Below are 58496 nucleotides of genomic sequence, written 5' to 3'. Positions count from 1 at the left end.
CGTCTGCCTGCTTGCCTGCCTGCCTGCATGTCTCTATAAGTCTGTTGCATATATTCTTTCGTAACACACACACACACACACACACACACACACACAAACACAAACACACACACACACACACACACACACACACACATCCTCCCTCCTCCTCCCCCAAACACACCCCCAGCACCACCACCCACACACTACACCCACTCTCCCCCCTCCCCCCTCCCCACCCCCCACGCCCCCTCCCGCTCCCACACACACATACACGCACCTACTCGACTCACAAATGCTATCTTTTCTTTGTTAGAAAAAAAAAAAATTAAAAAGAAGATAGACAGATAGATAGATAGAAGGATTGCACAGATTTCTCTTCTTGGTTGGTTTTTTTTTTCATCAACATGTTGCTGCACAGCTGCAGGATGATCCCAACAGGAGTGTACGTGTCCTCTGTGGCAACGACCGCGGTGGTTGCTTTGGTGTTCTTGACAACCACGGCGTCGTCAGAGCGTGCAGAGTGTGACAACACCACCTCCGTGAATGGCTGCAGCACCCCTTTGAACATTGACGCGCCTTTCAAAACCCTCTTCACCCCGGCCTGCAACCGCCACGATGTTTGCTACGAATGTGTTAGTATGAGGCTTTTAGCTTGTATTGTGCTGGTCTATAATTATGTGCGTGTGGTGCTTGTGTGTGTTAGTGTTAGTGTTAGTGTTAGTGTGTGTGTGTGTGTGTGTGTGTGTGTTGTGTGTTGTGTGTGTGTGTGTGCCTTGTGCGTACATGCGTGCGTGAGTGCGTGTGTGCCATCAAGTTGTGTTTGCGCGTATGTGTTGGCAGTATTGCCAGTATGATGAGTTAACTTTGTATCGTGCAGGTCTATAACTTTTATGCGCCTGTGGTGATTGTGTGTTAGTGTGTGTGTGTGTGTGTGTGTTTGAGTGTGTGTGTGTGTTAGAGTGTGTGTGTGATGTGTGCCAATGTATATGTGTGTTTGTATAGGTTAGTGTGTAGAGTGCGTGTGTGTTAGTCAGTTTTTGGTGTGTGTGTGTGTGTGTGTGTGTGTGTGTGTGTGTGTGTGTGTCTGTGTGTGTCTGTGTGTGTCTGTGTGCCGTGCGTGCGTGAGTGTGTGTGAGTGTGTGTAACGCTTTTTGTGGAGTGGTGGGCGGGGGTAGGAATGGGCATGGGGAAAGTGAGGTGTGGGCTACTACAAATAGTGTAAAACCCCTCGTATCAGCTGTACAACATACCAGCCTTTCAACTTCTCGAATCATTGTTTTGAATTCATTTATTTCGTAATACTCTTAGTAATGTCGACATTAGCATAAAAATTGATAGTGCAATGAATATGATAAATATTGACGTAAATGAAGCACTATTAATGTTAAATGAATGTGTAAATGAAAGTGCAGAATGTATGAAATAATGTGTGCGTGTTAATAAGAGTAAGGTATTTGATGACTGGTTTGATCAAGAGTGTGTCCTTAGTAAAAGAAATGTAAGGAGTTTGTTACGATTTAGTAGGCGGACAGTAAAAGTAGAAGATATTGATGTATATGTAATTGCGAGAAAGGAATATAAACGTTTAATTCAAAGAAAAAAGATGAATAAGCCTGTGGCTTCCATTAGTTGTCAGAAGGAATTCTGGAATAATGTCAATAAAGTTTCGTTTAGAAAGAAACAGCCAAGACATAACATTAGTATTGCTACTTGGTTCCAACACTTCCAAACGCTGTTATAATCACATGTTGATAACGAGCAAACTGGAGCTGCACATGATGATGACAATCTTGATTGATGAAGAAGATCTATACATGAATAGACCAATTTCTGAAGAAGAGGTATTTTTAGCATTACGAAAACTTAAAAATGGAAAGGCACCTGGTCACGATGGTATTATAGGTGAACTATTTAAAAACTCTTGTGATCTGATAGCCCCATTCTTTCTTAAGTTGTTCAATGAATTGTTAGAAAAGGGTATATACCCAAATAATTGGATAGAATCAATCATTTTGTCCGTTTATAAGAAAGGGGATGTTAATAATCCCCATAATTACAGAGGAATTTCTTTAAATGACACAAGTGGTAAACTGGAATAATTATTAATAGAAGATTGCAAGAATGGGTACAGGAGAATAATATCACTGGTGATCACCAAACTGGTTTTACAAAAGGATACTCCACTGTGGACCATATTATGTTTACGTTGCTTGCACTTGTACAAACAGTTTTCCTTTAATCGTAAGTTGTATGTTGTTTTTATTGATTTTGAAAAGGCATTTGATTCTACTAATCGCAATCTTCTTTGGCCAGTTTTGTTGAATAATGGTATAAGAGGTAAACTTTACAGATGCGTTAAAAGCATGTACTATGTCGTAAGAGCTAGAGTTCGCTGTGGCGCTTACAGAATTTATTAATTGCACAGCTGCTGGTGTTAAACAGGGGGATGCATGCAGTCCGATTTTGTTTTCTTTGCTAATTAATGAATTAGCAGTCCAAGTGTTTAATAATAGAAGACACGGTGTCTTGATCCTAATTGATTCTTTTGAACTATTCATACTTTTGTTAGCTGATGATGTTATTTTGATGTCAGAAACTGTTATAGGTTTACAGGCACAGCTTAGCAATTTACATATTGCAGCAAATTCACTCCAGTTAAAAGTCAACATGTCTAAAAGTAGTATTACTGTATTTCGTAAAGGTGGTTGTCTGAGCAGCAGAGAAAGATGGGTGTACGATGGTGTTTTGATGCCAGTTGTCAATGTTCAAAAATATTTGGGCATATTTTTCTCCACACGCTTGAGTTTTGTTGGTTCTTGTAAAGCTCTAGCTAATAGAGCCAAAAACGCTTTTGTTTACATAATGAAAAAGTTGCACATGTTGAATAACATTTCTTTTGATCTGTTTATCAAACTATTTGATCCACAAATGCAGCCTGTATCGCAATACGGTTCGGAATTATGAGGTCTAGACAAAGCTGCCATTCATTGTGAATCAGTACATACCTTTGCTTTGAAAAAAAAAAAATCTCAGTGTAGATAGGCAAACGCCCAACGATATAATTTATGGTGAAACGAATAGATATCCGATTCCGATATATGATTTAGTTTCGGCTGTTAGATGTATTCGTCACTGGCTTAGCTTATTACAAATGGAAGACGGCAGACTACCACACAAAGCTTATAATATGATATATGATTTAGATGCTAAAGGCAGAGTGAACTGGGTAATTAAGATTCGTCATTGTTTGTTTGTTAGTATGGTTTTGGTTTTGTTTGGTTAAACCAAGGTGTTGGCAGCATTCAGGCGTTTATCTCTGTTTTTCGCCAACGACTGATAGATTGTAGATGGCAGAAATGGTCTGATCACACACAAAATAGTGAACGGTTTAGTATTTTTTTATTTTTTTTTTTATTTATCTACATAATGAACCGTAGATCTTATATGTTTGTTTAATTAAATATTTGGACGTTAACATATCGTTGCAATGTGGTGTTTGTCTGTATATAAAAGAATAATTTTCACATACCCCTTCAAAAGGGACCTAGGCATATACTTGAATAAACCATCTTGAATCTGGAATCTCTCTACTACTACTACTACTACTACTACTACTACTACTACTACTACTACTACTACTACTACTACTATATACTGACCTCGAACACCTGTACAGGGAGCCAGGTTCGAAATCAGCAGAGCCGAATGCGACCTCGCTTTTCTGGCCGATATGAAAAGAGCCTGCTCCCAGGACAGAATACGCCGGTTCGCCGTCCTGGCGAGGGATAAACGCATCCTCTGCACCTTCATTGCCAAACAGGGCTATTACCAAGCGGTGCGGATCTTTGCTGGAAGCAACTACTACAAATCAGGCACCACGGGCAGCTATTGCGGTCAGGTGTGGGTTAAATCGTGTTTGCTCTACTGAGGCTATCTTCCGTCACGTATGTTTTTTTGTTTTGTTTTGTTTTTTTAACCCTTTTTCTCCTGACTTAACTGATAAGAGTTAACCCCATGACTGCTGCTGACGGACGGACAGGTACGCTCGTTAGTGGACTGACCGTTGTTGCCCTAACTGAAGATTGAGGTTAACGCATCCAACCCTGTGAAATCATTGGGGCTTTACAGCTTCAGCAGACTTTCCTATCATACTGATGCAGAAAAAACAACACATGCAAAACTGTAATTAAATCGACAGGTTTTCCTTAAAATTGACACGTGTGGACACAGCCGGAAATACTGTAGAACTTAGTTCCCTTTCCTTGCATGTGAAAAACCACGAACCTATCAATAGATATTCCGTTTATGTCCATGGTATGAACGTGGAAACCGTCAGCTTCATGAAACGAATTGAATTTCGACAACCGAGCATCGCTCGGTCATTAATTTACTGAATTAAAGGTCAGTCATGACGTCGGTCATAAATAGGCTACTCATGTTTTGAACTTCCTCTGAGGATTGCACCACTTTTGTTCATCAGTTAAAACAGTCACCAAAATGAACAGTGCACACAGAAAGCAGTCACCAAAATGAACAGTGCACACAAAAAACAGTCAAGGGGTTAATGGTAATGAATTCATTGTCACTGATGTTCACTGGCTGATTACTGACTGCCCATTGAAACTGATTTCTCAAGAGCTCTCTCTCTCTCTCTGTGTGTGTGTGTGTGTGTGTGTGTGTGTGTGTGTGTGTGTGTGTGTGTGTGTGTGTGTGTGTGTGTGTGTGTGTGTGTGTGTGCATAATTGTGCTCTGTTCTCCTCGTGTCAAACAACGTAGAAGGGGAGAGGGCGATGCCGGAATGGGGGTAGTCCCTTTCTGAAGAAAAACAACACCCCTCTGTTTGTTACACAACAGTCGTTTGTTATGATGTCCGAAGGTGACCACAATTTTAGATAAAGTAATATTCTTAATATTGTCAAGATATCTGAGACATCTGGGCTTTGATTTATTAATCAGTCTATAACATTATGTCATGTATCATCCTATGAGACTTCAGGCTTGTGGCGCAGTGTCCAGAATTTAATCCTTGGACTTACTATCAAGAGTGTGAAATGTAAGTACACACACACACACACACACACACACACACACACACACACACACACACACACACACACACACACACACACACACACACACACACACGATGTCACTTTGTAATTGACTCTCCACATCCTCCCTTCCCATAATTTACGTCCCAAGGAGGGTAGAAGGGAGGAAGGCAGAAAGATTGGGGAAGAAGAAAGAGAGAATAACAACGAGAGAAAGAAAGAGAGAGCAAAGGATTGAAAAGAAGGGAAAAAAAGAAAAGAAAAAGTAGGGGAAAAAGAATATTTAGCTTGATCTCATCGATTGGTTTTCGTAAGATATGTTGTATAAAACGTTTGCAACATAGTCTATTGTTAATAGCGAAAGTGGAAATATTGAATTGAGGGTACTGTATAAAACGTGTGCAACAGAGCCTATTGCAATTAGTGATTGTGGAATTATAGAATTAAGTGTACAAAATGTGAACATTAAATTACAAAAAAAAGTGTTCATACAGTATCGTTTCGTGCTGTATCCTCCGTTACGATCACTGACTGTCTGTGTGAATGGGTGTTGTATGTTTCACGTGCGATTATCATTTCTAGTCACGTGCGATTATGATTTCTTGTGATCGTAGGATCGTAGTCAAATGAAGCTTCACATATGCTAGCAAACGCACACACACACACACACACACACACACACACACACACACACACACACACACACACACACACACACACACACACACACGTACACGTACACGTACACACACACACACACACACACACACACACACACACACACACACACACACACACACACACAGATGCATGCGCACACACAGTCAACATCTATACAGCGTGTGGAAAGATCCATACATGCTACGTCACAACTGCTAATTAAAAAAAAAGAGCAGCTACATTACACGGGATTTATGCATATCTATCCATCCCTTCCCAACACTCACTCACCCACTCCTTCACCCACACTACCCCCTCACCCATCCACTTTGCCCACTCATTCACTCACAGACACAGACACAGACAGACACAGACACACACAGACACATAGACACATAGACACACACACACACACACACACACACACACACACACACACACACACACACACACACACACACACACACACACACACACACACACACACACACACACACACACACCACCACCCCCACACACCACCCTCACGTGGCTCGATCGCTAACTCAATCAGCCCCACCTCTCACCCACCACACCCCCACCCACCCACGCCCTACTCCCATTCATTAGCCCCACCTCCTCCCTCAATAACTAACTCAACCCACTCCCCTCGTACTCGTCACCTCACTCACTCACCCACCACATCCACCTCACCCATCACTCACTCATTCAACTCACCCACTCCAGCACGCGCTAACTCACTCATCCCACCTGCTCACTCATTAAAAACATTGAACAGACATCCTTTTACTAGAAACATTCAGAATGAATACTTCTCCTGCCTGAAAGTATACTAGAGGACCACAAAGAAAACAAAAAAGACGTTCAGAAATGAACTTGTGAGAAGTTTAAACACAGCAATAGAGCACGATCCCAAAATAGCTTGGAAAATCCTATCTGAACCATGACAACAACAACAACAAATGCAGATGGTTCTCCTCAACAACAGACACATATTAATTGCAGCTAAATGGATTAATCATTTAGAAAATTTGATAAGTAGTGAAGTCTCCGTTGATAAAGGCAGGAAAGAACCAGTACAAAAAGAACTTGGCTGAATAAAACAGACAATGCCAGCGTTTGTCCTGAACAATCCTTTTACCATGATTGAAATACTGCGAGCCGTAAAGAGCCTCAAGACCAATAAAGCCCCCGGCAAAGACAGAATAACAAGCGAAATGCTCAAACACAAGCATGTCCAGCATCAGTGCTACTCTATGCAAGTTATCCAATGTCACATTTCAGGCTGGGATTTATCCCAGTCAGTGGAAAGATGGAATACATGTTCCCATTTTTAAAAGTGGCCATCCAAACAATCCTAACAATAATTACCGGGGTATAACACTCCACAGCACCTTTGGAAAACTGCTTTGTCAAGTTATCTACAGAAGAATCGAAACATACTTAGAACAAAATAAGTTACTAATAAAAGACTGACTGGTTTCAGAAGGCATTCTAGAACCACCGACCACATATTCATCCTGAAAAAGGTAATTAACTACACCATAATCAAGCGAAATGGGCATCTCTAGAGCTGTTTTGTTGATTTTAATAAGGCATTCGACCATATGTGGCATGATGCCCTTCTTTTGAAACTGAACAAAATTGGTATCAATGGAAATGTTTCCACATTATAAAAGATATGTACCAAAATTCAACTGTATGTGGTAAATCAAACAATGGGTTTACAGATTCTATCGCAATTAAAAAGGGAGTGCTTCAAGGAAATGTTATTAGCCCTACGCTATTTAGTATTTTCACTGACATAAGGGACTATATACACGATGACACAAAACCATGCATTAACGAAACAACCAAGACTCAAATTCCTTATCTGTTATATGCGGATGACATTGTGATGCTGTCGACAACAAAAGTAGGACTACAAATCAAACTAGACCAGCTACATGATTGCTGTCCGCAGTGGGGGCTTAAAATCAACATGGACAAAACTAGTCGTAATTTTCACTGAAAACGATCCACAAATATCAGTGCTCTTTTCATGTGGCGATGACTGCATCAAAACGGCGGATAGATACAAATACTTGGGAATTATTTTTCATAAGAATGGACCTGAAATTTTCACTTAGCCAAACAAGGAAACAAAGCAACACATGCTCTGAAACGCAGTGTCCAAGGGAAAGAAGGAAAGATGGATGTGATGACGCAAATGTTTGACACTTTAGTCACCCCAATTCTAAGTTACATCCCATCACCTCCCTCACACCCTCATTAACCCCTCACTCAGTCGCTCATACTACTACTACTACTACTACTACTACTACTACTACTACATCGTCCTTACATGGCGTAAACTCCCCATTAATGTCTCCAAGCACCTCACGTGAAACAGTGCATATGCAATAGTGCATTATACCACACAAAAGCACATGAGGACATAGAAGTGGAAACAAAATCTGTATCCACCAATACAATCATGAAACAGTACATGTGCAATAGTGCATTTTACCACATAAGAGCACATGAGGACATAGACGCGGAAACAAAATCTGTACCCACCAATACAATCATGAAACAGTACATGTGCAATAGTGCATTTTACCACATAAGAGCACATGAGGACATAGACGCGGAAACAAAATCTGTACCCACCAATACAATACTGCAAATTGCAGATATGAATAATCGCAGAAAAAACAACACAAAATACACCATACACACGCGCACGCGCACGCACCTCCCTTCCCCTCACACACACACACACACACACACACACACACACACACACACACACACACACACACACACACACACACACACACACACACACACACACACACACACACACACACACACACACACACACACTAATCATCATCATCAGCAGCAGCAGCAGCTTCAGCAGCAGCAGAATATGAGCGTACACATCACGTAACTATATACACTGAAAAGCTTATATATATTACGAACAAAGACATGCATGCACAATGCAATCATGGTGGGGAGAGAAAGCCAGAATGAAAGAAGGAAGGAAAAAAGACTGGGTGAGAAACAGAGACAGGCAGTCTGACAGATGCAAAGATAGACGGAAAGAGAGGTAAAACCAAGATGCACTTAAATCATCCATAAAGCATGGAAAGTGTCTTTCAGCTGCACGAAAACATAAAACATTTACACACATTCAATGGTGAATATGCAAGATAATACCGAATGGAACTGACTTCGTTCCTGTTCGTATTCCCCTTCCATCACCCAACAAACTAACCCCCCTCTTGTTTCCTACTGTATTTATCAGACACGCCCACTTCAGCCAAACATTTCATGCCAATTGTCCCACAAAAAGTACACACCCCGTAAATCACACACACACACACACACACACACACACACACACACATACTTATGCATGCACACGCTCGCACACACGTACACACACTAACAATAACAGCAAACCAAATCAATGTCAATATCGTGATCCACGAAAAAATTTTTTTTTAAATCACTGCTTCACTCCACACATCCACTGCAAACGTCCTACACCCGGTGTTACAGGCCGAACTCTACCCCTGGCTTGTTTATACCCCGGGTATACAGTAGCCTAGGCTACTTTAACGTCCGTGGTAAAACCAGCCCAGGCCGTGCCATACCCCTCCTGGCCGTGATATACCCCAGCGTACACTTCGCTCAACCAACCAGTCTGTATTACATCTTTGTCAATAATAACAACAATGGTAACAGTAGTAGTAGTGAAGAACAATAATAATAACAATAATGGGAATCTATATATGTATATAGCGTCTCCCAAGGAATTAAGGTGCAATCATGGGGGTGTAGGATAGTGGGGCGAGAGGGGTAGTAGTATGATGGGGCCTGGGGGTCTGGAGGTGTAGGGGTATAAGGTGGCTCTAGGTTGAGGGGTAGGTCTAGAGGTGTAGGGGTATGATAAGGTGGCTCAAGGTGAAGGGGTAGGTCTAGAGGTGTAGGGGTATAAGGTGGTTCAAGGTGGAGGGGTAGGTCTAGAGGTGTAGGGGTATAAGGTGGCTCAAGGTGGAGGGTAGGTCTAGAGGTGTAGGGGTATAAGGTGGCTCAAGGTGGAGGGGTAGGTCTAGAGGTGTAGGGGTATAAGGTGGCTCAAGGTGGAGGGGTAGGTCTAGAGGTGTAGGAGTATAAGGTGGCTCAAGGTGGAGGGTAGGTCTAGAGGTGTAGGAGTATAAGGTGGCTCAAGGTGGAGGATAGGTCTAGAGGTGTAGGAGTATAAGGTGGCTCAAGGTGGAGGGGTAGGTCTAGAGGTGTAGGAGAATAAGGTGGCTCAAGGTGGAGGGTAGGTCTAGAGGTGTAGGAGTATAAGGTGGCTCAAGGTGGAGGGGTAGGTGTAGAGGTGTAGGAGTATAAGGTGGCTCAAGGTGGAGGGGTAGGTGTAGAGGTGTAGGGGTGTGATAAGGTGGTTCAAGGTGGAGGGGTAGGTCTAGAGGTGTAGGGGTGTGATAAGGTGGTTCAAGGTGGAGGGGTAGGTCTAGAGGTGTAGGGGTATGATAAGGTGGCTCAAGGTGAAGGGGTAGGTCTAGAGGTGTAGGGGTATAAGGTGGTTCAAGGTGGAGGGGTAGGTCTAGAGGTGTAGGGGTATAAGGTGGTTCAAGGTGGAGGGGTAGGTCTAGAGGTGTAGGGGTATAAGGTGGCTCAAGGTGGAGGGGTAGGTCTAGAGGTGTAGGGGTATAAGGTGGTTCAAGGTGGAGGGGTAGGTCTAGAGGTGTAGGGGTATAAGGTGGCTCAAGGTGGAGGGGTAGGTCTAGAGGTGTAGGGGTATGATAAGTTGGCTGAAGGTGTAGAGGTGTAGGGGTATAAGGTGACTCAAGGTGGAGGGTAGGTCTAGAGGTCTAGGGGTGTGATAAGGTGGCTCAAGGTGGAGGGGTAGGTCTAGAGGTGTAGGGGTATAAGGTGGCTCAAGGTGGAGGGGTAGGTCTAGAGGTGTAGGGGTGTAGGGGTGTGATAAGGTGGCTCAAGGTGGAGGGGTAAGTCTAGAGGTGTAGGAGTATAGGGTGGCTCAAGGTGGAGGGTAGGTCTAGAGGTGTAGGGGTGTGATAAGGTGGTTCAAGGTGGAGGGGTAGGTCTAGAGGTGTAGGGGTGTAGGGGTGTGATAAGGTGGCTCAAGGTGGAGGGGTAGGTCTAGAGGTCTAGGGGTGTAGGGGTGTGATAAGGTGGCTCAAGGTGGAGGGGTAGGTCTAGAGGTGTAGGAGTGTGAACAAGTAATAGGAAAATAAGAAGAACATAAAAAAAATAAAATGAAATGAAGCTTCTTCTTTTTTTAATGATGATGAAAAAAATAAAAGATTCCCCTTTCCGCTCCCTCCTCCCTTCAGTTCCCTTTCAGAGCCTCTTCTCCAAGTTCCTTCACACACCCACATTCACAGTTCTTCTCACCCTTCTTTGTTCTTTGTGTCCTCTCCTACTTGTGACCTCCGTTTTCATCATTTTCCTTTCCTGAACTGTAGAACTGAGCTCTGTGTGTGTGTGTGTGTGTGTGTGTGTGTGTGTGTTCCGTCCTGTCTGTCACTCTCTCATTTAATTTGCCCGAAGAAGAGCCTGTGGCTCGTTAGGTCGCCTCTTTTATCCCATGTAAATCGACTTTTACCAAGATTCTTTTAGTCTACCTCTTATAACGTCAATTTCTGTCTCAGTTTCAAAGAGGTGTACGTCAGAGCGTTCGGTCAGATCTGCTGTAAAATAAACATACCTCCCCCAAAAAACAACAACAACACAAAACAACAACAACAACAAAACATGACAAGTTGGAATCAGACCGATATATACGGAAGAGAGAGAGAGAGGGTGCAGAGGGGGTGGAGGGTGAGGGGGGGGAGTGAGATAGAAGACGGTGTCCGTGAGATAGAAAGAAAGACAACTCTGAAAAGAATATGTAAATGAGCACATTATCCCCATCTGAACATGGCGGCGTAAATAACATCCGAATGCGTCTGTTTGCGCTTCGGTTTTGACGATGCTTGCGAAGTACGCTGGAACGTGATAATTTCATCACAGAGACACCCATAATAGTGTGTAAGTATATAAAATGCGCTCCAATGGGAGAAAATTCTTTCAATGCAATGGTATCGACCCATAGTTGTGCACAGAGTATCAACTTCCGGTTAGGGTCAAGTGTGCAAAAGAGTTCACTATTTTGCAAAATATCTTCGCAAATAAGTACATCTATTGCATATAATTTACGGGTCCTGATCTTAGTGCTGTACTTTGGAGGAACATAAAGATTGTATTACAAGCCCATTAAAAGTATACAAGAAAGGATGATCAATCGTGGTACTAGCTACTTGCATGCAACACAGTTATGGTTTCTGAGAGAGCATTCTGGATGAATTAACACAATGCTGAAAGTGTAAAGAAGTCCGTTTCTTTATCACAGATACAGGTGCAGGATAGGACGGACGGGAGATTAACATGTTGTGGTTATTCTTTAGCAGGGAATTCACCATGCAATTTGAATTTGTTGTTGTTTTTGGTTGTTGTTTTTTTCAAAATGATGTGTATCATAAATAATTTTGAAAATTACAAAGGGGGATAATCGACGCTGACAGAAACGTGCAGTTTATCCTATCACTGAAACTGAAAACTATCCTATCAAGTTCAGTAAAGTAGAATGATATTATTTTTTGAAAATTTGTTGCAGTTCATACCACTAAACCATACTAGATGACAGAATATTCAACTGATATATTTCTTGATATCGTTTTCACTGTGTATGTCTTGGACTGAACAACATACTCCTTATCGTCTGCCCTTGAACACATTTTGTACAGGTCTCTTCTTAAGACACCATCAGTTTAAAAAAAAAAAAAAAGCTGTCTTTTTTCCACAGTTGTTGGCTCCAAACACAATTTGCATATATTCAAGATGAGGCCTTAGAAACAAAAGTGACAGTCTCATGGTATCTTGTTTTCAGCCATTCTTAATCTTTCTAGAAAGTTTATCTTTGTGTGTGTGTGTGTGTGTGTGTGTACTGTGTGTGTGGTAATGGTAGCTGTTTTTGTTGTTGTTGTTGTTGTTTTATGTCATTTGTTTAAACGCTTTGATTTGTTTCAAATAGTTATTCATAAGACAAATCCCTTAAAAGTCAAATGGTATCAGTGATTCTGAAATGTGGAGCCCTTTTAAAATGATTTTCAATTGTTTCATGTTTGATTCTTCTTGTTTGTTCAGAAGTGATACATTTGACAAGATTTGGATGGACAGGATTCTGCATTTTGTTCTTCTTCTTTTTTTTTAAAGTTCAGTTAAAATTTAAGGAGCACCATTATCCTTCTCACACTCTCCAGCCGTAGTTGTTAGTTTCCCACAATGGGTTAGGGACTGTATGTTTGTTTGATGCCACTGACATTTAAATCAATGGGTTATTTAAAGAAAATAATGGATCAGATCTTGATTCAGAGAAATGACCCATTCCACCCTGGTAAACCAACCCCAAAATGTGTAAATAACTACATTCATTCAGTACAATGTCTATCAGTATCACACTCCTTTGTATGTGAAACAGTTTCAATTGTGTGTGTGTGTGTGTGCATGCATGCTCGCATGCAGGCATGTGTGTGTGTGTGTGTGTGTGAGAGAGAGAGAGAAGGTCTTTGCTGTTCTTTTGCTGTTGTATTGTTGTTAACTGCTGAAAAAGAAATGTTTCAGTACATTGTGTGCTTGTCAGTTGAGTTTAGTTTGTACTTGTGAAAGGATATGCACTCAAAGAGCCCTGACACAAAGGCTCTCAGCAGGATACTGACTCTGCCCTTTCTTTGTTAGATTTTGTCACACTCACATGCACACACTTGAATGTGTTCACACACACAGACACACTCACACACATACACGCACACACACATTGACATTGTATTAATTATGTTCTCACCCCTTCACATTAAACAATTGATGTGTATGTAAACAGTTGTTTTTTTCTTAGATTGCAGTCTATGTCATGTGAAGAGACTTTAAATTGAAGAATGCTCACATACTTGTGCGTGTGCCCACATCTATTCCACCCCTCTAGCCCACACTCACCCATCCACATGAACATACACATATACATTGTAAACATTTTCTTTCCTATCCATGTTGATCCCTGGAGTCAAAAGAAGCCTCCAACTTCTGGCATTACAATCAAATTTTTTTCTGATCTTGCTTAACCTTTGCAGGGTCCGAAGCTTTCATTTCAGTGTCAGGGGCTCCACTATAAAAGTGACCAAACAGCTAAGGTTGTACATACTGTAGATCTGTAACTGTAAAGTGTAAACATTTTCACACACACATACACACACACACACACATACACACACACACACATGCATACATAAAATGGACTTGAAATAAATTAATCGGTGAAATAAATGCACATAAGCAACTATGTCGTAACTGGGTTTTTTTTCTCTCTTTTTTTTTCAGGGTATATTTGCAGTCTTTCACTCATGGTACAGAGTACAACTCTCCTTTCATCTATCACTAAAGTGTGCAGATAAAGAACAAAAGAACGCTACCATTATGGATGACGACTCCTGTGGTAAATTCATTGGTTCACTAACCAAATACCTCCAGTCGCTGTGCCACAGTTATGTGGAGTTCGACAGTGGTGTGGAGCTTGTGGGTCACATCTATCTTCATGTTGACTCGGGGAAGAAAATTGACTATGTCCTCAATGAGTCTGTGTGCAAGAATGGAGCAAACGTCGTGAAATTCACCAGTAACAGCTACCATGCTCAGCCTGTGGAGAAGAAAGACAAGAAGGACACACCAAAGAAGGATTCCAAGGAATCTGGGAAGAAGAACGACGATGACGATGTTATCATTGTGGGCTCTGAGGGTTCGAGGAGAAACAGGACACCTGGGTCCAGCCCTTCTCGCTCTCATGCCTCTCCAAACCAGATGCAGAGAGGAATGGGAATGAACCGCATGAGTCCTGGGGGCATGTTCCGAAGTCCCAGAGGCCTCAGCCCTCGCTTTGGGGGTCCAGTGCCCAGACCAAGTGGCTACACTTACCAGCCAAGGTAATTGTTGGGGTATTTTAATTTATGAGCTTGATTTGATTTAAAACTGTTTTATCCCAACAGTTTAAAACTGTTTTATCCCAACACAGGTTAAAACTCTTTTGTCCCAACACAGATTAAAACTCTTTTGTCCCAACACAGGTTAGATGCGTTTTGTAGGTAGCAGGGAGGGTTGGGTAGATACATACATTGTCTTGCAGAATGACAAAAAAACTTCTTTGCTCACCTTTTTGCCTTCAGTTAACTGGCACTCTTTGCAGTTTGCGGATGCATACATCATATTCTCTCTCTCTCTCTCTCTCTCTCTCTCTCTCTCTCTCTCTCTCTCTCTCTCTCTCTCTCTCTCTCTCTCTCTCTCTCTCTCTCTCTCACACACACACACACACACACACACACACACACACACACACACACACACATGACACACACTGTACATATTTATTGTACTATGTGCATGCACATACTTAAAATCAGAATCAAACTTTTCTGTTTCTTTCTCCTTGCTTGCAGTTATTTTCCATTATGTATATATATATATATATATATATATATATATATATATATATTGAAGCTGATGTCAGGAAGTTGAGAAAGACCGAAATGCTGATGTGTGCACTCAGCATTTCCTTGTTTTTCATGTTAACTTATCCTGTTGTGCAAATGACCCTGTGTTTGTAAAGCGCTTAGAGCTTGGTGTCCGACTAAGGATAGGTGCTATACAAGTGTCCATATCATCATCATCATCATCGTCCTAATACAGTTACTTCAGTTTTTATCATCGTAAATACAGGCAGCGGCTGACTTACCCCCAGTCTCCGAGAAACATCCTGGCAGGCTACAGCCCTCGTATGCGTCAGCCCTATCAGCCTCGGGGAGCCCAGCCGATGCCTGTGAGGGCACCCAGTGCTGCCAACCCTGGCAGCACTGTCGACACTGATGTGGCTTTCATGAGGGAGGAGTATGTTGCTCAGCCAGGTCAGAACATAAAGGGCATAGCCTGTGACTGTTGTCTACTGTATGAATTGATTTGATTTGATGTAACCTCTGTCATTGACTTTTTTATTGGCATAGCCTGTGACAGTTGTCTACTGTATGAATTGATTTAATTTGATCTAACCTCTCTTATTGACTTTTTTTTTTTATCAATTGATGGAATAGAATTTGATTTTAATGTCATCCTTCTGTTAGCTGTCATGGATCCATTATTTTAATAGTAGTATAATCATTTACATTGTCATATGTACCATGAAGAAAATCTGCAGAATTTGGTTGTTGGGAATTATTATGGTGCAGTAATAGTCTGGATGTGATAGTTCCTGAGTGGAAGAACTTAATGCACAAGTCAAGTCAATTCAAGATTTTATTTCATCCTGGTAAATTGAATAAGCAACAATTGCTTTTTTACATTAAGCCATCAATGAAAAAAACACACCAAAAAAAAACAGGAGAGAGAGAGAGAGAGAGAGAGAGAGAAAGCAAAATAAAAGCAACAACAAACAAAATGAATATATATACAAGAACATTGTGATAATGAAATACACATTTGCATTTCTATTTCACACACACACACACACACACACACACACACACACACACACACACACACACACACTTGAACACAAATGCTCAGACATAAATATACCATGCCCATCCCATTCACGTGCACATATTCTCTCATATACTACAAAATTCTTACCAACACAAGGATATACAAATTGTTTCACAATTAATAAAAGAAGTATTAGACTAATAGATCAATAATTGCTTTACTTTTAATCCTTTTCAATGAGGTGATTTTTCAATTTTTTCTTAAACATGTTCTTATTCACGATACTTATTAGAGTGAGTGGAAGATTATTCCATGTATTTCCACCAGAATATAGAAAGCTGGATTTGAAAAGAACATTTGAATGACCAGTCATTACTGCAAGCAACAAAAACATTTTGGATAAAACTTAGATAATCTTCCTCTTCAATGCAGATTCTGAATCAAGGAAATCACAAGAAAAGCTAAGGAATTTTTAGTTCACAGAACATGAACATTATTTTTTAAAATATTACATTTTTTGTCAAGATATGTCACTTCAATTGTTCTTCCTGCAGTATTATTAAACATGTGTAAAAAAAAAATACAGGAATCGATTAGAACGTGTGCACTGCATTCTTGCTTCTGAGTAAGTATTCTTCAGTGTCATAGTGCATTCATAACATTAACCATAAGGGGCAGAACACCTTGCACTGGCTGGAATTATGGCTTATTCTTATGTTACTTTCTAAAATATGTCTTGTTGGTTTTTTTCATATAATAATACTAAAAAAAAAAAAAAAAAAGAGTTAAATTTAGTGATTTGGAAACAGTATTTGAGATGTATAGAGATTATGCATGTGGAAAACTTGTGGCATTTCACCTCACTGGGATTTCTTCAGGTGAAATTTCATTAATGTAGATCACTAGATGATAGGAAGTTGGAATAGCCATTACCTGGGTGATACATTTCTGAATGACAAAAACAAATTTGACATCAGGGAAGCTGAACAGGCGCAGAAGAAATCACAGTAGAGGATACTTTTAAGAACACTTCGCAGAATTCTCAATCAGTATTCAGTGATTCAGTTTCTGAAAACGTGTATGTTTTTAAGTGACTGCAAAAAGTGGATAAATTTGTCATTTGATGCATTATTAACCATGTTGATTTGTAGTAATTAGCAAGCATTATTTTACCACTGATTGTAGTCAGAGTGGATAAATTTGTGACTTCATACTTTTTTTAAATGTTGATTTATAGGTTTTATGGGCAAGTGTTGTTTTACCAGTGACTGCAGACAAAGAAGATAAATTTGTCATTTGATACACTGTTTAAATTTTAATTTGTAGACTTAATAGAAGCAAGTGTTTAGTGTTGCCATTGCAGAAAAAGTGGATAAATGTGCCATTTGTATTTCCCTGTTGAAATGTAGTTCTAACGAGCAAACATTGTTTTCCTTTCTGTTGGTAGTTGATGCTTTATTTTCATGTTAATAATTATGTAATAACGAGCTAGCATTGCTTTCCTTTTTGTAGATGGTTGATTCTTTATTTCCATGTTAATATGCAGTTAAAACAAGCAAGCGTTGCTTTCCTTTGTGTTGATAGTTGATGCTTTATTTCCACAATAATATGGAGTAAAAAACAAAACAAAACAAAAAACAAAAAAAAAAAAAAACAAGAGTTGCTTTCCTTTGTGTTGATAGTTGATGCTTTAATTCCATGTTGATTTTTTAGTCATTAACAAGCAAGAACTTCTTTCCTTTGTGTTGATAGTTGATACATTATTTCTGTATTAATATGTAGTTATAATGAGCAAGCGCTGCTTTCCTTTGTGTTGATAGCTTTCCTCTGTTGATAGCTCTCCTCTGTTGATAGCTCTCCTCTGTGTTGATTGCTCCCCTCTGTTGATAACTTTCCTCTGTGTAGATAGCTCTCCTTGATAGCTCTCCTCTGTGTTGATAGCTCTCCTATGTTAATAGCTCTCCTCTGTGTTGATAGCTTTCCTCTGTTGATAGCTCTCCTCTGTTTTGATAGCTCTCCTCTGTTGGTAACTTTCTGTGTTGATTGCTCTCCTCTGTGTTGATAGCTCTTCTCTGTTGATAGCTCTCCTCTGTGTTGATAGCTCTCCTCTTTGTTGATCATTTGATGATTTTCCTCTTTGATCGCTTTCATCTGTGTTGATAGCTCTTCCCTGTGTTGACAGATTTCCTCTGTGTTGATAGCTCTCCTCTGTGTTGATAGCTCTCCTCTGTGTTGATAGCTCTCCTCTGTGTTGATAGTTCCCCTCTGTGTTGATAGCTTTCCTTTGTGTTGATAGCTCTCCCCTGTGTTGATAGCTCTCCTCTTTGTTGATAGCTCTCCACTGTGTTGATCACTTGATGACTTTCCTCTGTTGAGAGCTCCTCTCTGTGTTGATAGCTCTCCTCTGTGTTGATAGCTTTCCTCTGTGTTGATACTAATGATAGCTCTTCTCTGTTGATAGCTCTCCCCAGTGTTGGTAGCTTTCCTCTGTTGATAGCTCTCCCCAGTGTTGATAGCTTTCCTCTGTTGATAGCTCTCCCATGTGTTGATAACTTTCCTCTGTTGATAGCTCTCCTCTGTGTCGTCAGCAGGGCAGGCAGGCAGCAGCTCGGCCAACCAGGCTGGCTACCAGCCCCCCTACCAGGGCCAGCAGGCACTGCAGCCACAGCAGCAGCAGCAAGCTGGACAGGTGCCGCCTGCAGCCGGCCAGCAGTACGTCACCCCCTACACACAGGCAAATGCCACTCCGGGCCAGCCCACCGGCATGACCGTTCCTATGAACACACCCACTGCCGCGGCCGTGCAGACGGGCACTGCAGCGGGACAGCTGGTGGAGGGTGGTAGTGGGGAGGGCGCGATGCCCGGGGCCGCCTCCACCACAGATCAGTCTCTGTTCCAGCAGGCTCAGCCAGCCGTGTCTGGGGGCATGCCCCTGCCCGTCACCACACACACCATCTTTGATTCCGGACCGGTGATGACGCCGATGGACATCCCCAATGCCCAGCCATCAGTTGGGGAAGGAGGGAACACACCGGCAGCTCAGGGCATGGCAGACCCCCTAGCTGCTGCCATGACGACCGCGGGGGTCACCACTGACAACAGTGTTCCCACATCGACAGCAGCCAGCAGCACTGGGCTGGACGCTCACAACCAGAACTTGTTGATTGGCAAGGTGTGGAGTGAATCCAACCCAGATCCAAATGCAGCCCCGGCAGCTTCTGACCAGCCTGGGACCAGCAACGTCTCATTCCCAACAGGCCCCACCACTGGGGAGTCCACCCCCGCCCTGCCCAGTTTGCCCTCCACAGACCCTCTGCAGCCTGGAACAGGGTTTGACATTTTCAACCAGCAGCCTGTGACACAGACGCCCACAATACCCCAGGCATCACAGTCCCTCCCTTCATTCTCCCCAACCCTCAACCAAACCAACCCGCTGTCTCAGAGCAACCCTTCCTCCGGAGTCGATGGGGATGGGTTCAGCGCCTTAGTGTCAGAACTGCAGGCGTTCAACCAGCAGGCAGGGGCTCCCCCACCACCTCCTCAAACCCAGCCCACCCCCTCCTCCACCACCACCACCCCTTCCAGCACGACCGCTTCAGCCGCTGAGAGTGCGCATGACAAGCCTTCGTATGGTGTGTCGAGGACAGGGGAAAGAGTGTTGATCAAGAGGGACCCGGGGGTGAAAAGAGACCCAGACCTGAGTGCCAATTTGGCGTCGTCTGTCCTGCACGAGTCCACAGAGGCGGCAGCTAGCCAGGGGTCGGACAATTTCCTGGCCCCCAAGGATGTGGGTGGGACTCAGGCAGGGTTGGACAGGAAACGCAGTGGCTCTGCCTCCTCCTCCCAGTCGCTGGGTACCCCCAGTCCGAGTTCTGGCAGTCTGGTCGGGCCAGAGAGTGTGGTGATCGAAACCAGTAAGTATAATAAATTGGCTTCTGTTTCTAAAGCAACAGTGATTGCCTCTTTTTTAGAATATTTTTTTCTTGCTGTTGTTGGTTCGTGAATTTTGATGCTGTTTTTAACCCTTTCACCGCCAAGCTCGCATTTATGCACAGGTGTGGTAGAGGACCCATGTCACTGAAAGGTGACCATTCATTGGTCTGTTATCCATGAACCTACTGCTCTTAATGTTCGGTGGTAGGATAGGCCCTATTTTCTATACATCGGAGGGGGAATCCCCAGCTATTCTTAGCCACTGTCTTTTCTGTGTTTATACCACAAGGGAATTTTGTACTCTAAATTGACTGGCAGTGAAAGGGTTAAAAACTGATAACTACCCATCCACTCTGTACATGACCACATTTATGCATGTGGTGGCTGTCCACAGAACCGTTCCTGCACCACAGCTCAGACTACGACTCCAGTTGTGACTCAACTTCCACCTCGGCTGGGGATCGTCTGGCCAGTCCTCATGGCCAGCCCCACAGTCAGGCAGCAGCAAGCTCACAGTCTCGACCATCAGCCTCCAGCGCAATGTCGTCTTCATCATCATCATCAGCCTCATCGTCAGCATCATCATCATCACATCCCATGCCTGCCGTCAACGTGAAGAAGGAGCGGAAGGAGGAGGAGGAGGTGGAGCAGGAGACCATCAAACATGCACAGTCGGAGTGGCAGAACAAGGACACAGAGTCTGACTGGGTGACGGACATGTCTGGTGGGTTTCAGCATGGTATGGGGCGCAGGGCAGTTTTTGTTGTCTAGAACATGAAGTGGTTGGGACAGTGGTTGCCTCCTCTGCTGTTCTCATGGTCATAGTTGGACATAACTGACTGTCGTAAAACTTTTCTTTTTTATCACAGAGCTGCAAAGTTGTATTTATAGACATGCTAAGGGTAGAATAATGTGAGCTGATTAATATGATATAATAATAATAGTTTATTTATATTGCGCCTTTCATTGAAATATAGTAATGCTCAAGGCACGTTACACGAGTAAAATATAAAAACTCCACACAAAATCACAACCCTATGTAAAAAAAATCTCCAAAAACCTGGAAAAAAACATTCCATGAGAACACGACAGTCACCCTAAAACAGTGAACTGGACCAAATATCTTCTACATAATTAAAATCCAAGCATTAAAGCATGCACAGATGAAATGCACACATACCCACACGCACACACACACACACACACACACACCCATCAACACACACACACACAGCATGCATGCATGCATGCACACAGAGACACACTCGGGCACGCATGTACGCACAGAGACGCACATCATTATGATATATGTAGTCATGTGTATACACACGTCTGAATCTCATGCATGCGCACACACACACGCATGTGCGTGCGCTCAAATAGGATTAATACTGTAACAGCATGCATGAATTTAAAAGTTTTAAGAGAAGATAAGGGATAAATAGCACATAATACATGTTCATCATCATTGATAAAAAAAACAGTTTCAAATTCACTGTAAAACACCAGGATGGAAACAGACAACAGTGGGGGAAAAGGGAGGGGGTTCAGTTATTATGCTGGAACAGATAGGCTTTTAGAGCTTTTATAAAGGCAGGGGCAGTTTCTATATAACAAATAGTGAAAGGGAGAGAATTCCACACTTTTGGAGCATTGTAAGAGAAATCTCTTTCACCATACATTTTAGTTCTAATTCTGGGGACGGACAGAAAACGAGTCAGAGGATGAGCACAGTTGTCTGGAAGTTGTGTAGACAAACAGAAGGTCATGGAAGTAAGCAGGGGATGAACCTGTGATAAAATTATGACAGAGCCATGCAAGCTTATATTCAATCCGTGCTGGGACTGGGAGCCAGTGAAGTGCTTGAAGGAGTGGTTGAGCATGATCATATCTTTTCGCTCGAAGAAAGAGCCTTGCTGCGGAATTCTGTTCCTTTTGGAGCTTATAAAGAATATACTGTGGACAGTTAGAAAGGAGTGCGTTGCAGTTGTCCAGGTCTGGTAATACAAAAGCACAGGCAAGGGTTTTTTGCTGCTTCAGTGGTTAAATATTTACGGATAGAGCCAATATGTCTTAACTGTACATATGTCAGATTTACAAATATTTGAAACATGCTTGTCCAAGGACATATGGTCAGAGATGATGTAACCTAAGTTTCTAGCAGAAGGAGCAAATGGTATTTCCGAAATTCCAACTTTGATGAACTTGGGATATGGGTCAAGGAGGTGTTTCTTGTTAGTTGTGATCAAAAGGGCTTCATTTTTTTCGTCATTCAGTTTTAGTTTATTGCTTGTCATCCAGCACTTTACGTCATTGATACATGTCTGAATATTGTCAATGGTAGTTTGTATCTGGTCAGTAGAGCACGAGTCAAGAAGCTGGGTGTCATCGGCAAAGGATTAAACCTCCCTAAAAAGAATTTGTCATTGAATAGTGGTGAAAAGTCTGTGCAAGGACAAAGCTATGATTGATGGACGAAGCATTGCACAATACACTACTGACACATTCACAGACACATACCATAGCACATGTATTCACATAGTGACACACATGCACACGCATTCACACAGTAACTACACTCACACATACATTCACGTTCACACAGTGCCACACTCACACACACGCACATGCATTTACACACATACAACACACACACATTCACACAGTGACACACACACACACACATGCACATACACACCTTGCTCTGACATCATTGTCAACTGTGCAGCCCTGAACAACAGTGATGACAGCATGGAGTCAGACTCTGACACTGCGCAAGATGATGACGATCCAAACTACACACCTGGTCGACCCATCGGAGGAGCGGACAAAGGTAGGCAGTGCATGAAATGAGGCATCAGGGTGCAGTAGTAGTCGTCATGTAGTTGTGGAAATTCCACACGTACAGTCACAAATATGCAAATAACTATTGATTTTACATTGGTAGAAATTTCAGGCAAAAACTAAACAGTTCATCTATTTAGATGGTTGTAAAGACAGTGAATATGCTGTTATACACCAAAATGTATGATCACTCCGTTAGCGTCAACAGCTAGTCTTACGACTGCGATTTCTTTTGGACTGTTTTTTTACGTCATACTTGGGCACTTAAAAGCTTTAAAACGCTTCACGATCATGGAAGATAATGATGTACAGCCTTTGTCTTGCTGTCAACACTTGTAATTGGCTGGAGAAGCCAGCTGTTTACGTGGGTGTTGTCCCGCTTTCAAATGCTGTTTACGACCGAGACGATCAGCCATCTTTGACACGAGTTGGTCTCAGTTCGCATGTTTTGAACCTTTCAAGCAGGTAAGTGGCCGTTTACAGCATATGATTTTATGCAAAGCTGATTTATTTATCAAGTCAAGTATTACATCTGACAAATTTGCCTGAATGATGTTCAGTTGAAAATTCTGAACCCAAAATTGCTAACTCAAAACCAAGTGTGAGCAAAGTGTGAAGATTTTGTGATCAGTTATCTGTACTTTTTTTTGTTGTTGATTATAAAATGCTCCCATATTAACAAGATGTATTCATGAATAAAAATGTTTTGTAGTATTCTCTGTATCAGGAATGACTTGATATTCTTCCATTGATGAATAATTTTATGATTCAGGCACTATTTTGTCAAGTTGGTAGTTGTAAACTTGACATGGCAGTGATTAGTTTCAGATAATGACCAAGAGCTGTGTGGAGAACATTTTTACTTTATCCTTAATTTTTTGTGATATTACTGAGTTCAAAGTTAGGCAGATAATGAGTTTAGTCATTCAAAGACAAGCAATCACACACATTAGTTTCTCATTCATAGCAAATTATCTTAAAAAATCGCCATTCTTGGTTGTAAAGCTGACATGGCTGTGGTTGATGTCAAATTGGGAACGAGAGCTTTGTAGACAATTTCACATGATTTTTAATTGACTGTACTGTTGATTGAATATCAAGTTACAGAAAAGCATGGCATATTAATCTTAACACCAGTATTATCTCGCTGGTTGCACATTATTTCAAAAATGAAAAACGATAAATTTGTTATCTTGGTTATAAAGTCAACATTGCCATGGTTGGCGTCACAATACAAAGGAGAGAAGCACTGAAAATTTCAGTGGATCTTTAAATTTAATGTTCCATGTATTGAGTTTAAAGGGAGGAAATACTGAGTTGCACACTAGCCTTGTTGCACATTATTTTCTCTTACATACTATTTATTTTTAATATTGAAAAATGATGAATGTGCTATCTTGGTTGTAACTATGATACTGAATGGTTGGTGTTAACGATACAAACTTGTTTTGTAATGTATGTTATGTACATTTGTCATTGTTTTTTAATGGTGAATTTTTCTTGAATTATTGCTCTTTTGTTGGTTTCATGTTTCATCTATTTTATAAAGGAAATTGGCCTGCTATTTCTCCCCCTTCCCCTTTAATTACAGTTTTATAGGTTCTAAAGCACATGTTTTGTAACTGTATCACATATTTCATGTTTTTTTTGTGTGTTTTTTTTCAGGCAAATATTTTTCTGTTAATGTAGCCAAGGAAGAATATAAGGTAGTATCTATGAGGACAAGCACACACCTGAAGCAGAAAGGACGTTTGACATGTAACAACAAAGTTTCTGCCACACCAAGCCAATTGACCCCTGGTTCTGAGGCATCCCACCACACCACCCCTTCTCTACCACTCCCTCCCCCACCACCTCCAACACCTAAATGTGGAAAAACTGCCAGTGAAATAAATAAACAGTACAGAAGAAAAAAAAAAATTGGACCCTGAGAGGCACTCAGAATATGTGGGGGGAAAAAATCAAATGCCAGCTGTACTGGCAAAAAATCATGGCTGATGAGGAAAAAAGAAAGAGAAACAGTGAACGGGCAATGAGAATGGCCAAAATGAGGGAGAGGAAGAAGCAGGAAAAGTTGGCTGGCAAGATAGCCAAGATGATATTTCATAATGAAATGAAAAATGAAAACTCACAAGAACGAAGAAAAAGAAAGGACAAGGAGAAAACAGTAGAAGCAGAAAACTGGACATCACAAATAAGGGCAGCAGACAAACAGAAAAAGAAGAAATAAACGCCTTGAGCAGAAACGAATGAAGGAACAGGCAGAGTGTTCCAGAAAATAAATCTTCACATGTCAAGCTGAGCTTCCACCAGCAAGTTAAAAGGACCTTTTGCAGATTATGCGACATCAGATTTTGACTTCAGCACAAGGGTGGAGAGGTGCTACTGTGGCAGTCAGCATGGCAAAGGGCCATAATTAGGATGGGGAAGCTGCTGTTGTGAAAACATCATGCTGCAGCTGCAACAGCTGTCAGAGCAAAGAAATCCAAATATTTATGTGATTATGGTATTACTGGCCCTCTCACCAAACATCTGGATCCACAAACTGGTTGGCATTTTGTTTGAAAATTCTTCTGGGTCCCTGGGGATTGGATCAACAGGAACAGACCTGCTTGTGTGATGAAAAGTGTCAGAGGAACCAGGGACTTCCATTGTATTGTCAGAAAGGCAAGGGTGTCTAGTCAGCAGACATCTGATGTCAGTGTGTTCCTTTTGGCTGCACCAGAACAAAAACACTGAGTGCCCAAATGCCAACGCAGTAACATAGTGGGAGAAACCCACACTGGTTTCCAGTGACAGAATAATAGAGGCCTTCACCCCTGCTATTTTCTCAACTTCCAATCCCACAACTCAGCTACGCCCAGACAGGGGTCAGGGGCAGGCGGCAGTATGTTTACCAAGACCATTTCCACAAGTGGGTAAGTATTTTATTTTATTATGCATAAGTTTATGATCATTTGAATCATGATGCACATGTATGTGTATTGGTAATCTACTTTTTGTTTTCAAGTTTTCAGTGACCATTTTATTTTGAAATAGATTTGAAAAATACAGACTGTAAACAACCTGTGAGATGATTTTACTAAAGTCTTCTAAGTATTTGTTTATCTTATGATTTTTAATTTAATCTTTATTTTCCATTTTCATAGATTAATATTCTGTTTGTATTTAGAACTTATTCTCACTGTTTCCATACTTGGTAATCCAACAGCTACCAGCATAGGAAAAGTACCAACTGCCACTCAACCATTCTCAACACCAGCTCACCAATCAGGCCCAACACCAGCTCACCAACCAGGCCCAACACCAACTGCCACTCAACCATTCTCAACACCAGCCCACCAACCAGGCCCCACACCAGCTCACCAACCATTCCCAACACCAGCTCACCAACCAGGCCCAACACCAGCTCACCAACCAGGCCCAACACCAGCTCACCAACCAGGCCCAACACCAGCTCACCAACCATTCCCAACACCAGCTCACCAACCAGGCCCCACACCAGCTCATCAACCATTCTCAACACCAGCCCACCAGCCAGGCCCCACACCAGCTCACCAACCATTCCCAACACCAGCTCACCAAGCATTCCCAACACCAGCTCACCAACCAGGCCCCACACCAGATCACCAACCAGGCCCCACACCAGCTCACCAACCAGGCCCAACACCAGCTCATCAACCAGGCCCAACACTAGCTCATCAACCAGGCCCCACACCAGCTCACCAACCAGGCCCCACACCAGCTCACCAACCATTCCCAACACCAGCTCACCAACCAGGCCCCACACCAGCTCACCAACCATTCCCAACAACAGCTCACCAACCAGGCCCCACACCAGCTCACCAACTATTCCCAACACCAGCTCACCAAGCATTCCCAACACCAGCTCACCAACCAGGCCCAACACCAGCTCGCTCACCAACCAGGCCTAACACCAGCTCACCAACTATTCCCAACACCAGCTCACCAACCAGGCCCCACACCAGCTCACTAAGCATTCCCAGCACCAGCTCACCAACCAGGTCCAACACCAGATGACCAACCATTCCCAACACCAACTCACAAACCAGGCCCAACCAGCTCACCAACCAGGCAGGCCCAGCACCAGATGACCAACCAGGCCCCACACCAGCTCACCAACCAGGCCCAACACCAGCCATGGTGTTCCCCTAAGGGTGCTGGGTGCTCATCAGTGTTGCTGTCCATGGCCTCAAGGGATGACTAAGCGCGTTGGGTTACGCTGCTGGTCAGGCATCCGCTTGGCAGATGTGGTGTAGCGTATATGGATTTGTCCGAACGCAGTGACGCCTCCTTGAGCTACTGAAACTGAAACTGTCCATGGCAAACGGCAGTGGATTGACTTCGTTGGAAAGGTGAGTGATCTGTTGTCATTCAATTCTGTGCCAGGTATTTCAGAGAAGACAGAAATGGAATTGGAGGAAGAAAAGTACTTCCCTCATTCTGTGAAGCAAATTATGCTGCCATACTATATGATGAAACAGATTGAAATGAATGTGTTAGACGTACACGCACACGCATATGCATGCATGCACACACACACACACACACACACACACACAAAGTCCAAAGATGTCACAATTTATTTTTTGTTTTTTGTTTTGTTTATATCACACACACACACACACACACACACACACACACACACACACTGCAACACAACCCAACACAACATTAAGCAACACAACCCAACACAACACACACACACAGAAGTCCAAAGATGTCACAGTTTGTTTTTGGTATAGTTTTTAGAATGTATTATATGGAAAGGTAAGTATTGCTATTAGGTCAGCGTTGCTTAGTGCTTGGTAATGAATGAATGTATTCTTTTACTTCTTTGCCTGTTAATACTTTCGTCAAGCCTTGGATTATACATACACTTTTATTTTGTTTCAGGTGTTGTGTCATATTTCAGAAACCAAAGAGCTGCAGACCAAGTGGCAGAAAGCACACGGAAACTATCTCACCTGGCCGAAGAAAGAAATTATTTTCCTGGGGGGTGGAGTGGGGAGAGGATGACATGAAGAACTCTATAGATGGGAAGCCCTGATCTCAGTGCCAGAGGACAGTTCCCTTTTTGATTGAATTTCTTTATGATTGTATTGTATTAAATGTCTGTGTTACAACCAAGATGAAAAGTTAATTGCCTGCTCATGAAGCACACGTTCAGTTAGCATTTTTGGTTTTGTCATGTCACTTTAAGTATAAAGATTTTTTAATTACACATACTTAACCATGACCCACTAGTGCAGACTCCGGCAGGGGTCTGATTCCTGTCCTGTGCAAACTACTATCTGCCTATGCGGAGAAAATGAAAGTAGCTGTGGCCGATAACCTCCCGTAGTAGTTTACCTCCCCATCGCATCCCTGACTAGCGCCCTCTTTTTACGGCAGTTCGCTGCAGCCAGCGTAGCGTGCAGGGAGAACAGAAGCGAGGAGGAACGGGAGGGTCTTAAATTTGGGTCAAGGTAAGTATGTGACGTCTGTGTTTCACCCAGTATAAGGTATGTGACATTTGTTGCACCCAATATAAGGTATGTGACGTCTGTGTTTCACCCAGTAAAAGGTATGTGACATTTGTTTCACCCAGTATAAGGTATGTGACATTTGTTTCACCCAGTGTAAGGTATGTGACATTTGTTTCACCCAGTGTAAGGTATGTGACATTTGTTGCACCCAATATAAGGTATGTGACAGTTGTTGCACCCAGTATCAGGTATGTGACGTTTGTGTTTCACCCAATATAAATATAAGGTATGTGACATTTGTTGCACCCAATATAAGGTATGTGACATTTGTTTCACCCAGTATAAGGTATATGACATTTGTTTCACCCAATATGAGGTACGTGATGCCTGTGTTTCACCCAATATAAGATATGTGACGTCTGTGCTTCACCCAATATAAGGTATGTGACATTTGTTTCACCCAATATAAGGTATGTGACGTCTGTGTTAAACCAAACCATAAACAGTTCATTGCCTGCTCATCATGTTTAAGCACTGTTAGCATGTTTATGTTTTTGTCATGCAACTGTAAAGAAGACAATAAAAAAAATTAAAAAAATTAATGTATACAACTGTGTTTTTTGGCTTGCTGAGGTATGAAAAAGAAAATTGTGTGAATGCCTGTGGATGTGTGCAATCTACATAGTAAAACATAGAATACACAGACTGGTAGTTTGGTAAAATCTGTTCCTGTTGATGACAAATGTGTTAGTTAGCACTTGTAATAAGTGAAGATAGAAGATATTCATTTGTCCAAATAAATTGCTTAGATTGATTACATGGCATTGCAGTTTAGCGTAAACATTACAACCAATACTCCTGATACATGCCATACACAACACCATACAGAAGGAGAAAGAAGCTATCTCTTGGTCCAGTTCGCTTATGAATGGAAGGATAGAGTCCTTATCTACATTTTAAGGTGAGTTTTTAAGGCCCCATATAACACAAGTGGAGTTTCTTTCGGGAGACTGATCCACATACAAACATAATCTGATGTGGTTATTTTCCTTTGGTAATGATGCTGTTGCAGTCATTTGCATGTTGTTAACAATAAAGCACTACTGGTATTTATAATGATTTGTTTGTTTACTTATCTGTTTTATTCATTTATTTATTTATTTATTTTACATCTGAAGAGGAAAGACATGAAAGTGTTGATATGGTGATGCATTGTATTATTGTAATTGAAGTTTACATTTTGCCGAGGCTCATGATTCATATATTTTAAGAATTGTGCAGTCTGACATCCACCAAAGAGTGGACAACTTAGAAGGAAGGAGGAAGGTGGCAGAATGGTTAAGACACTTACCTGACAGTATATCTGTGGGTGTCTGGGTTCGAATCCCCAATTCTGGTCTTGCCCTTTTTCCCCAAATTTGACTGGAAAATCAAACTGAGCATCTAGTCATTTGGATGAGATGATAAACTGAGGTCCCGTGTGCAGCGCACACTTGATGCACTGGTAAAGAGCCAATTGCAATGAGAGTACTGTCCTCTGAAAAAAAAATATGTAGAAAAAAATCCACTCTGGTAGATAGATAAATATATGCATGCATGCACTCGAGGACTGGATGAGCATGTTGAGTTATGCTGCTGGTCAGATGTCTGCCTAGCAGAGGTGGTGTAGCATATATGGATTTGTCCAAAGACAGTGACACCTCCTTGAGAAATGGAAGCGGAAAACTCAGGTGTGATGGTTATTGCCAGGTACACGGAAAAGAGCCCCACGCAAACAACTAGGTGGACAGAAGTCGCCCAGAAGCCCCGCTACCAAAACTGGGTCAGAAGCACCTCCACAGCAAGCTCGCCCTGCTCGTGAGTATTGCCATTTGCTTAGAGGAAAATTGTATTTATTTTTCAGTTCTGTAATCTTGAACACTGTTACTGTTATGATGTGACAGCATTTTGTGATCTTACCATACATACCTGCAGTCATATCCTGAGCTGTATCTGCTTGTTGTTCATGCTCTTGGTCAACATGGTTAACAGGAAAGGCATAAGGACCTGCAAAAAACAAGAAGCAAAATTTGCATGCCAAGATTTCTTATGGAATTTGCATGCAAAGAAAAAAGAGCTATCCGTCCGAAGAATGTACCTGAAATTCACTGATCAATTTTGATTGAAACCATGTCGCCAGTACAATCAAATCAAGCATTCTTCGTCAGAAATGAAAGAATTATGAATTCAGTTCTTTTACCATTGAAAAAAAAAGTGTGAAACAATGAGGAAGCAACAAATTTGGGTTGAAACATTTTGAAGTTTAGGCAGCAGAAGGTTTCTTACAACAAGCAGGTGCTGAAACCAGGAGCTTGATTTGATGGAGATCTCTACAGTAATCAATGTGGCTAAAAGGGAGGAGTATACTCTAGTAATGGGCCTGGCACAGGGGAATTTCTTCTGTCATTGCTTCAGTCTGGAATGGATCTGTCCAAATATAAATTAGTATTATGCAGAAATCAAACGTTTTGCTCCATCATGAAAAGGAAAAGTCTAGCAGCAAAGTTTGCGCAAATTTGCAAATTTAGAAAATCAGGTCTATGAATTTATGTAGGGACTGAAAGGTTGATGCTTTTTTTTCTTTCAGTCCGAAAACTGCTGTCCAGTTTTTCAAAGAGTTCAGTCTTATAAATTTATCATTACTTATCTTTTCATTGTCAGTGCAGTACAGGGGCTGCAGTGATGATGGATTCTAGTTTATGATTGACTTGTGACAGTGCCTATTTGTGGCTGCAATGATATGATGGATTCTAGTTCAGGATTGACTCATGGCAGTGCCTACTTGTGGCTGCAATGATACAATGGATTGTAGTTCATGATTGACTTGTGGCAGTACCTATTTGTGGCTGCAATGATACAATGGATTCTAGTTCAGGATTGACTCATGGCAGTGCCTATTTGTGGCTGCAATGATACGATGGATTGCAATTCATGATTGACTTGTGGCAGTACCTATTTGTGGCTGCAATGATACAATAGATTCTAGTTCAGGATTGACCTGTGGCAGTGCCTATTTGTGGCTGCAGTGATACAATAGATTCTAGTTCAGGATTGACTTGTGGCAGTGCCTATTTGTGGCTGCAATGATATGATGGATTCTAGTTCATTATTGACTCGTGGCACTGCTTATTTTTGGCTGCAGTGATGATGGATTCTAGTTCCTGATTGACTCATGGCAGTTCCTATTTTTGGCTGCAATGATGATGGATTCTACTTCAGGGTTGACTTGTGGCAGTGCCTATTTGTCATTTGTATAAACCCTCACTCATTTTGTCTGCGGGTAGTTCATGGGAATATAAATAACATTTGTGCATGTGTGCATCTGTGCTGTTTCTTCCACTGTTTTTATAATTTGTTTGTTTCTGCAGTAACAGCAGGTTTTATGTTGTTGTCGCCATATCCACATTTCTTCCCCTGTGTTCTTTTCATTCTGTTTCGTTCCGAAGATGGAAAAAGTTGTGAACTGGTTAATAACATTGCATTTACACTCTTCCCCTCTAGAATGACGTAAAGAAGACCAGTCAAAGAGTGGAGGGGAAGAAATTTATATATTGCATTGTTATTAACCATTTTGCAACTTTTTCCATCTTCTAAACGGAAAAGTACAGGGGAAGAAATGTGAATATTCTCTTTTTTTTTTTTTTTTTTTTTTTTTTTAGGGCATTGAGTGGTAAGTTAACAATACTCTGATACCATGATCCAATAACATTTCATAAAATATCTGCAAAAATGGAGTGAGAGTAACAATTGTTTTAGTGATGCTATTTCTTTACTGATTTCTGTAGAGAAAATATTTTAGTTATGCTGCTCATCATTGTGCACTTGTACTGTGGCACATAGACAGCATTATCGTTACTTTTCTGTGTTAATTTCACTTGAATCATTCATGTGTAGCATTCATGCTAGGGTTTTGTTGTTGTTTTTCCCTTGGTGTGTGTTAGTGTGTGTGTGTGTGTGTGCGTGTGTGCGTGTGTGTGTTACTCGCTTCCGTTCCGTACAGATGTGAGTGATGTTGTGTCTCTCAGTTTGACGCTGTGTTATACTAGTACATTATACATGTATTAAGTATTCAGTATAACTACATTTATATGCGTACATGTTTGTGTGTCTCTAAAACAACGGCAGATGTGTAAGTCGGCCAAAGTGCTAATATCTTCACCGTTGGAAAATAAAGATTCATTCATTCATTCATTCATTCATTGCTGTTTGGTTAAAGTGATTCCACTGTAAATCTGTGTAGTCATCAGCATGAGTAGACATTTTAGAATATCCTCAATGATGGTGTTAGAGACATAGCTCCTGGTGTCACTTTCTCCAACTCTTTTTCTCTCTTTCCTTCTCTGTCTTTTTCTTTCTCATTTTGCAGTTGGGTAAACATTATTTGTATGTTTTTAAAAGGTGCATCCATGCTGTGCCAAGATGGCAAGACAGTTCATAATCATGTGAAAGGGAATTACTGTCAGTAGACAAACATGACACAGGCAGTCAGTGATAAAAGAATGATGTGGTTTATTCTTCTTTAGTGAATCATGTTGACTGGTACAAAAGCCGACTTGAAGCAGCTTTGACCTGAAACAAACAGTCCCGAAATCAAACAATTATGGCTGATAAATATCTGTTACACAACTCATAATCTGGCTCCATTTACAGTTAAACTAATACATTCACAGATTTACTCATAACCATTAAAACAAAAAGTATGCAAATAATACAAGTTCACTTTAAAGGAATATTATCAGTGAAACAAAATGTTCTTTCAGCTTCCATCAGTTATTTATAATTACCACAAATAAACTTTAGTTATTTTAAAACAGAATGTAGTTGCAGACAAGTTCAAACTGAATACAGTTAATTTCCGCTTCAAATCCACCTAAGTGGAAATGAATAAATCATTCAAAACTATAACATGCCCCTATATTAACAGTTAACTGAACAAATAGCAATTCTTCAAATGCAATGAGTTTTCAAACCCCAGATAATTTGCAGAAGAACATACCTCCTCAATGTTAAAAGCAATAAGCTTTCAAACCCCAGATAATTTGCAGAAGAACTTACCTCCTCAACTTGACGAAGGCTGCTGCAGAAGAACATACCTCCTCAACATGACGAAGGCTGCTGCAGAAGAACATACCTCCTCAACGTGTCGAAGGCTGTTGCAGAACACACCTCCTCAACATGACGAAGGCTGCTGCAGAAGAACATACCTCCTCAACGTGTCGAAGGCTGTTGCTGAACACACCTCCTCAACATGACGAAGGCTGTTGCAGAAGAACATACTTCCTCAACGTGTCGAAGGCTGTTGCAGAACGCACCTCTTCAACATGACGAAGGCTGCTGCAGAAGAACATACCTCCTCAACATGACGAAGGCTGTTGCAGAACACACCTCCTCAACATGACGAAGGCTGTTGCAGAACACAACTCCTCAACATGACGAAGGCTGCTGCAGAAGACATCTCCTCAACATGACAAAGGCTGCTGCAGAAGAACATACCTCCTCAACGTGTCGAAGGCTGTTGTAGACACAAACTGAAGTGGTCCAGAAAAATCCCATCTCAGAACTGGTCACTTCAGAATGGAGATGTAGCCACCAAAAAACTGGTGAAGCAAAACTCACAATGTCAAAGTTCATAAGATATTTTCTTAAAAAAAAAAAAAAAAAGATCAGGGGGTGCTGAAAATATGATCCTAAAAGAGTTTCAAACAGGCTTGGACAGTTTGGTTCGTCCGTCGGGATCAACGAGGACCATCTAGTCATCCTGGGGGTGAGTGGGTTGGGCTCTGTGGGTGCGCAGATGACTGGTCAGGCCAGTTCGCGCCCGGAAGGTTCTGACGCAGTGTGGACAGGGGATGGTGGCGGCTGTCGGGGACTTGCTGGCACTGCTTTTCCTGGCCTGTCTGCGTTGCTGTGCTGCAGTGATTCTGTTGGCCTCACAGGATTTGGCACCTTTGTGGACAGCTGAACGCCACTTTAGTCTGTCCATTGCATTCAGCTCCCATGTGTCGTGGCTGATGTTGAAGGCCTTCAGAGAAGCTTTCAGAGTGTCTTTGAAGCGCTTTTTTTGGCCTCCATGGGAGCGCTTGCCATGTTGGAGTTCACCGTACAGCAGTTTCTTGGGGAGCCGGTGGTCTGGCATGCGAACTACATGGCCTGCCCAGCGCAGCTGAGCCTGCATCAAGATGGTGTAGATGCTGGGCAAGTTTGCACGAGTGAGCACCTCTGTGTCAGGGATCTTCTCTTGCCACTTTATGCTGAGAAGTTTTCTGAGGCTGGTGGTGTGGAAGTGGTTCAGCTTTTTGGCGTGGCGTTTGTAGACCGTCCATGATTCACATCCATAGAGCAGTGCGGTGAGAGCTATGGCCTTGTATACTTTGAGCTTCGTCTCCAGGGTGATGCCTCTCCTGTTCCAAACGTTTTTATGGAGTCTGCCGAAGGCAGCGCTGGCTTTGGCGAGTCTGGCATTCACCTCATCGTCGATGACAACTGTGCGAGAGAGAGAACTGCCCAGGTATGTGAACTTGTCCACCGCGTTCAGTCGTTGCCCGTTGATGAAGATGTTTGGTTCAACGTAAGGCTTTCCTGGAACTGGCTGGTGCATCACCTCAGACTTCTTTGTGCTGATTGTGAGGCCAAAGTTGTCACAGGCAGCAGAGAACTTGTCGACACTGTGTTGCGTGTCAGCTTCGGAGGCAGCATTGAGAGTGCAGTCATCAGCAAACAGGAAGTCGTTGACGGTGTCTGTCCTCACCTTGGTTTTTGCTTGAAGCCTCCTGAGGTTGAAGAGTGAGCCATCTGTGCGGTACCTGATGCCAATGCCTACGTCAGCGTCTCTGAAGGCATCTGTCAGCATGGCTGAAAACATGAGACTGAACAGGGTGGGGGCAAGAACACACCCTTGCTTGACTCCGTTGGAGACAGGGAATGGTTCTGAAGTCTCTCCGTTGTCTTGGACTCGGGCCAGCCTCCCATTGTGTAGTTGCTGTATGATGGTGATGAACTTTCTGGGACATCGTACTTCGCCATGATTCTCCAAAGGCCATCTCTGCTAACAGTATCGAAGGCCTTGGTCAGGTCGACATAGGTGGAGTAAAGGTCGGCGTTCTGTTCCTGACACTTCTCCTGGAGCTGCCTGGCAGCAAACACTATGTTGATAGTCCCGTGTTCTTTCCGGAAGCCACACTGGCTCTCTGGTAGGAGACCTTGCTCAAGGTGCGCTATGAGGCGGTTGAGTAGCACTCTGGCCAGAGTCTTGCCTGCAACGGACAGCAGGAATATTCCACGATGGTTGTCACAGGCCTGACGATTTCCTTTGTGCTTGTACAGGTGTATGATGGAAGCGTCTTTGAAGTCTTGTGGAACTGCCTCATGCTGCCAGATGAGCTGGAACAGCTGATGAAGCTTCTCAGTCAGCGCCATACCACCTTCGTTGTAGACCTCAGCTGGAATGGAGTCTGAGCCAGGGGCTTTGCCATTGGATAGCAGACGGATAGCTTTCTGGGTCTCCTCCAAAGTTGGAATGGCATCCAACATCTCACTGACTGGCACCTGGGGGAGTCGGTCGATGGCTTCATCATTGATGGTGGAAGGGTGGTTCAGTACGCTGTCAAAGTATTCAGCCCATCTCTCAAGGATCCCGTCCTTGTCAGTGATCAGGGTAGAACCATCAGCACTGAGGAGTGGAGCAGATCCGGAGGTGGTGGGACCGTAGACTTCTTTCAGGCCGTTATAGAAGTTCTTCATGTCGTTCCTGTCTGCAAAGCCCAGGATCTCATCAGCTTTGTTGCTCAACCAGGAATCCTGCATCTGCCGCAGCTTCAGCTGGATGGTGCTGCGTGCGCTCTTCAGTATGTCTTTCTTTGACTGTGACTTGGGATCTTCAATGTGGGCTCTGTAGGCTTGGCGTTTGTCTTCTAGCAGCTGCTTGATCTCAGTGCAGTTCTCATCAAACCAGTCTTTGTGCTTCCTGACAGAAGGCCCCAGGCACTCCATGGCAGTGTTGTACACCGTCTCATGCAGTGCGCCCCATGCTGCCTCCACATTCTGGTTGTCCAGCACGGTGGACTCAAGGCGTTCCTCCAGGGTGTCAGCAAAGCTCTGCTTGATGTTGCCTAGCTCCAGCTTGTTGACATTCAGGAGTTTGGGTGCTTTCATGCCCTGAGGCTGCTCTTGGGCTGGATGCGGAGGTTGAGCTTGGAGACGATAAGGCGGTGGTCTGTCCAGCACTCGGCACCGCACATGGCCCTCGTGACTCGTACGTCCTGCCTGTCCCTCTTCCTGACGATGACAAAGTCGATGAGATGCCAATGCCCAGAGCGAGGATGCATCCATGACGTCCTGTTACAGGTAGGGAGGCAGAAGATGGTGTTTGTGATAAGAAGGTTGTGCTCAGCACATGTCTGGAGAAGTAGTTGGCCATTGCTGTTACCAACCCCATGCTTCCCAGTCACGCCTTCCCAGGAGGTGCTGTCACAACCAACTCTCGCGTTAAGTCACCAAGAATGATGAGCTTGTCTGCGTTGGGAACAGTGGTGATAACAGTGTTCAGGTCCTCGTAGAACTTGTCCTTGATCTCATCCGGGTTGGTCATGGTGGGCGCGTAGGCACTGACAATGGTGCTAAACTTCTTCCCGTTGCATATAGGGAGTTTCATCATCATCAGGCGATTGTTCACTCTTTTCAGGGGGCCAGCCAGCTTGCCAACGAGGTTTGTCTTCACTGCAAAGCCAACTCCAGCCTCACGTCTCTCCTCAGGTCCACGACCACTCCAAAAGAAGGTGTAGCCTGCGCCTCACTCACAGAGTTCGCCTTCTTCTGCCAGTCTGGTCTCACTTAAGGCAGCGATGTCGATGTTGTACCTGGCTAATTAACTCGCAATGAGTGCTGTGCGTCTCTGTGGTCTGGCTGAGACGCCTCTGTCCAGAAGCGTACGCACGTTCCATGTGGCAATGGTCAGTGGGCTTGGACAGTACAGTGTGACTTGAGCCATGGAGAAGACATCATGATTAAAAGCTTCAGAGTGGGAGAACTCGTGTAATCCACTGATCATTAGTTACTGAAAGAACTGGACTTGAATGAATAATTAACATGTATGTTAGGCCTGAAAATGTGTTTGGCAGTTTTGTTATATCTGACGAAGTTGGAAGAGTCATGAAGACACTGAAAGTTTGAATGTTTGACAGATCTGTATTGATCATTATGATTGTAAAACAATGAAATGTCATTGTGGGTTGATAAAGGTGAAATTGTTCCGTTTCCAGCATGCAGCGACAAACACTCATTTCTTATTTGGATTGATATCATTATGTAAGTGTTGGTAACCCTCGTGTTTCTCTTTCTCTAAATGTAGGATAAAAAAGTTTACAAAGAGCATTGCTGACTCTGATGATGATGACAGGTTCTTCATATCCAAAAGGTCTCAGAAAAGGTTGTCCTCAGTCAGTATCTTAGGCTGCAGAGCTTTTTTTGTCTGTTTCCTCAGAAAATGACATTAATTCTTTGTTTTGCTCCTTCAGAGAAGCTGGTAGTACCACTGCTCTCAGAGAACAACATTAATTCTTTCTTTTGTTTCTTCAGAGAAGCCAGTAGTACCCCTGCCCTCAGAGAACAACATTGATTCTTTCTTTTATTCTTTCAGAGAAGCTGGTGGTACCCCTGCCCTCAGAGAACAACATTAATTCTTTCTTTTGCTCCTTCAGAGAAGCCAGTAGCACCGCCGCCTTCTGACGACAATGTGGTCAACATACTGGATTCGGATGAGGAAGACCAGTGTGGCCCCAGCCCCAGTTTCACCCTGCCCCCCAATGTGATGATCAAGAAAGAGAAGCCGGATGAGGTGGTGGTGAAGAAAGAGCCGGAGGACGACTACGAGGACACCCAGTTACCTGCCATCGCTACACCCAAAAGACGTCAGTGTGTTTGATTGTTCATCAAAAAAAAAAAAAAAAGGAAACAAACAAACAAACAAAAAGTGTCAGAATGTTAAATTTGTCCAGCCAAAAATAAGGAAAGCAAACAAGCAAATCTTCAACAAAGATGAATATTCACCTTAGTAACACCCCCTCCAAAATGACCCCCCCCCCCCAAAAAAAAAAAAAAAAAAAAAAAAAAACCATTGAAGGTAGAACAAACAAACCTAAGCAGATGGTGCACAAAAGACACATTCAGAAACCAGCCAACCTGCAACATGCAGAATGGCCGCCACCAACCATGAAAAGTGGCATGTTTGTAATGTGTTTTCAGGTGAAAGTGTGTCATCACTTGTCACTGGGAACATTGATGTTTTTGACTTTTTACATCAAATATTAGTTGTTTCTCAGTTTCTATTAACAACTTTTATGAAGTCCATTGAGAATTTTTCTTTAGATATATTTGTATTTATTTCAAATACCATTGATTCCATTCTCCATCCATCCTGTTTCCCCTGTCTCAACCTTCCATCTCTTACCTTTTAAACCATGACTATCAATGTGAAAATGTCTACAGTCAGCAGTTTGCGATGTGGGACATTAAACAAAACTCTGTTCTCACTGTTCTCTGCTCCTACCTTTTAAATGATGACATTCAAATGAGAAAATGAATACTTTAACAAAATGTCTGCAATCATCAGTATGTGATGTGGGACATTAAACAAAACTCCTCTTTTCTCACCATTCCACCTCCCCACATCCCCACCCCCCACCCCTAGTTCCCCCCATCTCTGCTCCTCCCCTTTTAAACAATGAGAAAATGAATGCTTTGACAAAATGTCTGCAGTCACCAGTATGTGAGGTGGAACACTAACTAAAACTCCTCTTTTTCGTCTACAGGAGACCCACAAGCAGCAGCATCACCCCTGGGAATGAAGAGGAAAGTGTGGACGGACAGGGAGAAGGATGCCGTGCAGATGTACTTCAGGTATTTTGATATGGATACTTATATAGTGTCCATCCTCAGTCGGAGACCAAGCTCTTAGCGCTTTACAAACTCAGGGTCATTTGCACAACAGGTTGCCTACCTGGATAGAGCCAACTGATGGCTGTCATTAGGCACTTATCATTCATTTCCTGTGTTATTCGATCAGATTCCAGGCATGTACACATACACACTCAGACAGACATGCAACATTTTACATGTATGACTGTTTTGTTTATTTATCCTGCCATGTAGGCAGCCATACTCTGTTTTTGAGGGTGTGCATGCTGTGATTTTTCTTGTTTCCATAACCCACTGAACACCGACATGAATTACAGGGTCTTTAACTCTTTCGTTCCTATTTTTCTATGAACCATTACTCCCCCTTGTTCTGAGATCCCTACCATTCGCATATTCCCTTCATTCCTGGATTTAGAGAAGAGAAAGAAAGTATGAAGCAGGGTACTTATTTTGGAGGCTTACGGTAACGCGGCTCATTACAGTACACTAAGATTGTCATATACTGTTGTGTTCAGAATTGATGTGAGAAGTTGTCTGAGACCCTGTTGACACTATAGGGTGACATCTCTGGTGACACTCAGGTGTAAAACGGGTGCCTTGGGGTCAAACACAATGCATACAACTACGTACTACATGCAGGACAGTGTTTTGCTTCTTACTTTTTTAACTTTTCATCACCCGCTATCTGTGCTTCTGTAGCAACAGCTAATTGCACTCTCTCCTTGTCATTCGTATGAAACAGATCGAAATCATTATCTGTTAGAGCGTTGTGAAACTCATCATCAGAAAACTGGTCACAATCCGAACTTTCTACACATTCCGTTTTTCTGTGTCCGTGTGTCTACACAGCACATCAGCAAGAATGTAGCGGCGCCCACTTTCCCACGGCCTAGGGAGGGGGAAGGGGGTGTCTGGCATCCATTCCACTCATAAATACTGCCCCGCTAGTGACCCGGTCAAGGATAGATGACGCGCACTGATGACGCGACTCGCGGGAAGTTCAAAACGCTTACCACGAGAACCGATTTTCCGGGCTGCAGGAAGGAAAGGGGGAATTCTCAGCTGCACGGTTTTCCGGCCTCCAGGAATGAAGGGTAAAAATCCTGTAAACCGGAAAACCATGCTGCAGGGATGAAAGAGTCAAGGTGCATATTTGATCTGCATGCGTATACACACGAAGGGGGTTCAGGCATTAGCCGGTCTGCGCATATGTTGACTTGGGAGATCAGGAAAATCTCCACCCTTTACCTGCTAGGTGCCATTACTGAGGGCCCCTCAGATTGAAAGTTGAAAGTCCAATGCTTTAACCACTCAGCTAATGCTGTGTGACAGTCAGTCATGTCCAACTTTGACTGTCGGAACCGCAGAGGAGGCAACTGCTGCCTATGCATTTAATTCAAAGGTCTTTCACATTAAGTAACATTATGTCTATGCATAAAGTATGTAAGTGCATGTGCCTGAAATGTACTCTTTTAACTTGCCAATTTCACATTGTGATTGTCCATTCTTCTTTTCTAATCTTCACTGAGACGGGATGGTAGGCATTTGCCGCTTTGTCAGCCAGGGTCGGTCAGACTGTCTTGCAGTTCTTGTGCCTTAGCCTTGTTACTTCACTGTGCCTTAGCCTTGTTACTTCACTGTGCCTTAGCCTTGTTACTTCACTGTGCCTTAGCCTTGTTACTTCACTTTCTCTTTCTCTCTACTGATTTTTCTCCACACCACAGATGTGCCTTAGTTTTGTTACTTCATGTTCTCTTTCTCTCTTGACTGATTTTTCTCCCCACCACAGATGTGCCTTAGTTTTGTTACTCCACTTTCTCTTTCTCTCTCTACTGATTTTTCTCCACACCACAGATGTGCCTTAGTTTTGTTACTTCATGTTCTCTTTCTCTCTTGACTGATTTTTCTCCCCGCCACAGATACGCCTTAGCCTTGTTACTTCACATTCTCTTTCTCTATCTACTGATTTTTCTCCCCACCACAGGTGTGCCTTAGCCTTGTTACTTCACGTTCTCTTTCTCTCTCTACTCATTTTTCTCCCCACCACAGGTGTGCCTTAGCCTTGTTACTCCACTTTCTCTCTCTACTCATTTTTCTCCCCACCACAGGTTTGCCTTAGCCTTGTTACTTTACTTTCTCTTTCTCTCTCTACTGATTTTTCTCCCCACCACAGATGTGCCTTAGCCTTGTTACTTCACATTCTCTTTCTCTCTCTGCTCCTTTTTCTCCCCACCGCAGGTTTATTCTATTATTTTGTTTCAGTTTATTTACATATTAATTTAATTTTGTTGAAATTCATGTATGGTCACTTTCAAACTTTTATCAGCGATGATGTCTGTCACATGCTTAGTATGTACATGTATGAGGACAGGACTTTGAATGGGTTTTTTTTTTTTTTTTTTTTTGGTTCTATTCATCTATAACTGTATTGTATTGTATTGTGACATGTTCTGAATAAAATACTGTGTAAACCAACTGCTGTCCTGACTATCTGAGCTAGAATTTGATTATATGGGAGAGTTTCTTGCCCAAGTTACATCCCCACTCTCTCAGTCATGAGGGCTTTAAGACAATCGGTGTTGGGATGGTCCCCAAAGGCCAACTGTTGCCCCCAAGGCTGCAGTACTAAGAAAGAAGCAGTGCAGTCTTGCCTCCTAGTTAGAAAGCATAGACCTTCACAAAAAGACTTAAGCTGTAGATGAATTGCCATTAAAAGATGTAAGTTGTAAATGAATTGCCATCAAAAGATTTAAGTTGTAAATGAATTGCCATTGCAGCAGATAAGCCATCAGTCATACAGCTCTCACTTTTCTGTTGGCCCACCTGTAAGCTGATGTCAATGTTGTGCTACAGGACCTACCTGGAGGAAGGCACTCTGCCAGGGAAGGTGGAGATTGAGGCGGTGATAGCGGCAGAGCCCAGCTTGCAAGGCCGTACTTGGCACAACATCAAAGACTACCTTCGTAACGCCCAGTTAGGTAGGAATTGCTGGTGATGAGTGTTTTTTTGGGGGGGCAGGCCGTACCTGGCACAACATCAAAGACTACCTTCGTAACGCCCATTTAGGTAGGAATTGCTGGTGAGTGTTTTTTTGGGGGGCAGGCCGTAGCTGGCACAACATCAAAGACTTCCTTCGTAACGCCCAGTCAGGTAGGAATTGCTGGTGATGAGTGGTTTTTTGGGGGAGAGTGGGGGATGAATTTACTGTGGGAATGCCCAATTGTGTGTTCTTGATGACAAGTGTCTTCTGTGGGAATTAACTGTGGGAATGCACAGTTAGGTTTTCCTGGTGATGCTTTCTGTGGGAATTTGTCATGGAAACACCCACTTGGATATTCTTGAAGATTTTTGTGTGTTGAGAATTTACCATAGAAACAGCCAATTAGGTTTTCCTGTTGATGAGATTTTTTGTGTGTGGGAATTTACCATGGGAACACTCAGTTAGGTATTCCTGCTGATGAGATTTTGTGTGTGGGAATTTACCATGGGAACACTCAGTTAAGCATTCCTGCTGATGAGATTTTTTGTGTGGGAATTTACCATGGGAACACCCAGTTCAGGTATTCCTGCTGATTAATGTTTGTGTGGGAATGTACCTAGGAATCACCCAATTTAGGTATTCTTGGTGAGTTTTTATGTGGGAATTTACCATGGGAATACACCATTAGGTAACTAGGGAATTTTTTGTGGGGGGATTTATCATAGGAATACCCAGATAAATATTCCTGATGATGAGTGTTTTGTGTGGGAATGTAGCATGGGACCATCCAATTAAGTATTCCTGCTGTGTGGGAATTTACTGTGGGAACACCCAGACAGGTGATGTACAGTCTGAGTGTTTATTTGTTCTTGCTTATACCTGCTGTCAGCCAGTGACAGACAAGAGAGAGATTTGGTTTAGAATGAGCGTGTTGCATGTATTCTTGCTGATGCATACTCTGCACTTAATTGCAAATAAAAGATGTTGTATTTTTATGGAGAGATTGTATTTTTAAGTGATGTTGTGTGCGTTTGTGTTTCACACAGAAGAAGATTGTCAAAGAAAAGGAATATTCTGGTGTGATAGTTCTGTGGGGCAGTGATGAATATGTTGCCAGGTTTTTAGCATTGTCATATATGATTACTTCTTCAGCACTGTCAAGACATGTCACTGTTCTGCTCTGTCAGATGTGTCGCTGTGTTCCGCACTGTCAGATATGTTACTGTTCCACTCTGTCAGATGTGTCGCTGCTGTGTTCCACACTGTCAGATGTGTCGCTGTGTTCAGCACTGTCAGATATGTCACTGTTCCGCACTGTCAGATGTGTCACTGTGTTCAGCACTGTCAGATGTGTCGCGGTGTTCAGCACTGTCAGATGTGTCGCTGTGTTCAGCACTGTCAGATATGTTACTGTTCCACACTGTCAGATGTGTCACTGTGTTCAGCACTGTCAGATGTGTCGCTGTGTTCAGCACTGTCAGATATGTCACTGATCAGCACTGTCAGAAGTGTTGCTGTGTTCAGCACTGTCAGATGTGTTGCTGTGTTCAGCACTGCCAGATGTATCGCTGTGTTCAGACTGTCAGATTTGTTGTTCAGCACTAGCAGATTTGTCGCTGTGATCAGCACTAGCAGATTCGTTTTTCAGCACTAGCAGATTTGTCGTTGTGATCAGTACTGCCAGATTTGTCGTTGTGATCAGTACTACCAGATTTGTTGCTGTGTTTTTAGCGTTGTCAGGCGAAGTTCTGTTCCTACCTTTTCAGCGTCGTCCAAAAGACCTTCACCCAAACCAGCAGACAAAGGCAACAAGAGTAAGAAAAGGAAGCTGGACCATCCTGATGCACCAGGTAACATGTTTTTTTTCACTTTGCTCAAAGGTTTGTGAGTTGTTTGCCTGGTGTGCACACAGCGTTGGACTACGTCTGTAAAAGGATGGCTGTGTGACATGCAAAGATAGATGTGTGTTCAGTGGACAGTTAAAGGACAAAAGAATTACCCTTTGAAACTGTTGTTAATATTCAGAGATTTCCTGGCAAAGTTTCACATAAAAAAAAACAACAGCTGTGGAAAGGAAACAGACATGCTAACAAATAGGGGGGGGGGGGGGGGGGGAGAGGTTTTGGGGAGGGGGAGGTCAGTGAGGGGGAGGTGAGAAGTTGTGGGGAGGGGGCAGTGGGGGAGGAGGAGGAGGAGAGAGGTGGTGGGGAGGGGATAGGGGACAGTGGGGGGCGGGAGAAGAGCGGTTGTGGGGAGGGGACAGTGGGGCAGGGGGAGGAGAGAGGATGCACTGTGGTAACGCACTGTACCAGAGGGAGGTGGTCTTGATTATACATCTAGAATCCACTGTGGTCAAAAAGATATTAAAAATATATGAAATACCATACAGCACAATCTGATACAGTAATATACCAAAAAATGTACAGCACAGTACAATGTAAATGTAGCACCTTACAGCACAAAGTACTGCATGTATATTATATGAGTATAGAGTGGAGTGATGGCCTAGAGGTAACACGTCCGCCTAGGAAGCGAGAGAATCTGAGCGCGCTGGTTCGAATCACGGCACAGCCCCCGAAATTTTCTCCCCCTCCACTAGACCTTGAGTGGTGGTCTGGACGCTAGTCATTCAGATGAGACGATAAACCGAGGTCCCGTGTGCAGCATGCACTTAGCGCACGTAAAAGAACCCACGGCAACAAAAGGGTTGTTCCTGGCAAAATTCTGTAGAAAAATCCACTTCGATAGGAAAAACAAATAAAACTGCACACAGGAAAAAAAAAAAAAAAGAAAAAAAAAAAAGGGTGGCGCTGTAGTATGGCGACGCGCTCTCCCTGGGGAGAGCAGCCAGAATTTCACAGAGAGAAATCTGTTGTGATAAAAAGAAATACAAATACAAATGAGTATCCTATCAAAACTCCAGCAGTGTCACAGTCTGTTTGTTTGTTTTTGTTGTTGTTGTTTTTTCTTTTCCAGACAAGATGAAAGGATTTTGATATATAGTACTACTACTACTACTACTTATACTACTACTACTACTACTACTACTACTACAGTAGTTAGTGATAGAGACACTGCTACTTACCCAGTCAGGATTGCCACTGTATCAGGAATACATGAATTCTTTTCTATTTCTGTCTTTCTGGTTGTCAGAGGGAGGAAGTGATGAACATGCCGGTGAAATGACTGATGAAGATGCTGACCCACCCCTGCCAGAGCTGCCTCCTGCCCTGGATTCTGATCAGCACATGGAGTGAGTAGACTGTTGTAGATAGGAAGTTTTGTGTGACCTTCTGGTTTATGTACTGAACTTTGCTGGAATTTTTTTTTATGATGATTTTAATTTTGTGTGCGTGTGTCTGTGTGTGTGTGTGTAGTTGGGTAACTTTTTGAGATATGTAACTTGCTTTTGTGAGTGTGTAGAATGTCTCATGCAGAGGCATCGGGGGATGGGAGGGGGTTAGGGGCCTGGGGGGACAGGCTAGTTATTGCCCCTGTGTTGGCATTCCATTGGGAAGCATTGATGTTAGGTAGCCAGGAGGCCGCATACCAGAGAACACCCTGTGCTGCTCACTTGTGTGGCGTTCAGTAGTGCCTGTTCTGTTTTAAAGTACTTACGGCACCACCTACAAAGTCCCATACTGACGACAATAGTCATGGAGCCAGACTTAGTGAGTGTCCTCCCTCTGTCCCAATGACAGTCCCCCCCATGAATCTGCCAGTACTGAAGATCTTGACAGGACTCACTCCAAGCACAGAAGTGGACATTATTGAAACGGAGATTGCCATTTGAGCAAGTCATGAAAGGCCACATAGTTTGGGACTTTTTATATTGATGATTATGGAGGAGGAGGGTGGTGATGATGGTGATGCTTCTATGGAGGTCCATTTTGGTTTGAGACTATGTGACAAGGCTGTGTGCTGTGCTTCCTATCATAAGGATATCCTGGAGTGAACCAGGCTCGAGAGATACAGACACTTGCATTATTGGTCTGGAAATTAGAGCAACACACCCAAAGACACATCCGTGAAGTGGATGATACTTGACTGTGTGGTCCCAGTCTTCCCATTTAAGCCCTTAGCACACTCATCTGTGAGTAGGATTCAGCCATGGGCAAAAAAAACCAACCTTAGCTGGGAATCGAACCCACGTTCTGCCAGCCATCAATCTGTGACGTTAACCACATTGTAGCTGGTTTTTCATCATGTGTGATGGTGATGTGTCTGGTTGTTACAAGTGTATTTGACACCAGTTGGACTTGTGTACCTGTTGTTTGGCAGGCAAGGTTATGAATAAACAACTGTGGTAATAATATGTGTGGTTGTTACATGTGTATTTGACGTCAGTCTACCTTGTGAGACTGTTATTTTTCAGGCATCTTATGAATAAACGTGTGTGTTAATGATGTGTGTGGTTGTTACATGTGTATTTGATGTCAGTCTGTCTTTTGAGACTGTTATTGGCAGGCATCTTATGAATAAGCATGTGTGACAAACATTGTTATATGTGTATTTGACATCAGTCTGACTTGTGAGACTGTTATTGGCAGGCATGAATAAACGTGTGTGATAATGATGTGTGTGATTGTTACGTGGGTATTTGACGTCAGTCTTGACTTGTGTGACTGTTGTTGGCAGACCAGGCTATGATGAGGCTGTGTACAAGCCAGGGACCTTTGTCCTGGTGAATGTCACCAAGGACTCAGACAGATCAAGTCGCATGCGACCCACACACACTCCTGCTGAGGCAAGTGGCTTGTAAACTTTGCATGCATGTTAGTGTTTGTGTGTATGTGAGTGTGTGTGCCTCTGGGATTGAGTGTGATTGTGTGTATGTGTGTGTTTGTGCGTGTGCATGTGTAAAAAAAAAGAGTCATCATCACATTTAACATCGTTTAGTTAAAGGTACCTTAAGATGAAGATAAAAACACAACAGTTTGAGTCTTAGACTCTTTGTCACCACTTTTTTTTAATCATTTTTAACTTTGTTTTAAAAGGTCCAGCAGTCAGCATTGTTTCATCGTTAAGTGAAGAAAAAGACACAGGAAACATAAAAGGATGTTTGCTTCCATGTTTCCTTTCTAATATCATGCACAAAATGCTCTGGACATAGTTGTTTTTCTTTTTATGAGAGCAAAGTTGTTGTGGAGAGATACCTGAAGATTCAGGACAGAAAGTGGTTGTCTTGTACATTCAGACGTTTGAAGTGTGTGAAGACCTTTATTCCATTACAAACTGTCATTGACTACCATGGCTGCCTGATGTTGAGTGTCATATTCATAACCCTCAGTAAGCGTGAACATCATGCTCATCTGAAAGAAATACAAGAGGAAGTGACAGACTATCGACTACTAAAGATAAATGAAAACTCTAGCACACTGCTCTCAAGTTTATCATATACTCATTCATCTATGCTCCAGCTATTTTATACACACACACACACACACACACACACACACACACACATATATATATACACACATTCTCAAGTTCTCTTGCAGACACATTTACGTATACTTTGATGCCTGCACAGACTCAAACAGATCCACACACAAGGAAAAAAAAGGAAAAAATTCATTAAAGGTGAGCACCAGTTGACTGAACTGTCCAATTCAGGTAGCATTATGTGACAGAGCGAATATGATAATAATAATGGACATTTGTTGAGCGCTTTCCTCCCTTAAAGAGAGCTCAAAGTGTTTTACAATAAACATTAAACACACACACAAGAAGAAGAAAAATAATCATTTAGCGCACAGTAATATAAAACAGATTCAGATACTATGCGTATTACATAATTACACACACACACACACACACAACGAAAGAGAGAGTTTGCATGGCTTACAACTGAAAAGGTATGGAAGGTCTATGGATAGGCGTTTTCAAAAAGATGTGTTTTCAGACCAGATTTGAAAGATTAAAGTGAAGGAGAGTAGCGAAGATCGTGAGGTAAACTGTTCCAGACATATGGAGCTGAATAAGAAAAGGCCAAGGAAGAATCACCGAAGGATCGGGTTTTAACACTGGGAGCAAGTAGCTGCCATGAATTGGAAGATGATCTGAGTTGTCGACGGGGTGTGTAGGTTTGAATCAATTCTCTCAGAATATGTTTCACCACTGAACGTCACAAGATAGTAGCAGTGCAGCGTCTCCTCTGGTGTGTGGCCATACAGTAACCACTCATTGCTAGTTGCCTTTGGATTGATATGAGTCCATGCTATCTATGTGTTGGGGAGTTCGAGTTCATGCTTGGCTGCTTTCACACCTGAACTAATTAAGCACTGTTTCAGTGTTTGTGATGTACAGGTAATCATGCTGTTTACAAGTTCCTGCTTTCACACCTGAACCAACCAAGCATTGTTTGTGATGTGCAGGTGATTGTGCCGCCAGAAGGGCAGACAGAAGGGGTGTGGGTGCACGTCTTGGTGTCTGCCGGCAACGGTCTGTGGCGTCTGCCCAACGTCGATCAGTTGGTGGACCTGCGTGTTGACCCTGCAGACATTGTCAAACCCCTGGAGAAGTCCCACGTCAACATTGTGGGCTCCAAAGTCTTCTACAAGTTTGACGACATGTGAGTGATGGCTTTGAGTTTTGCTTTTGTCTGATGGTGGGACAGGTGTGGTCACCAGTGCAAGATGCAGAACGTGGCCATGATATTGATAAGGTAATCAGTCAAAAGAGATTGAGTGGTTCAGGGGATCTTTTTTTGTTTTGTTTTGTTTCCGCCGTTGCTGCTAGCAATTTAGCACTGATACCTTATGTGGGAGTTACAACCACAGAAACTCTTTGTCATGTATGGAGAGAGATTTTATTTGGCTGTTAATGGGTCGTCAGCAACATTATTGTTGACACGACTTGTCTGAAGAAGGGATAGTTCTGTGAAAATTGTCGTCCAAGTGTTTGAACAGTGTTGCAAGCACCTGCTGTACATAATGGATTTTACTGACTGACTTTTGGGAGGTGCAGTATGGAAATCTGTGTACATAGTGATCTTGTTTCATGGGCATTGTCAAAATATTACTGCTTTGTTTGTTTTTCCTTACAAATATTTATGAGTTGTTTTGTGTGAAAGTCTGTTACACTTTACATCTATATAACTATACAGTCTAGAAAATGGTCATTGTTTGAGTACCTTTTTCACTAATCCTAACAAGTGAGGGAAGAAATATGATCTGTGTACTTAATTAAAAAAAAGGAACTGCAGTCAATGACTTGGTGTGAATAAGACTGGAAATATTGTAAGGCAAAGAGGGAGGGAGGGAGTAACAGTATTTGTTGATAGCTTTGATCATAGACCTGTCATGAAGTGTAAGTTAGTAGGTTTGATTATAGACCTGTCATGAGGTGTAAGTTGATAGGTTTGATCATAGACCTGTCATGAAGTGTGAATTGATAGGTTTGATCATAGACCTGTCATGAGGTGTGAGTTGATAGGTTTGATCATAGACCTGTCATGAGGTGTGAGTTGGTAGGTTTGATCATAGACCTGTCATGAAGTATGAATTGATAGGTTTGATCATAGACCTGTCATGAGGTGTGAATTGATAGGTTTGATCATAGACCTGTCATGAGGTGTGAGTTGATAGATTTGATCATAGACCTGTCATGAGGTGTGAGTTGATAGGTTTGATCATAGACCTGTCATGAGGTGTGAGTTGATAGATTTGATCATAGACCTGTCATGAAGTGAGAGCTGAAAGGTTTGATCATAGACCTGTCATGAAGTGTAAGTTAATAGGTTTGATCATAGACCTGTCATGAGGTGTGAGTTGATAGGTTTGATCATAGACCTGTCATGAGGTGTGAGTTGATAGTTTTGATCATAGACCTGTCATGAGGTGTGAATTGATAGGTTTGATCATAGACTGTCATGAGGTGTGAGTTGATAGGTTTGATCATAGACCTGTCATGAGGTGTGAGTTGATAGGTTTGATCATAGACCTGTCATGAAGTGTGAGTTAATAGGTTTGATCATAGACCTGTCATGAAGTGTGAGTTGATAGGTTTGATCATAGACCTGTCATGAGGTGTGAGTTAATAGGTTTGATTATAGACCTGTCATGAGGTGTGAGTTGATAGGTTTGATCATAGACCTGTCATGAGGTGTGAGTTGATAGGTTTGATCATAGACCTGTCATGAGGTGTGAGTTGATAGGTTTGATCATAGACCTGTCATGAAGTGAGAGCTGAAAGGTTTGATCATAGACCTGTCATGAAGTGTGAGTTAATAGGTTTGATCATAGACCTGTCATGAGGTGTGAGTTGATAGGTTTGATCATAGACCTGTTATGAGGTGTGAGTTGATAGGTTTGATCATAGACCTGTCATGAAGTATGAATTAATAGGTTTGATCATAGACCTGTCATGAGGTGTGAGTTGATAGGTTTGATCATAGACCTGTCATGAGGTGTGAGTTGATAGGTTCGATCATAGACCTGCTGTGAAGTGTGAGAAAACACAAGAATAGATCCATCCCTTTAACTGTTTAACTCTGTTAAAAAAACCAACAACAACAAAACTTGGGAGTGCTGTCAGTTAGCTTCATGTAGTTTTACAGAGGTATTCAGTGAGCAAAGTAAATCATTCCTGAAGTTGATGAAGTTACCATTAAGGAGAGTGCCAGGTTAAAATCAGACAGGAGTGTGGGAAGTGTGATCAGTACACAAAACCAACACTCCAACAAGCGAACAAACAAATCAGTATCTAAATATTGAGACATTCACGACTTTTAAGATAACTTCAATACACAAAACCAACACTCCAACAAGCAAACAAACAAATTAGTATCTAAATATTGAGACATTCACCACTTTTAAGATAACATCAGTGTCCATGTGGAAATATCTACAAAGAGTTCATATAAATAAAGTATGTAATACACATTTGGTTCACTTTGGGAGTGTAGTGCGGAGCATGTGAAGAGTTAAGCTTCATGTAAGGAATGAGAGACGTGGTAGGTTCGTTGTTAAGATAGGTGCAGCTGTGTGTCTAATGACGATAAAGTTTTCGATAGTGGTGCTCCATTGGTGGGTTTGGTGGAAAATTTGGGAGTGTCAAAGATTAAGATAGATTATAATTATGCACTTTGCATGTGTATTTCAGGTTGTTTGAATTTACCATCATAGTATAAGTCATAACACTGATTCATGTGTGTGTGTGCATGCAGTTGTGTGTGTGTGTGTTTGTGCCATTAGGAATGTACATGTGGCTTTTGTATTGAAGTCTTGAAGTCTTATTGATGAAGCTCAGCAAAACTGAACAGGAGATTAAGATTGGTACATTATTTATGGTGTGTTGTGCGTGTGTTAGCTTGAAGGTGTGTATGTGTATGTTTGTGTTTTTGCAGACATGACTACTGAAACTGTATTAAATGAGTTAGCATTTCATAGCTAGGGACTTGTATCCACATATCAGTTAATTTATTGTCCGTGAATATGAGAAAGTAGATCACATACAAGTGAATAAGAAACCCAGTTTTGGCTTGCGTCTGAGTCAGGATGAATTATTTTTTTCTTCATCAAACCTGTTTTACTTTTGAAAAAAAATTCCCTCCAAGTATAGACATCTTTCCTTTTACCTATGAATGCAGTGTTCGATTGCATGATCATGTTAAAGAAAAAAATTATTGACTGTAACTTGTTACTTTCACCATGCAAATTCTGCATCAGAAGAATTGTTTTCTGTACAGCCACACATTCTGCACATATTTCACGTGTACATGCACACCAGAATGCACACACACACACACACACATTGATAAACACACACTTATGTTCTCACATGTGCGCACACGCACACACACACACACACACACACACACACACACTGGCTCTCTTCCTCTCTCTCTCTCTCTCTCTGGATATGCAGTTTGGGGAGAATAATGTTTCACAATATTTCGACAAGGGGATGGAAAGGCAGCGGGCAGCGATGCAGCACAAGAGATGGAACAGGTCGTCTGACGATTCCTGAAAAAAGAAAAAACAGTAGAAACTTTCACTACCAAGTTTTAGGCTAGACCTCAGAGTGTCGCAGCAGGACTGTTTCTGGGAAAGTCAGGGAAGTTCTGTGCCATGTGGGGGTGACAAAGACAAAAACAGTGTGGGCGCAGGAGATGGGTTAGAGTTGGGGAGTCTTAATTTTTACACGATGGTAGGAGGGGTGTCTGTGTGTGTGTGTGTGTGGAGGAGGGTGTGTGTGTGTGTGTGGGAGAGGGGGTAGGGAGTATATATATATATATATATATATATATATATATATATATATATATCATTGGCTTTCTTTTCTTTTCTTTTCACTTTGTCTTTTTTGTTATATATATATATTTCTTAAAATCTTTGTTTCTTTCTTTATTTCCTTGAATTTGGTTCATTTCTTTCTTTCTTTTTTTCCTTTCTGTTTTTCTTTCTTTTTCAGTATGTTTTTGTCCTTTCGTTTCTTTGTATGGTTGGTAAAAAAAACAAAAAAACACCAGCTTTGTTAATTGTACGGCAGAGGGGGAAATGTATTTTGTCATTTCAGAAACATTGTACTTTGAAAACTACTGATGGTTGTTCAGCTGTTTGACCTAAAAGCATACCTTTTTCTTTTTTCTGTTCTGTTCTGGGTTGGGCGTTGGCAGAGAGACGCAGTGAGGAGGTATTTGTCCATCCATGATCCAAGACACCTCCCCCTTCCCTCCCCGGACTTGTCTCACCATGTGTCCTGTCTGTGTCCCTGTTGTTTGTCCTGCATGGCCAGGCACAGTTGGCATGATGTAGTACAGGGGTCTGGGTCTTGTGTGTATCATGTATAGTAATGCTATCATATATACCTCAGTTTCTCTCTCTCTGTCTCCATGTCTCTGTCTCTCTCTGTGCCCCCCACCCCACCCCTCTCTCTTATGTGGCTATGGTCTTATATGAATAAACTGTCTTGAATTTCCCTCTTTCTCTTTTAGGCCATGCCTACAGTTGTAATGCTTGAATGAAAACATTTTGAGTTCTGAGCTCTCTCTCTCTCTCTCTCTGCAAGACTCCTTTCTCTCTGCTTCCAACCATCTCCCCCCCCACTCCCCCATATCTCTTTCACCCATCATCACTCTTCCCTTCTCCTCCCACCCTCCTCCCCATCCATCCCCCTCCCTCACTTTACCACAATCACTCTTCCCTTCTCCTCCCACCCTCCTCCCCATCCAACCCCCTCCCTCACTTTACCACAATCACTCTTCCCTTCTCCTCCCACCCTCCTCCCCATCCAACCCCCTCCCTCACTTTACCACAATCTCTGACTTGGTTGCTAGGGTGACCCTGACAGGTTTGAAGGACTCAGGAGAGGGGGACGGGGTGGGGGGGGGGGGCAATGTTTTATCTTAAGTTGACCTTCTACCTCCCATCTCAACCCCATTCCTTCCTTCAGTTAAAAAAGCAAAGGAAGAAAAAAGCTTTAAGGTTTCTGAAGAAAGCAAAAGCAAACACCACTTTAATGCCTGTTATCAATTGTGTATGAGTGTGTGTGTGTGTGTGTAATGTCTCAATGTTATCAGACATGTTGGTGGGTGTCATTTATACAAGTGTTTATCAGTGTCAGTATGTGAAAGTGTAAATCCCTTTTTCTTTAAGCCACTGCTGTCATTTTGATCCTCATGTCTTCAGCACAAGTGGTATAACAAATACTAACAACTGATATTTGACGGTGATGCTGCAACATAAGTCGAGCTGATGCATTGAAATGAAATCTCAACAAATATGTTGTTTTCTTTTCTTTCTTTAATACAAGCTTAGAGTATCTGATACTAATGATGACAGCCATAAAGGAAGAACTTTTTTTTTCAATGGCATGAATTGGTCATCTTCCTGAAATAGTGTCACAATCTGTCTTTTTCTGCTACATTGTAAGCTGCAAATCACACCGAAACATTACAAAGAGCTGCTACGTGTTTGACCCTTGTTTAATCCCTCATTTAGTTAGCCACAATGTGTTTTCTCAGATGGGTGCATGCAAATTGTGATCTTCTGCGTGCATGTGCACACATAGTGGGATTAAAGCATGAACAGACCTGCCACATATTAACCTGGGATAGTGAGACAAAACATGACCATTAAAAAGTATCAATCAATTGATAATGATGATAGCAACAATTATAATGATAATATTGATCATAAGAATTTACATTTGTAAAGCACCCTTCCTAAGAGCCTAGGGCACTTTACATATGTAGAGAAAAGAAAAAGACTTTGTAATATGTGAGTTGCTAAACAGAATAGAATAGTTTTCACACGCATCTTTGAATTAAAGAATCAGCAAAATCTGTATTGAAGCAGGTCATTTTTATCTTGCTTCTCTGAAATAAAAGGAGTTATTGACTCTTCCCAGCTGTACATCTGCGTCACTGACAAGCTTTCTTCTGCTTTTATCATTACCAATGCTTTGTGTTTGTCTCCCTGCACCTAGCACTCATTAGTGCTTTAAACACCATCCTCTATATTTCCTATATTCCTCATCTGTTTGTTTGTTTGTTTGTTCTTGTTTTCTGATGAATCTCTGCAAGTAATGTCTGTGCCAGTTTTGTTTTTTAGACTGTTCTGAATATGAAATCGGTGATGCTTGGAAATATGTCAGATTGTGTGGTGTGTGTGTGTGTGTGAGTTTGTGTGTGTGTGTGTGTGACATGTTTATGTGTGTGTTTATATGTAAGTATGTGGGTGGCATGGGACCAACATGAACAGAACTCTGTGTGAACACACGCAAGGATATGGGAATACACCCTTGCACCAGATACATTTTGGAATTATCTTTAACCTCATATTGTGTATGCATAAGACTCATGGGAACCACACATTAGTTGAGAAGATCTGTGCATTCTTACAGAGGTTATGTGTAGCACAGAGGTGACTGGTACACAACATCATTATGAATACTGTGTAGCCTCACAGAGACCAGGTGTGCAATCTTGTGGTCATGTGGATTACGCGTCATCCCCTGAACCTTTGTAACTTAACAGGGTTTTGTATCTAACTTCACTAGGATCATGCAATCGCCATGCAATGCCTTGTATCAAGAACCCCATGTAACAGAGAAGAGATTATTACGTAACCTCACATGGTTTTTGAATGACTACATATGATATATTATTAACAGCAACCCTGTACAATTTGGCAGAACCATTCATCCCAGGTGAAGGTTTCACATTATTTCAAAGGGATTCTAAGGGAAGATTAGTGTGGAGTGTCATCTTTGCAGAAGAACGGGAGCCAACAACATATTGTATCTCATTTTATGCTGATGTTTTGCGTAAACTGAGAGCAGGCTGTCTTGGCCTGACCAGTGCATTGTGTGTATGCAAAGGTCAGGTTCTGACACACACACACACACACACACACACTTTTTTTTCTTTTACTTTTTTTTTTGTTGTTGTTGTAACAAGTACTACAGATGTGGTGTAGCTTACATTGATCAGTCTGCATGCTTTGACACCACCTTGAAACTGAAAGTGAAGTGGAGCCAGTAGTGCTGTGGGATTTGATGTGTTTTTCTTTACTGTTGATACTAAATGATAGTATGCATTATCCACAAATTTGAGTTAGTAAGTTCTGTCGAGATAAAAAAAAGAATAAAAGCAGAGTTTGAAATCTACTCACAGGTTGTTTTGGGTGTTTTTTGTTGTTGTTGTTTGTTGTTGTTTTTTATGGGGAGGTTATTTATTTATAGATATATATATATATATGTATATTTTTTTTTTTTACAGTTCTTTCAAACTCAGAATAACATTCAGGAAATGTGTGTCCAATGATAGAAATGTTTTAAAGAAGTATTGGGTTTCCTGAGTGAGGATTGATGAGGGGTTTGGGTTTATTATTTTGAGTGAGGATTGATGAGGGGGTTATTTTTTATTTAGGCCACCCAGTGGAAAAGGGATGGTCATTGTTGTGATGAATGTGGTGATAGGATTGATGTTCATCAGCACACCGGGCCTCGTTTTGTAGTTTGGCTGGTCTGGCGAGAAAACCGTATAAGTACAAGATGGTTGGAATACTGGTATCAGTTGTTTTTGTTGTTGTTTTTTTTGCTGGTGAGAAAACAGTACTATAAGTACAAGATGGTTGGAATACTGGCTTCACTTGTTTTTTTTCTTGTGTTGATTTGGGTGAAATATTTCTTTTCATGATAGGTTTCGAGAAGAAAATATTGCCAATTTGTCTCTGTCTCTGTCTCTCTCTCTGCCTGTCTCTCTCTCTTTCTCTCTCATTAAGTCTTTGAATATGAAATAGCTATATCTATGTTTAATTCTGTCAAGTCAGATTATACTTTTCTATTTAGTCAAGTCAGATTATTTTGATTTTGGGGGGAGAGGGGTGGGGGGGGAATGTATGTGTGAGAAATGTATTTCTGTATGCATGGATGTGTGTGCAAGCATATGTGCATATATAGTGTGTCACTAAAGGTCAAGGAAAAAGATATTACATGCATGAGTATAATGTACATATATACAGAATAGGTGTAGATTGAAAAATAATTTGTCAAATTGATTACTGAGCTTTTCTTGTGGCCGTTTTTCTTTCAGGACTAGATCGTCTAAGACATTTGTGGGATCTGCTTCTAAGCGTAGCCGGAACAAATAACCAGACGTTCCGGACTGCCTTTAAACAAGTTTCTTCACTCTTTCGTTTCGTTGAAGAACTTTGCTTTGGTTTGGTTTCTTGTTAATTTGTTTGACTGGCCACTATTTGATGTTTTAGTGGCAACTTACACTGTTGTTATCAGGTTCATGTTCATGGTTGAGCTTTTGATAGTTCTATCAGAAAACAGAATGATAAACTCTTGATGCTTGATTGTATCATTATCAGTGCATGTTTGTCTGGTGAATCTGATATGATAATGATGATGACTGTGTGTGGTATGTGTTTGAATTTTGATTCATGCATTAAGAGTTCATTGGAAGGGGCGTAGTTTACTATTAGGGACAAAAATGTGTTGTCAAATTTCATGTTAATCAAGATATAATGCCAACCCCACATCTTTCCTGCACCTGTCATTGCAGTATTTGCTTGATGTATTCCTATGTGGTTTGATAATACCAAGTCGCTTTTTTTCAGTTTGCTGAGAAGTTCATAACTGTAATACCACACTAAGATGTGTTATATTAAAATGTTGAAGCAGTATTCTTCAATGCATGCTGCCCTGTGAATGAGCACTAGGCCACACTCTCGCTGGCTCTGTCAAAACACCTTTTTAAAAAAAAGCAAATCGCATAGACCTTTGTACATCGATGGATAGACGGATGTTCTGATCCACATAATTACGATAAAAGAGAAAAGATAAATACAGTATTATCAGTTTGGCAAACTGCCTAGCAAGGATTATTGAGGTCAGAGCAGTTCTTTGTCAATAAAGATCAGTCTGTCGACTTGATTTTCTAATCTCACACCCTGTGTCAAGGTATTTGTCCATAGCTCAAGAGTAAGATTGTGTGAAAATTTTGGAAACAAAATTCAGGAACCTTGGCCCAGGCTTGGACAGCAAAGGTTATATATAGGCAGGCTTGGAAACAAAAGTGCTTTCACTATTCTTTTCTTATGAATATAAAGTCCATTTAAGTAAACTTGAAAAAAGAAATCTGCTGTTCATTGAAGCAGACTGAACAGTTTCAGCTTTATAAAGGAATAATAGTATGTTGCCATTTTTAGTGAGTTCTCAGTATATTTTACAAAACTTATTGTGCTTACCTTTTTTAGAGGCAGGGTTAAAAGAAAAAAAAAAGGGAAGCTTATGTAGCTATTCTCATGTGCCGTAGAATTACAATGCAATGCATCTTGACGAATCCAGCTGCCGACAGGATTAATAATGACAAATACACAGGGATGGAACTGCTTCAAATTAAAGTGTGTGGAACGGACTGTCCAAACATCAGGTTGCAAACATTGATGGATTACTTTGTAAGCCATACATACCCTTATAATTCAGGTTAGATAGATAGAGAAACAGACATATGAATGAGTAAAGAAAATAGAATAGATGAATAGATATTCAAATAAATGAATGAAA

The 58496-nt window shown here is 42.0% G+C and overlaps 1 protein-coding gene across 1 annotated transcript; it reads left to right on the top strand.

The window, feature by feature from the left end:
* Positions 1-11621: 11621 nt before the first annotated feature.
* Positions 11622-51835, top strand: LOC143297647 (uncharacterized). Its single transcript, XM_076610064.1, has 15 exons — positions 11622-11747; positions 14130-14728; positions 15519-15703; positions 18869-20191; positions 20605-20934; positions 22939-23043; positions 30293-30400; positions 38278-38487; positions 39388-39475; positions 42347-42471; positions 44240-44323; positions 45627-45726; positions 47112-47220; positions 48851-49047; positions 51823-51835. The coding sequence occupies exons 2-15, from the start codon at positions 14226-14228 to the stop codon at positions 51833-51835; spliced, it is 3480 nt and encodes a 1159-aa protein (XP_076466179.1). The 5' UTR covers positions 11622-11747; positions 14130-14225.
* Positions 51836-58496: the final 6661 nt, after the last annotated feature.

Source organism: Babylonia areolata, chromosome 23 (genome assembly GCF_041734735.1).
Source record: "Babylonia areolata isolate BAREFJ2019XMU chromosome 23, ASM4173473v1, whole genome shotgun sequence".
Classification (NCBI taxonomy): Eukaryota; Metazoa; Mollusca; class Gastropoda; order Neogastropoda; family Buccinidae; genus Babylonia; species Babylonia areolata.
Note: the sequence above shows the minus strand (reverse complement) of the source record. Positions and strands in the feature narration are given on the sequence as shown.

Excerpts from the sequence above, each read along its gene's own strand:
- LOC143297647 (XM_076610064.1), top strand. The coding sequence starts at position 14,226 with ATGGATGACGACTCCTGTGGTAAATTCATTGGTTCACTAACCAAATAC. Across the intron at positions 14,729-15,518 it reads GGCTACACTTACCAGCCAAG|GCAGCGGCTGACTTACCCCC; the intron begins GTAATTGTTGGG and ends TCGTAAATACAG. Across the intron at positions 38,488-39,387 it reads CATCGCTACACCCAAAAGAC|GAGACCCACAAGCAGCAGCA; the intron begins GTCAGTGTGTTT and ends TTTCGTCTACAG.